Source organism: Silurus meridionalis, chromosome 9 (assembly GCF_014805685.1).
Source record: "Silurus meridionalis isolate SWU-2019-XX chromosome 9, ASM1480568v1, whole genome shotgun sequence".
NCBI classification, from domain to species: Eukaryota; Metazoa; Chordata; class Actinopteri; order Siluriformes; family Siluridae; genus Silurus; species Silurus meridionalis.
The window spans coordinates 26,153,152-26,225,240 of record NC_060892.1 but is presented as its reverse complement, the minus strand read 5'-3'; the positions used below and the strand labels follow the sequence as shown (position 1 = coordinate 26,225,240).

Here is a 72,089-nt window from a genome sequence, read left to right as displayed (position 1 = left end):
ATATTCATTGGACGGGTTTATTTAACATTAATCACAATGATACAAGCTCCGTCAGAGCGCCGGGAGCGGAAGTGAAGAACGAGGAGACGCCGTGGGATACGCCGTCGTCAGCAGGTGTCACAGAATCTCCTGTCAGAGTGATAAATGACTCTGTAATAATTTATAGGCTTGAAATGAAGACAGGATCACTTGGGGTGCTGGATTACACCAATTACAGTAAACAATATTAGTGAACAGTAATCAGAATCACAGCAGACAAGGACAAATAGTAGAGGTGTGTTTGGAAAAGAAAATCCAGCACCACTTTTTAGCTACAATATTTGTTGAAGTTTAATCTACAGTATAAGTAAAATGTATATGTTTTCAACCAAATGGTTAAATATGGTGAAATGCTGATTGGTGTACCAGTGAAAAACATGACATTCTGGTCAATAAACACACCGTATACTAGCAAAAAGATGAAAGAATTTAAGTGTGAGGTGTTACAGGATGGTAGTGCACAATGTGGAGGTGAAGAACATCCCAAAGTGTTAACTGAATGGATCAAAATAATGCTTCCGATTTTTTAACATTTTATAAACAGCTCAGATGTGCAACTGTGTCGTGTCGCTACTAATATTGGAGCTGATGGAGAAACTCCTGGTGCCGTTTTTCATTCCATTTCAAATTGGGACGTTTTCTTCTCCAGTTCATCAAATTCATCTCGAGGTGTTTATGAAAATCCCTGTATTTACCATAGAAGTTTCACCACAAGCAGAAATCCCCCATAGAGCTCAATGAGGTCATTAGGAAAAGTGTTTAATCACCATCTCTAGATGGAACCGGAACTGGATGTTATTATGGTTACAGGTGTTTATAAGCAGTACATTCACTAAGATTCAACTGACAAATGCAACCTACTTGAACTCACACCTAAACTTCCAGCGAATCACAATCCACACCTCAACTCCTTCCAGCCAATCACAATCCACTATTCACACTGGAACTTCCAGCCAATCACAATCCACTATTTACACCTAACCTTCCAGCCAATCACAATCCTCTATTCATACCACAACTTCCAGCCAATCACAGTCCACCTGAACTCCTTCCAGCTAATTATATATATTGTAAAATGTGGTTTTATCAAGTATTGTATGATTTTCAGTAAGATATGAATTCCTGTTTATATGTATATAGTCATGTTTGTACTGCTGTCATAAGTAAGTAACTTATTTTCCTCTCATGATGCTCTTAAATCTTCAATATGTTCAAACGCATAAATCTCTTTCTAATGATCATCCGGCCGATTCTCTGAGGATGAAGGCTGCAGGGACGAACCCCGTGGCTCAGCACTACGAGAGTTTAATATCAGTTTAATGCATGTGACTGCTCCATGCTGTGAATTCCATACACATTGACTGAGGATGAATCTTTTAAAAGCCTCGTACAGACATCAGGCGCATGCCTGCCGTGAATCCACGTCTCGTTCTTCATCAAATTCCGCATTCATACCCAAACCGCTTTGATCCAACGTTCTTAATTACTCCTGTTAGTCTCCACTGTGTTCTGCCGCTTTTGCAGCAACAATTCCACCTTTGGCAGCTTTTTCTTCTTTTTCTTTTTTTCGCTGTGCACACAGAGATTTATTTACAGCTCTGCATAATCACATCAGCATTTGGACACAGTGGGAAAGCATTACATATTGACAGTATTTACATTACCTTCATTTTTATTTGGCTTCGCCTGATGAGAGCTCGGGGCTTTAACGCTGCAGCAGAGCTCCAGTAAAGGTGCTGGGAATAGAGCTGGGCTAATCACAAGTGCAGGAAGTTCACAAGTTAAATCCCAAATGACACGCTAATGACTAGCTTTGCTCCTCTGTTATGACAATGGCTGCAGGAATGAAATCCTTGGGCTCAGACGATGCTCTGCTCAGGAAGGATGGCGGGGAATTATTGCATGGCTCCGGTCCAGCTTTCCTACTTCAAGGCGAGTCATCAGCAGATCTCGCTAGCAGGGAGTTAAATACCAAGTGTAATGGTGCACAATTTGGACATAGTTAATAGCTTTCCCTGAAGTGCTCGGGGGGGCACCGGTACATCGCGTTCTGTACAGGAGCTTATGCAATCACATTTCTATACACCCAACACTCTGCTCTATCAAATAATGCCACTGACTTCCATCTGTTGCTCAAAAACTGTCAAAAACAAACAGTAGTTTCGGCAGAAACAATTCAATTCACTCTGAATTTGCAAAAATCTAATGAACAAAAGGATTCGGATACGTAACAAATCCGTGTGTTGGTGACGAGAGCAGAGGAAAACAAACTTCAGGTTCGAACATGATGCAAGAGATGCAGAAGCACCTGTATATTTATAATGATTGAGGAGCAACAGCTTAAATAACGTTGCATTAAAAGGAAAAGAACAACTTTTATACGTATAATCAAATCCAATCTAATTTTATTTGTCACATTCACGAGTACGACGTAGTAAAATGCTGCTTACGACTGTCCAATGTGTAAATAGAAATAGAAAAAAATATAAATAAATCAAATAAATAAAAATATAAAGTATAACTATTAAGTCTAAAAATAGGGATTAAAAAATATATCTTTCTATTTGTCTGTTTCTCTATTTCACTATATTTCAATCTCCTTTTTTATCTCTCTCCCTGTCTAATTAAATAATTGATTATTATTATATATATATATATATTTTTTTTTTTTCCCTATTTATTTTTTTATTTTTTTATTTATTTTTCTATTTATTTATCTTCTGTAACTGCTTTATCCTGGTCAGGGTCATGGTAGAGCGAGAGCCTATACTAGAAAACAATGGGAGAGGGGTGGGAATACACTCTGGGAATAACACACACACACATTTGGAGAAATAACAGCACCCAGAGTTTAGGACCAAACTGAGGACTCTGGAGGTGTGTATTTTTATAAAAAAAAAATTATAAATAAAAGCCCTGTTTCGCACAATCTTGAAGTGAAAACATAAGTGTGTGTGTGTGTGTGTGTGTGTGTGTGTGTGTGTGTGTGTGTGTGTGTGTGCGTGTGTGTGTGTGTGTGTGTGTGTGTGTGTGTGTAGTGTGTGGGGATTAGTACTTTTGTTCAGGTACAATATCTTCCTACAGGTACTGGCACTGCAGCTTTCAGTTCCATTTCTAATTCTGTGAAACTTCAGGAAAGAAGCCAAATTCAGTGTGATGTGCACACGTGTATCAGTTCACAGTCTTACAGACAGGAAGGAGAGCTGAATAAACATAAATATATAGTATTGAATATATTAGATGTTTTGTTGATTTGTTATATTGAGAAAGAGAAAAAAATAAATAATGTGCTTTTATATAAACTGGCCTGTGTCAGGGAACCACTGGCCACGCCCCCCACCCCCAGCACTCAGCACACTCGCAGCGTCTCGCCTGCACACTAATCACCTTCACCTGTCTCCAGTCTACACCCTCCCTTTATAAAGCCCCCCGTTCGCACTCACTCACTGTCCGATCTAGGGTTCATTCTGGTGATCATCTCTGGACTACCTGTGTTTCAGAATATACCCGTTTTCCGGTACATGCTGCTTTCTAGCTTCTGTTTGTTTCCCAAGGCTAATAAACCTTTTATTCGTATTCTGGTTTCCGACTTTTGATCAAAGCGTGACAGCCTGCCTGCAGTCTAGACCTTTTACCATTTAAAAACATTTTTGCCACATCATGAAATGAAAAATACAACAAAGAAGACCCAGAACTGTTAAGCAGCTAGAATCCTGTATCAGACACGTATGATGGGACAACATTCATCTACCATTGGATGTGGCATGGATCTGAGTGAGGCTTCTACAAAAGAATCTGAAAGTGAATGAAGCATTTTGCCCAGCAGTGGGTTTGGAGGATCATCTCTCCTGTGGGAATGATGATTATACGATTTAATTAAAATCCAATCAAAGAAGTTCAGAATGGGAAATTGATAATTACATCCAACTTAAATAACGTATATTTTGTAGGGACGCTTTCGTTTTCCACAAAGAATGAGTTACTTTGCATTTTGATAGATCCACTGGCTTATGAACTAGTCTCAGTCTCCTGATGTTGCACAGATGCAGATTTATGGAAGTAGATGCTTGTGAACGAGATAAGACATTAAAACATTTTTTGAAATGACTTAGAAACCCAACACATACATATTTTTCACATGCTTGGACTGCAATCATTAAAAAGACGGCGTTCGCTTTGTGACAGGGTCTGGACCGGGTCTCATTCTGGCAGCAGCCGTGAGATTAGATAATTAGATAATTGTATGAAGGTGTATGTAGGTGTCCAGGGGTTCCTAATAAAGTGCCGGATAAGGGGATGTACTGTACTTAGAATTGGGCTTGAACGAAAAGACAGAAGAGAAAATAAAATGAATGAAAAAGCTTTTAAAAGATTGGTCATGGCTGAGAAAAATGAGAACAGATTTATCCAGTTAGGAGATGATTCTGCGTCCTGTTTGCCATCCGAACCGTTCTTGTTTCTTATCAGTCATCCTCTATTATGCAAATGCACTCTGTGTCCGTCTGCCAGATAATTGGTCTTCTGTGTGTGTGTGTGTGTGTGTGTGTGTGTGTGTGTGTGTGTGTGTGTGTGTGCCTATAGACCTTTTTCTCTCTCATACAAACATTCTACTTGTTTTCAGTGGTGAATATTCACTAACCAGGAGAAATATGTTATATGTTTCTAACCAGGAGAAGCTGCAGATGTTCCTCTTTCTGCCAACACCACTGTGGAGATCAGAAGTCCAGACTGCCCGTGTCACTTTGAGTTATTTTGGATGTGGGCAGTAGAAAAAGCTGGCGTTCTCCACCACATTGAGAACGCCTACATCCAAAATATGTTCATGACCAGAACAGGAACAGAGCAGCGTCAGTCCAGAGCTGAAGATCCCATCGATGAGGTGTGGTGAGGTGTGTTGTGGCAGTTCAATGTGACAAGCTCTGGCACGCTCACAACCGGTCAACAAACCATCAGCGATGTCGGCTGCCAGAGGATGCTCAGAAAGGAAGACTGAATTAGGTGTGAAACATCACGCCAACATTCCACATCCTTTTTCTCAGGCTTTTTTTCTTCCCACTGAAGGCATCAGATTCATTCGTTCCAGCCGAACTACACATTCAAAACAAAAATCATGCTGAGGTGACCATCTGCACCACCAGGTCCAACATGGAGGCCAGGGAGTTGTGTGGCTTTGCTCGTTATTAAACTAGCTTGTGTGCGCGCACACACACACACACACACACACACACACACACACACACACACACACACACATATACAGGTAAAACTATTAATGTTGTGTATCTGTTCCTGTATATATTGTTGTGTGTTTCTTTAATCTGATCGACATTTCGTTTTGTATTTTGGTCATTTTTGTTTGTCTTGTGTTTTTGTTTTACATGCGGTTGTTTAGTTTTTGATACCACCATCTACGAGGTGATATCAAAAAAGATTCCAGACTACTGGTCTAACTGGTGCTGTTCATAAAGTGAGAAAGAAGAGCAAACGTGAAATTCTGCGTCAAAACTGGAAAAATCTGCCACAGAGACGTTTGACATAATATACGTTTGACATACGGCGACGCTGCATCGAGACGCTTGGGGTGTTTTAAGCAAGAAGAGCGGAAAAACATCACTGGAGATCAGACCAGATTGTAGCGTTCGGCAACTCGTGCATGATGATCGTCAAAAAACGATCCACAAGATCTCACTTCCACACCCAACCACGAGCCAAATCTGGTGAGTAGGTGGGTGTGGAAGTGAGATGTTGTGGAGAGGAGGGACATGGGGTATAACGGTAGGAGAATGCTGAGGATGGAGCCACCAGGTAGGAAGGAAAGAGGAAGACCATGGTGGAGGTTTATGGATGTGCAGGTAGTTGGTTTGAAAAAGGCAGATGTAGAGGACAGGGGATGGAGACGGATGATCTGCTGTGGCGACCGCTAACAGGAGCAGGAAGAAGAAGAAGAGTTGTAGTTGTTTTGTTTGGTGTTTTGTTGTAGTGTGGTATATACTGTAAATATACCATTTCTATAGAATATTAAACTGCACTTTGTGTTACTGTGACCCCCGCAGTGGGGCTTGTGTTCTCTTTGGTATTTATTTTATTGTACAGATAAAATACAAAGTAAATACAACTTCATCATTTGTTTTTTCCTCTTTTTTTTTCTCATCCAAATCAATGAAGCATGAAATGATTCCACATTATTGTTCGTTGAGGAAAATAAAACACGGCTGACACACAAATGCTCGGAGAGTTCCTTCTCCTCCTTCTTCTCCTTCTCCTCGCGGCTCCATTACATTTTCATTGCCTTCATTATCTCTGAGTGGAGCGACCCGGCACTGCTCGTGCTTTTAAAGACGACTGAATGTAAAAGTTATGCTAATTAATCTTCACGTCTCAGATCAATAGAACAACAAACGAGAGTATTGATCCGAGACCTTTTATTTAAAGATAGAAAACTTTCAACTTCGATTCATAACTTATAGGACGAGGCATCCTCCGGAGCGTGGTGAAGCCGAGGTCAGATCGATAGGACCGGCGAGCTGATGTCACTGGATAGTCAAGTCAAGTCAAGTCAAGTTTATTTGTATAGCGCTTTTCACAACAGACATTGTCTCAAAGCAGCTTTACACAAATCAACAGTGATGGTGAATGGTGTGCATTTGTCCCTGATGAGCAAGCCGTGGCGACTGTGGCAAGGAAAAACTCCCTTAGATGTTATGAGGAAGAAACCTTGAGAGGAACCAGACTCAAAAGGGGAACCCATCCTCATCTGGGTGACATCAAGAGTTTGATCATAAATCTTTCAACAATACAGAACACTGGAGAGTGAGAACTAACATGATTACTGGAGTATAAGATTATAAGTAATGTTCTTTCTGCAGTCTTAAACAGATATCGGGATAACGGCTAATCATTTCTCCGATGCTAAAAGAGCTCGAGAACTGAAACGCTGTACTGTGAAACGAATTTTTATTCGTTCAGACAGTGGTCCGATCATCGCGTCGGATCTGGTTCGGAGCAATCTTCTGGCCGAGAATAGCTTTTTATCTGTATGCCGGTCTTTCATCTTTCCTACCGGCTGAGATATTTAAGAAAAGCGTGCTCTTGTAGAAGAAAGGCGCTAGACAGAAACATCAAACTTATTTAGCTGCCTGACTGTACACAAAATACACAAGTACAGCTTCAGCAAGAGCAGGATGTTCACGCTATCAGCCTTCTGTCAAGACCAGATATCTCTCTGTGAAGCCTCCAGGCCAGAAGGCAATTCTTCCTATCGCTCTTCCACACCTGCGTGCCACTACGACTTATCTCCCACTACTTTCTTCAATGTCCCTTTCTGGGTCTCCTCCAATTTTATACTTATTAGGGCTTTGCTTCTCGGGCCCTGACCGCCTCTTATTCGCTGAGCAGCTCCTACGTCGCCAGATGAGAGCTTTCTGTAAGGTTTAGCGTGATTGTGTTCTCCCCAGGATTGAGCCAGAACTGTGTCAAGGTCAGTATTGAAAGTTATCTGAGCTTGACCTTCCTGGTTTTGTCTTTATCAAATACAGGTAAAGAAAATAAAGTGTTTCTGCTCAATGGATGTGTTTGGTGCCCTGGGGATGCCGCTTACATGGGAGGCAGAAGGTAAAACGATGGTAACAGATAGCAAAGAAGTGGTTGCTCATCGGTTAGGATGTTGGACGTCTAATGGGAAGGTTGTGAGATCAAATCTCACCTCCACCAAGTTGCTACTGTTTGGTCCTTAAGCAAGGTCCCAAACCCTCCCCTGCTCAGGTGTATACATGAGATAATTCTGCTGTAAATGGAAAATCTAATAGACTGTAAGAAGTTCTACATTCAACTGCACAAATCTTCTTCAATAACCTTGTGGCGGACATGCACAAGATCCACCAGGAATATCATATCTGTTGTGTTTAGTAGAATGTACTCGATCCAGACTAGACTTTGGAGTTTAACATGGTGGAAAGACTTCATTTATTATTCATCTACAGAATAAGGAGCTTCCTCACCATGCTGCAGGCAAACAAATTCATAGAACCTGATCTGAAGTGTCTGAATATTCATTTTGTATATTATATATAATAAGGGTTTATTAAAAAAATTAAATTTGTGCCAGTATTCGCTCTTTGTTTTGACCAGGGTATTATTTATCTTTAAACATTATTACAGTGAAAAAATACAATTGAATGAGTTAAAATTGAAAACTTGATATTGATATAGACATTAGCATGACCTAACTAGCCTAGAATGTTAGCGATAAACAAATTCCGAGCATTGATTGTAGAGAACTTGTTGTGTGAATAGACCATAATTTGACCTCACTGAAGGCATCTGCTTTACCCTGGGAGTTCACAAGCTGCATCTTTGACCCACATTTGCATTCATTCTTGAGATTTAATATTTCTATTTATGCAAAACAGAAAAAAACTGGCAAATTGTGTCTTAATTAATCACTGTAGAAAAAAATTAAAGTGCTTCTTATATCATTAAAAAAATGTGAAATTCTTATTCTAATACTTTCGTCAGCTCCGAGCTCGTTAACAGGAAAACCTTAAAAAGCACTGAAGCTGGAAATGTCATTTGTGCGTCTGTTAATTGAAGTGCAGTTCGACGTGTTCTTCAAAATACAGAGGTCCTTTATAAATATTCGGCTTAACTACGAGACAGACGACTGGTTACGAGACAGACGACTACTTTTAATCACCAGCTGACGAGTGAAAATGAGCCTCTTACAAACTCCCTCCACTACACAACACAACACTGTGGGAGGAACTGTGGAATCAGGGCACTGAACCCTCTCATTCTCTTACATTAGAACCTTCTTCCATGCGTCAGAAAAGTAATAAAAACTCTAAAACACCTTATAGAAAGTGATGAAGTATGTGCACTGACATTCACAGGGAAAAAAAATCGTTGCTTTGAGAAATAGAGAGCCGTCCTAAACACACCAGACAGTATTGAGAGATAATTGGCTTTCATAGTTTTGATTAAATCGATTGATTTTTTCTTCGGCAGCATTCCTCTATGAAGCGTAACTATATGCCAAAAGTATTCATTGACCTTCCAATTGTTAGCCTTTTATCCTGATATGAATAAAGATGACGAATTGATCAGGGCAGCGTTTCTCAATTCTGCTCATGGAGTCTCCTTGAACTGCACATCTGCATAGTTGAGTGTCTTTTTCTCGTTAGACTGTAATCACTATAGGCCTTAAAATGTTATCCGGCTTGTTCTACAGATGTGCATTCGATGGAACTGGTTAGAAAAAACACAAAATCTGATCGTACTCCAGGAAAAGTCTCCAGCGTTGATCCGCAGGTACAAGCTCACATTCCTCGCTCTCAGAACTCCACTGCTTTTATATTTATATATATATATATTTTGTGGACTGTGTAGAATCCTACTCCTAAACAAAAAAAATCCTCTTCTTTTTCAAAGCCCGTAGGACCAAATCAAAGTATCTTCATCATTTCCTTTACATTTGAACGCCACTTCAGTGTGCATGCTCGGTTTCAGAAGTACCGTATACGTGACGAAAACTGTGTGCACAAATCTAATATTCTGTATCTGTCTGAACTGCTGACTGAAGCTCCCCTTATACAACACAAAACCTGCTGCTGAAGCACTCGGACTGGGGAGAGCATTGTTACAAAAAGGAAAAGAATAACAGTACAGTAAAATCCCCCTATTTGCCCCCCTATTGAATTCACATTTCTGTTTCTATCCCAGTGAGATTCATGGTTTGACCCTAATGCTGCTGTGTCAGAGGAATCTACCATCTCCGGCTCACTGCTTCAAGACACACAGTGTCAGAACCTAAATGCACAATCGATGTGTCTGTATCTGTGCTGCCTTCTTTTGCTAACGATGAAGAAAGTGACGTCCAGTTCAGGTTTTTTTCTTATTTATAATTATTATAGGCTTTTATCCAACCTAAATAAAATCACCATTCAATTGTTGTGTTTGTGGACATAAATGCTGTCCATTTAGGTTGTATTTCTTGTTTGTTCAAGAATTGGTTCAGCATGGCATCCAGAGCACACCAAGGTCAGAGATCTTTCAGGTTACCCTCTGGGAGAACCACACCATGTTACCTATTATGTTACCTTCCCTAGTATACTATACTTCAGCCTAAATGATTTGAAGCTTCCAAAACCCCATGAACAGCTCTATATTTCTAATATAATAGAGAACAAATATGTTCCTCCAAAGCGCCTGCACTCTCTATGGATATGTTCTCAAGCATGAACCAGAAACTCAGCATCATGTGATCATCTTGTTTTTTACTTGTGTATTATCAGATCAATAGGACACTTGGGTGTATCAGCTACTTCTCGGCAAACACACTGAGAATCACGACAGCATCTCCAGTGAGCATTGGCTTTTCAACATAGAATCTTCATTAGATCAGAGCTCGTCCCATGACGGCACGGGGAAGTGCTTTCAGAAGGTCTGGATAAAACCACGCAGTGCATCTTAAAGCTCCTGAAAAATCCACAAACACCGAGATCGACTGCGAAGTGGTTTTATTGAGAAGGATTAAAGTGTAAAGCAATGCCTTAGTTAAGTAGCCTGTTATTTGTGTGTGTGTGTGTGTGTGTGTGTGTGTGTGTGTGTGTGTGTGTGTGTGTAAAAACGATTTTAATGAGTGGATATTTCCCGAGCCAGCTGTAAGATTTACAGCGTGTGAGATTCTCCTCCTTTTTAATTTCTTTAAGTAGCTCGTGATGTAAGTGGTTTGTGCTGCTCAGGCTTCGCCAGGTTCCTGCAGAACACAATGCAGCCACTTCAGGTGCAAAACACACGCAGCATCACTTCAGTCAGCTGCAACATCTGACCTCTGAAGATAGATATGAAGTCTGCAAAGGGCCATCAAACCAGAGCTCAATGAGGACAAGTCAAGGACAATCTAATGCATGCAATGCAACTATATAAAGAGCAGTCTAGACACGGACTGGTGGTTGAGGGTTTTCTATTTCTGCATAAAACAACTTCTGGAAGCTCAAAAATGCACCATTGTGCACGCGCAAAAAAAACAAAAAAAAAATCTCAGTGTATTTATTAGGCGTGCGATGTGTTTTGAGATGTAAATAACATCTGGATGACGGATGCAGTGTCACTGCTGACGCCTGGTATGTTAAGGGGTCATCTCATTCAGTAAAGACGCAGAGCGGAGGCCGGGATACGGAACCGGGGTATTTGATGAAGATAACCCGCGCGCCCGGGGCAACAGTTGTCTACAAGTGTCGCGCGCGCGAAGAAAATGAAAGAGAAAAAGACCTGGAGTGAATGAAATCATGTGTTTTCTCCAGGACACGGATGCACCACGAGAGTAAAGGGTTCATCAGCATTGTGTGCGCAATTAATTATCCCGGGAAAGGTTTTAATTGAAATGCGCGTGCACGACATACATATCACTTCCTTATACGTGTTAAACGTGAGAAACAGACCTGCACTTTACCTCGGTTCTTAGAGGCTCTCCGTGCTCCAGGATGCTCACGAAGGGAATCTCCAGAAACGACGACATAAATTCCACCTGCACGAGTTCGTCCTGGCTCTGGGGGAACGCGAGCACCGCGGAGACCCCCTGCACCACTATGGACTGGCACACGCACCGGAAGAGCGACTCGGGGTCACCGTCGGCCGGCTCGCGCGCTACCACGTCCATGCTCAGGTTGTAGGGCAGGAGGCGGGTTCCGCTCTCGGCCATGTCGCTGAGCGCGCGGTCCAGCGCGGCTCGAACGCGCACGGGCCGCCGCGAGGGCAGGAGCACGCCGAGGCGCACGGTGTGACCGACCTGGGCGAGCACGCGGCACGGCTGCGGGTGCGAGAGGACCGGGGCGATCAAGCACCGGAGCGTCACCTGGTACAATCCTAAGTGGAAGAAGTACACCAAGAGCCCGGGGCAGATCAAATTCATCCTGCTTCGCTCTTACGCGCAATGAGGCATGATCAAAAGATGGCATTGCTTGCCCCGTGTTGCGTTCCCACTTTCCTCTCTCTTTCCTTTTTTTCCCTTATAATAAAAATCCTTTATTGTCTTATTTATCTTTTTTTTTTTTTCAAAAATGAAGGAATGTGCGGTGCTGGATGGAGTTGCGGCACGAATGTGTGGGATGCTCCGGCTCTGGGAAAGAAGGAGGGAGGAGGGAGGGAGGGAGGGAGAGAGAGAGAGAGAGAGAGAGAGAGAGAGAGAGAGAGAGATGGGGAAGGATGAGAAGTCTCTCCAGACAGACATCCAAAATCAGATGGATCCTTCACTGTGACATCAGTCAGAATGCAGTTCAATGCAGAAGCTCCTGTTTGCAGCCAAAAATGAACTTTCAATCAAATAATCAGGAAGCTGAAGTGGAAGTGAGATAAGAAGTGTGTGTGGTGTGTGTGTGTGTGTGTGTGTGGTGTCTACACCAGTGCTGTCTGTCTGGAAGGAGAACATCGTATTAAATCTTATTTTTCGTATTTTCCGTATTAAATCTTATTAAATAGATGATCGATATTTGATTATTGTTTCTTGCACCCTGAGAAAAGGGTGAGGTTCAAGAGATAAAAAGATGAAGGAATCCTCTGAGACATGGAGGCTGAACATCACCGGGTGACGACGGAACACAACAGGACTGCGACTAACCACAGGCCCCTGACTGCCTTTACAGAATCGATTCTTTCAGATAAATGGCTCAGACAGTTTTGAATTTTGTTTGATTAAACACCCAGAATATGTCCAGACTTCTTCAAGTTTCAATCCTCCAGAACCAGCTGTGGCACTCTCCTACAGCTCATCAGTTAAAATCACATTTTCTTTACTGCAGTTATTAGTTAGAACTCATGAGTTGATATTAGACTGCTATTTGGACACCTTTATTCTATCGTACAAATCTACTGCATCATATAGCATCAATTGTACTCTTTCTCTCGACCGATTACATATCATCCTCATCCTCATCCTCATTATATGTTTTTGTATATCATTTCAGTTAATTGCATCACCGACCTGCTTCATATCCTCCTGTTTCCCTTTCACCTGTACAGGGTGATAATAAAATATTGCACTTGGATGCTAACTGCAGTCTGTATTTGTGCTCTGAGACTCACAATATCATCAAACCCTACTGTATCGCAAACAGAATCGTGCCGATAAAGGAATAGGCAGAAAAATAATATTTCTTAATTTTGTTCTTTTTTACGCCCAATCAGATAAATGAGTTTTTCACCAAACAAAAAAAGAGAGAAAACAACAGTAAATACGCAGCATGACCAACTGGGATCATCACTGCTGACTGACTTTAGACATTTTTCTTCAGTAGAAATGATTCCATTTAATATTAGTTCTGATAGATATCATTTATTATGTGTAGCAGCTTTGAAAACTTTCCCATGGACTGAGGTAGAGGTAGTACCAAAATAAAAATAGAATTCCCATCTACCTGTTTCACGTTTATAGGTACCACTTTGATCAAATCTCACACTGCACCACACAGTCTCCAAAACCATCAAATGTTATGATGGTTATGACAGGCGCTTATTTAGACCACGAGCTACCTCTGCTGCAGAAGATAAGTTTATTCGAATTACCAGCCTCAGAAACCTGATTTATATAAATACTTCTCAGGGTTCAAGTAGTAGACATGTTTCAACATCGACTGTTCAGAAGAGACTGCGTGAGTCAGAACTTCATGGAATTGCAGGCAAAGCAACAATTAATTCGGAAAAACAACGATCAGAAGAGATTTGCTTGGACCATGAAAAACAAGGAATTGACATTAGATCCAAGGAAAACTGTGGGATTTGAGATGGTTTAGGAAGAGTTGGAGTTTATGAGGTTGACTGAGAGAATGTCAAGTGTTCAAAGTTGTCATTATATGAAAGAAAAAATCTGAGTATGAATGTGTGTATAGAGGCGTTCCTGATCTGAGATCACGTCTCCTATGGAGAAGAGGGAATCACAGTGGAAGTGCAGGAGAACTGCAGACATTTTCAGCTCATATTTGGAAATTAATGATCACAAGCTGAGTGGTTTTGTTCGACTGGCTCCATGCGTAACGTGATCTTTGCAAACAGATACTGTATATACAAACAAACAAACAAATAAATAATAAATAGGATTTATTGGTGCTGAAGATCGTCGTTTTTTTTTTTTAAACCTTCACTTAATTAGGAAATCAAATTCCACTCAATTATGATACTCATTCAGGGTGTTGTTAGGAGATAATCATCGAAGCAACGTACACACACACACACACACACACACACACACACACAAAATGATGAGAAGTGGAACAGACAATAAGAAAAACAAGGGGAATTGGACGCATGCTCATCCAAACAACTTTGGATTTGGAGGTATCACACTGGCAGATTAAAATGACAGCGCAACTGCATAAAACCGCAATCAATGCCCACGTCATTATACCCCAGAAATCTGTACCATCACATTTGCATTAAGCTTTAAGTCACAAGCGGACACAGTTTCACCCGGAATTATATCCTGGTTTTGGTCCAGGCTGCTGCTATCTTGCACGGCTCAGGCGGAACTTCATGGGCGACTCCCCCAAAGTGACATTGCACGACCATGCAGCCATTAAATCTCATTTGTTCATTCGGTCCTACTTCACCTGAATGCATAATGGAGCTACACGTTTGCTCGGTGTCCTGATGCTGGAACAGGGACTGCTCTGCTCGGGTGCATTCGGGGAGCTGCTGCTGTCACGCTGTCAGCATCGCCTACATCTTTTTAGCGTGACTTCCCCTGGGCCCATTTCCTGGAGACAGCACTGATTAGCATGCAGGATCAACTGGTCTGATCTACCTTCACACTCTCTGCAAATCACCTTTAATGTCAAAAACATCTTGAGTCAGTCCAAGTGTAAATATACCTACACTGTATTGACAAAAGTATTGGGACACCTGATTTTTCCAGATAAATGTAAATGAAGATCTGCTTTGCATGGGTTGGATATGGTGGAAGATCTCCTGCTGTGAATGCTGACTGCACCCCAGGCCTCCTCACCTTCTCACCTACATCAGTGCCTGACTTACTAACACACATCCTTGTGGTTGCATGAGCACATGGCAATCTTTTGCTCAGGTGTCCACAAACCTTTGTCCAAACAATCCATTTAAAATGACTTTCCTCCTGTGCAACACTGCTGTTACTTTAAATGCGAGGTGGATCAAATCTCACTAACGTTGTGTTTACCGATGCTTCGTTTCACAAATGTTGTTTCAAAAACCAGGTGCGTTTACATTTTATAACAACGAGCGTCTCAGGACCACCTCCTTTTTAAACAAGAATAAGATTGAATTATTTGGCAAACACACCCTGTGTGCATGCACACTTTATTTTTTATTTGTGAATCATCTCCCAGATACATCAATCAGATGTACAGGATCTCAGGCTCACAGAACCTGGAGTTATTATAGAAGCACCAGACATGGTTTTACTGCCGTGTAAATCCGATTCTCAGTAAAACCGTACACACACTGTGCTTCTCTAAAGGCAGAACTTCTCCACGTCTTAGCCACAACAATTACTCTCAGAAACTGGCATTGCTAAACAATCTTTTTTTCCCCCAAATGTCACTGTCGCTGTTTTTACATTTCAGACTCACGTGTAAATGTGGGGAATGTAAGAGGGAACATTGCATTCGAATGTTTCGAGGACGTTACTGACAGGTAGTTTATTAGAATTTGGATCTCCAAAGATTTATGGTTGATATTCATCAAATGCTACTTAGAACTAACAACCCAAGATCATTGTGGAGGTCTGATCAGAGCGTTCATCTGAAGGATTTCAGGTTTCAGTCGGGATTTATACAACGTAAACTCCATTATCATTATTATTATTATTATTATTATTATTATTATTATTATTATTATTAAATGCTGTATTATAATCTGCTTAATATTTTTTAAAGGCTTCCACTGGATTATGTTTTGGTGCATGAAGGAGACCTGAAGTAAGAGTTAAGATGGAATCATAAAGGATGGTAATATAATTTGAGAAGAAACTCTGACATCACATTAATAAATTTCAAAGGGATATTCATGTAATTTCTTTAAATAAAAAAATACAGAGGAACGGAAATTTTTCGCAAGATCACCTCGACCTATTTCACCATCAGACCAGAGAAGCTAAGAATGATCTTGTCAGTTTGTGTGTGTGAATAACTGAATCCTTGCCCTTTTGCTTCCACATGAAATGATGTGAATTCGATGGAGGTGATATGGAGACACAACTCCCTGTCACGAGGTGAGTCTTTGCTGAAAGAGCTCGTGTAATTCTGTGAAACTCAGAAGCTCCATGGCACTGGGAGGTTTACGTGACCTGAAGGTAACATGCGTGTTATTTGTAGATGATGATGTTTTCTTGCCAGTACTTCAGGAGGATCTCTGACACGTGAACATGTGGAGCGGTGAGAATCGACACTGCTGTTGGCTCTGAGGAACGAGTAAGAGGACAAAGCTTAATCATTGTGTAGGAGTTTCCTTGTGATCCTCTATGGGTGATGGGAAAAGAGAGTGTGAGATTGGCAGACGGATTGAATCTGCTGCTGCGGTGTTTCAGTCACGCTGCAGGTTTGTGGTGGTAAAGCAGGAGCTCAGATTGCAGATAACGATCTCTGTTTACTACCCAATCTATCTTCTTATCCTCGGCTATGGTCACCAGACGCACTTTCAATTATAAGGTGAAGAAGTCCACAATACAGACTTGAGCTAAAGTCCCTGCTGCTCTTAACTCAGAGGACAAGTGAAGTGATTTGAGCCCTGATTGGCTGCTGTGAAAGGTGTATCAGACATGTTCTCCTGGATGAAGATCTTTGGACTGTAAACACTGACTGCACCCCACGTCTCCTCACCTCACCTACATCAGTACCTGACTTTACTAACACGCATGTGGTTGAATAAATCACCACGAAATCAAGTGGAACATCTTCCCAGAAGAGTGGAGCTTATTTTAAGAGTAAAAAAGAGGAATAAATGTGGAATGAGATGTTTAAAAAGGTTTCACGTACCAATCTTATAGCCAGGTGTCCACATATTCTTCTCTATTATCCCTGAGGAAGAGCTGGGATCTACAGACAGGAAAGAGAAGTCTGGAGTGATCTTCTCAGCTGGTCTTTATTGCACGAGAATATATATAATATATTATCATATATATTGTTATATTATTTCACAGCCAGAACCCTGAGAGAATCTACCTAGTGGAAATACGACCCATGGTCCACCACAGTCCTGGAAAGAAAACACACCTCACACCCTCTGTCTCCATCTGACGGATTTCTTCGCATTAAAGATGCTTCTTACTAAATTCTTGGCATTTGCTTGCCAGGTTTTATGTCTGTAAAAGAAAACATCTGGACTGTACCACCTACAGCATTTGGCAGCATGAAAGTGACGAATATAAAACAGTCTGCTTTGTTCTGTAAGCTTGTGGTGCAGGTAAATGCTTGTGGTAAAGCATCATCATGGAGGACGAGGTTTCGAAGTCATTCTCTAGATCATCAACACACTGATGGAAAAATACTCTTCATACTCATACAGCTGTGGAGGATCGGATTGGAAACCCAAGAAAAGACAACAAACTGGAGAAGAAATCCAGTAAATCTAAAATCCCAAGCGTCATCATTACGGTGGAAGCGAACAGGACGGCTGTGGTGGAGCTCTGGTAGGAACAGTGGTCTACAGCACTTTTCTAAACAAGATTCCACCCTGGTCAGAATGAACGCTGGATTGTGATTGGCTGGAAGTTCAGGCGTGAGTTCAGAGCGTTGAACACACAGGAAGTTGCTGCTTATAAACTCCTGTAACCACAGCGACATCATGTTCAAATTCCATCCAGAGTGAGACAGCGATTGTACACGTTTCCAGAAGATCTTACTGAGCTCCATGGAGGATTTCTAATGTGGTGGAACCTCTATGGTGATTTTGAAGATGAATTCGACGCAGTGGAGAAGAAAATATTCCAATGAGAAATAAACACACGGAAACACGACTTTAGCGTAAAATCTTTCTTTATTTATATAAATAGTTTTTATCACGCACCATAAATTTGATTAATAATATACTGTATTATTAAATTATTATAATAATGCTGGGACGTGACCATAGTATACCATACCTTACACCATCATAAAGCTCATAAGCTCATAAAGTTTGCATGTTTTTCTCTCTGTTTCGTCTTTTCTTCCACAACGAGGTTTACGAATCCTGGGTTTGGCTCGAAGTTTCCAAACGCCGAGTGAGGAAATCACTGGTGACGATTCCTGTTGATAAACAAGGCACTGAGACTTTGTCCTGACAGCTTCAAATACATCACACGATTGATTTGCAGGAGCAGAGCGAAGATCACAAATACGCCGCCGTATATTTTCCAGCGAGTTCATGACGTCCATTTGGTGATTGAATTTTGCTTTTGAAAACAGGAAGTTGCTCGGGCGGTGGCTCAGCTGCACGCGGCGATGCGAGCTACGGATTATGATGTAAGATCTCACACCGTTTGTCAAATTCGTACCTTTTTTTATGAGAAACTACTCATAAAACAAAAACACTTCACTGGAGTCTCGAGCCGCGTCTGTGATCCGTTTTAACGCGTAAATACCCACGAATCGCAGCGTCAGGTTCACTCCAGCGAACGGAGGAATGCAGATGTTTTCGCTCTCTTCAGCATGAGGGGAGATAGTAAAGAGGAAATCCTTTTCATTAAGTATCCACACTTCAGCAGACAGATTAGCCATGCGAGAAACAGCGGGGCTTCTGTTGTGTGTAGAGATATCCCTGGTGTTTACAGAGCGGCGTACAGCACAGAGATAGCGCCTGCTCAAGACCCTTTCTCAAGCCCCCGTGTCTTAAGAAATAAAGTTCCCACATTGGAAGAAGTGACGTTCTTTTGGCCGCACAGTTTTGGCACTTTGATCATTTATTCAACGCAATATTTCAGATATGACATTGGGAATGAAGAGCTTTTCATTTAACCCGGATTGTCTCGTTCACGCCTCCGGCTCCAAACTCACATCGAAACATTTTGACATGAATTTCTTTCTGAGAGATTCATCCTGCTCTGTCCAGGAGCATAAATCATAAATACTTAGAGCTCAAATTTCTCATCGAACTTGACTCACTCTATAGGCGTTCGAGTGAATTCTTAAAGGAAATGAGCAGTTCAGATTCAACAGGATCATCCAGATGTTTAGTGGTTTTAAAGAAACTTTATATCTGATCCAGCAGGTATTTTTCCTACTGTAAGATCAGTCAAGGTTTTTGCCTGAAAAACATATCAGACACAAAGAGCCTTAAAAAAACTATGCAAAAATATTGAGCACTGGAAAAGGAGGAAAATGTTCTTGTTTATCGCCTGCTAACTCCAGGTCGCTGTGGTGCACACGCATTACTAATGCAGATATTCCCTTTCTTTGTGCCGGTCTTTTCAATATACAGCAGTTTACACTAGAAATGATTGTGTCCTCTGCCCATGCTTTTTTACTGTTTTTTTTGTGTGGAAATGGATTAAAATTAAAATAATTTGATAATGAAAAATACAGTACACCTGTGTGATAAAAAATGAGCAAACCTGGCAACCTTGTCATTACCTGCTTTGACTCCTTTTCCTCTATAAAAAACGCTTATACAGTAGGCATGGGGCAGCGTGGTACCTGCCCTCAATGCTCACTGTTGCAGTTGCAGTACCACTTATTGACCACTAGGATAATAAACAAATAACACTAATATAATAATAATATAGTATAATAATAAATAATAATTGAGCTGAATAATGCAGTAAACAATCAGTTGCATTTCAGCGTATTTGTCAAAAAGCAACTGCCAAAAGTGATTTATATTCCGACAGAGCTGTGAATAAGAACTTTTTATGGATATTAACACAAAATGAACAGCTGATGGAAATGGGTCAAATGGTAGCTGCAGATGTTTGAGGCATTGGACTTTGGATCTAAAGGTAGTGATTTTAAATCCCAGCCTCATCAATATGCAACTCCTGGGCCCTTGAGCGAGGCCCTTAACCCCAATGAGATAAATGTAAGTGGTTCTGGATAAGTGCGTCTACCAAACGCGGTAAATGAAATGATGTTGTTCTGGCCCACATGCCCCACTATAGATAAAAAAATCCCACCAGTTTTAATGAACATTTCCAAATAAAACCTCAGACACGTACTGATAAATGGTGAATCTGATCCCGGCGCAGAACCGAGCTCCTTCACTCGTGTTTACTTCTCTGTTTTAATCTGTCCTCCAGCACAGGGTGTCTGGAGGAGACCTCGCTTTGCTGCCCTCGTTTTTATTTTTTTCCACCCTTTTTTTCCACCTTCCACCCCCTTTCAATTTGATCTCCAAGGAACACGCCTCCATCGGCTGATAAAAGCTAATGAGTTCCACCATCATCGCCGCGAGTGCGAGCGAACGTGGGGATTAAATGAGGTTACATAAAAGGGGCAGATCTCTTCTGTAAAAGCAAATACAAAGCCAATTTCTGATTAATTATGCACTCAAACAGCAAATGAACTTTTTCTCCCCAGATTTACAGGAGTTTTTCCTTTTTTTTTACGAAGCCTACGGGACGATTGAGAACCGTTGGTTACACAAATTTTATAAACACGATCGTAGGAGAACAACAGCAAGAGCTCCAGACTACAGTGGACTGTTTTTAGGACTAATGGCGTATTTGCATTAGTGTTTTGATTCATCATGTCGTGTTTCTTCTCCAGTAAACAGAAAAACTGCATCATTTCACTGCAAGGTTTTTCCAATAAACACTGGAAAATGAACTGATATAATTAACACATTATTTTGTGACACTTGAGAATCGCACCCATTCCATTCCATCACCATTAACACCAAGCTGCTCTCCTCTTTACTGTTCAATTAAACTCCATTCTTCTCTGAAGGCTTTCCACTAGATTTTGAGACATAACTAAAGTGTAGTCTGTAGTGAGACTGAATGTCCACCACTGTTAGCTTTTGTCACTCCTTCCTTGGAATCCTTTCGGAATATAACAAACACAAGACCTAGTGTTTTGGAGATGCACTGACCCAGACGTCCAGACGACACATTTTGTTCAAATGCTTTCCCACGATTTTTCCTGCTTCCAACACGTCAACACGTTCACCCGTCAGTGGGATTGATGTTCTTCCAGCTGGATTTGATTGGCCGCATCACAGCCTGCGTTTTGCAGATTAATAGCTGCTGCACACAGAGATATCAGTCAATATGGAGGAAACCAGGCCCAGATTAAGTGGCTCTGATGACCTTGCTCAAGGTCAGATAATGCATATGTGGTCAAGTCCTGAAAATGTTGCTTGCTTTCAAATGTGTATAAACAAATGCAAGAAGATAATATTTTATATTTAAAATAAAAGATCCACACTATATTAAAGATGAAGCCATGATTTGGCGCTAATCATCCAGGCTTCATCTTCACCGCGTTTACAAACAAGAGCGTGAGTACCGACACGGAGAGAAGCTCTCTAGATCTCCACATCTCTTTCTGCTCCAAGTTAATCAGGCTGTTTATACCTCCGTTTCTGACTCGTTTGTACGTCGTTTACAGTGTAACATAAAAATGATTCTGATGAAAAGATCTGCGTGGGGTTCGAGCTGCGTGGTCACGCTTCAGGAATCAGCAGGACGTTCGAACCTGATCAAGATCTTACGGTATTGTTGCAGATCATCAAATAGCAGCACATGTTCTTTTTGTCTATCCTGCAAAACCATTGATACCATCTGCTTCTGCTGTGTGTGTGTGTGTGTGTGTGTGTGTGTGTGTGTGTTTTAGCTAATATTAGGTGACTATTATATCCTGTAGATATGCTCTGTAAGAGCTAAAACTGCTCACTGTACTTATAACACAGAAGGTTTGGTTGCTTGTTTTAGGATCTGCTGCAGAGAATCAGTCTCACTGCTGACTGCACCCCAGGCCTCCTCACCTGGTGGAACATCTTCCCAGAAGAGTGGAGTTTACTATTACAGCAAAAGGAGACTGAACGTGGAATGAGACGTTCTAAAAGACTGCCGAAGTGTCCGCGAGTGTAAGCGTTAATGGTTCCACGTGGCTCTGGGTGTAAAGTCATGGCTGACTGATGGAAGGAGACGTTGCTCGATTGCGTTTTCTTTTTGATTTGTCGGAAAAGGAACCGTCTCTCTGCTAAAGAGAATTCGTTTCCTCAATGTTTTTTTCCCTTTTCCTGCATTTTCCATTTTCACACAACGTCAATCCTCAATAAACTTTCGTGTGCGAACGAAAAACGCTTCCCCGCGCCGTGAACAGGAACGTGTGAACGAGAGTAAATCAAACAGGAAAGTGATGAGCGTGGGTTATCAGGCGCGCTTCACATCGCGCTTCACATCGAGCTCAAGATGATGAGATGTGAAATTTCAGATATACATCACAAAGACTAAACGAGTTAACGAGATAAAAATCCAGCGGCGTCGATGTTTGGAAAGCAGGATGTTCTTCAGCTGAATAAGAACCTTTTCTTTATATATATATATATATATATATATATATATATATATATATATATATATATATATAGTGTATATATAAAGTAGCTTGAGAGTGACTTTGAGCTCTTTGCATTAAGGAGAAAGTAGAAACAGTAGGAATGTGCTCACGTGGGTCACAGAAAGTGCAACCAGAAGATAAGATGGAGAAGTGATGGAGGATTGACAGACCTCTTGTGAAAATCTCTTCTGGGTTGTTGTATTTTTTCTCAAATAGACCACAATGCACACAAAAGGTCAGAACAGAACATCAGAACTTCACGCCCTTCGAGGCTGCTCTCGAAAAACCGTCATCATTCCATAAAGATTTGAGGTGTTTTGGGTTCCTGCGATTTGAAAGAACTGAATAAATGAAATGAAATCAGATCATAAGGCAGCGTGAGGGAACCTGTTTTTTTTTTCCTCCATCAGACACAGAATCCATAAATGAGAAACCTGGAGCTCATCTGAAATGACTGCTTTGCATTATTAATGGATCTACTCCATGTTTTATTGAGAAGATGACGGTCAGTCCTGCAGCTCGTCCCATACTGTAGGATGTACAGTGTAGAAAAACGGACGCAGGATAAATATTTGTACAAAAAAAAAAACAACGTTTATTGTATAAAGTCAGACTCTTCTGAGAATCACAAAAATCTGCCTGAACGGTTTTTCCTCATTATTTGACTGGGTTTCTGGTGAACGTGATTTGGCTTCATGAAGGTCTTTCTAATGAGGCTTTGTAAGGAGCTGGGCTGAGAACTCGTACAGATCCTTGTTAATTTTCTTCAGGGTCCTCACCTCTTCTTCTAACTCCGACACGCGCACCTTGGTGTTCTCTCCGTCGCCGAACACGCTCTGGATGGGAAAAACAGAACAGAACAGAAGTCCATTAGGGCAGATAACGCAAAGATCTACAGCAAGGAACGATCTTCTCATTAGGTCTCCTTGTGTTCTTTCTGTCTGAAGCGAATGAGAACCGTCACTGTGTTAAACGGGTTCATTTCATGCGGCGTCACGAGTTCATTTTCCTCCTGCGATCACGTTCTAAAAAGGTCATTTGTGGTTCACAAGGAAAAATCGGGTCGCCTGGTTATCGGTCTGCCGAGGAGGAAAATCGCAAACACGGATGGGTTCTGAGAGAAATAAAGAGCAGTTCTGCAAAAAGAAAGAATACACTTTAACTCTGGGAAGTCTTGCCTTCTTGATGAGGTCATCAAATCCGCTAAAGAAGGAATAAATAATAAAATCCCTAATCTAGCGCAGCAGATATCGACGCTGCTATTGTGGAAAATTCCGCCGCGCAGGCAAACGGTGGAGGACAGCGATGCAATTTTCCCACCGATTAAAGAAGCAGGATGAAGGGATGGAGGGAGAGCGGGATGCAGGCTGTTTAGAAAACTCACCGTTCATTTCCTTCAAATGAACACCGTGGGCTCTCGGCTCGCCCCCAGGATCCGGCTTCTGTTTTGATTGAGCGCGACTAATCCGGTTAGCGCCACCACGAGTTCTTCTTCAGAGCTGAACACGGCCCAGAAGGTCCCACAGTCTCAAACCGCTCCCAAATTCCCCAGGAAATAAATATTACCTCTCGGTCCTGAAGGTCAGCGGGGGGGTAAAGAGGCACTCCGGCGAATCTGCTGCGAGAAGATCTCTTGGGTGAAGAGCTCGAATCAAATCCACCCAAATGTGAAGGTTAGAATAATAACGGTGTTTAATGTGGTTGGATTTTTTTGAACCTCGGAGGCTCCATTATATCCCACTGTAATCCTTCCTGTAGTCAGCAGGTTGGATTTGGTATAATAAGTTCCCCGGGCATTCGGGTCCAAATCATCTCACATGCACTTTGATGGTATAGCAATTCATTATGCATGTAATTAAACCAAGCTATTCATTAAAACAGTGTGGGATTCATCATGACCTGGGTGAAGAAGGAGAAGATTCCTCTATTTTCTGAACAGGATCGGAGGTCTGTATGCATCCGGATGCTGAACGTGCACTGATTCCATTCCTCCAGAACATTGCTTTTCTGAACTTTCTGATGCTATACGATCAATACAACAGCTAACGGCTAACGGCGGGCCGCGTTAATCACTCATTTAATCAAGTTGTGTGGGAATGTTTGTGTAAAAGAAACCGAGCAGAAAATCTAAATTTGCCGCCTTAACAGACGTTTCAGGAGCTCCGACTGTGCATGTGGATCATCTGTCTCACCCACCTTATCTGTGACAGCACACATAAGAGAATGGAGGCGCTCTGCTTTCTCCAGATACGTCTCCTCACGCTCCTGAAAGAAAATCCCCAGACCTTATTAAAACACACCAGTCCTGTACAGTGACCTCCAAACTCGGCCTCTTTATAATGAATTCGTGTTTTACACACACACACACACACACACACACACACACACACACACACACACACACACACACACACACAGTCGTTTTAGTATTTTCAACATTGTGAATGAATACTGAAGAATCCAAAATAAGAAAGAACACAACAAAATGTTGAAAAAATTTAGATTGTCTAAAGTAGCTCCATTTAGCTTTGATGCAGCTCGGCAAACTCATGGCGTTCCCGAGGCCGCCACCTGGAATGGGTTTCACGTCACAGAGTTCATTTGCGACATTTCTTACCTTCTTAATGTGCTTTAGAGCAAGATTAGAAAAGATCCATCAGTGCTTTGAATGAAGATCAGTCAAAACATCTCAAAAACTTTAAATGTGTCCCCAAGTGCCGTCTCCAAAACCATCAAAAGCTATGATGAAACCAGGAAAGGAAGACTGAGAGCTACCTCTGCTGCACAGGATAAGTTTATTAGAATTACCAGCAGATATACTTCAGCATCCACTGATCTGATAATCTGATAAAAGTGCACGGAGTGCCGGAGAGTTTTTGAACGTGTTTTTGTTTACTATATAATTCCAGACGTATTCTTTCATATTAGATTCTTCAGTATTAATGTACAATGTTGAAAATAATAAAAATATAGAATATAATATATAATATATAATGTATAAAGACAGTTATTCAGCACTGATGGAAGGAGTCTCCAGTGTCAAAACTTCGTTACAGATACGGCTGTTGACGAAAGAGAAAAGAGAGAGAGAGAGAGAGAGAGAGAGCAGCTGTTTGTTTACAATACTGTAAAATCGATCAGACTGTAGCGAAGACGCTTTTCGTCTGCGTCCACAGACGCGTGACACCGTGTTAATAACATCAGAGCAGACATACCTGGCGGTCGCCGCCCAGCCTGAGACTTATTCCTCCCGCTCCGGCTCCTTCGGCCTGTTCAGAGTTGTTCAGATGTCGACTGAAGCGAGGCAGCGGGACGCCGGGGCGACTGTCGGGCAGGAACATGTTCCCGGGGGCCGGAATAATAGCTGCGTTGGTCACCTGACCTATGTGCAAAAAAACCCAAAATCTTAATGTTCGAATTTCTTCACGGCCTCAATACATTTAAGTGCCCTCCTGTAAACTTTCATGCTGTTCCACTCCAAAAATTAGAGGATGTTAGATGTTAAGGACACGAGCTTTACGAGGGACGTTGAGTCGAGGAAAAGCCGAACGCATAAAATAAATAAAAACCTAAAAGAATCAGAAAAGAATCAATCTGTCTAGAAAACTTGTTCAGATGCGAGTGTTTGCTCGTAACTTCAACTCGAATTGATGCTCTTCAGCTCTTCTAACGGAAATAAAAGAACAAGAGCTTTTACTGAACTCCTGCTTTTTTATCTGCCCATTACTTGCAGTGGGACACACAATTCCCACATCATCTCGACCGCACATCTGTCCATCTCAATAAAGGACCTTTTCTGTGTTGTTGCCGATCCATAAAACCCTGTTATCTGAGCAGCACCTGGACAGACGTCCAGAAGATTCTGGAGCAGATTCGATGAAGGATCCTGGGAATAAGTCGTTTGACATTTCTCTAAAATAAGAAAAAGATTTTCTGCACCATAAGAAGCCAAAGATCCACTGCATCTTCAACAAGATCAACATGTTCCACTAGATTTGAGCGCGTCTGTGAGGATTTGTGCGAAATTCATTCATACACAAATATTAGTGAAGTGATGTAGGTGAGGAGGTCTGGGGTGCAGTCAGAGTTCACATTTATTCATGTTCAATAGGGTTGGAGCTCTATAGCAGGAGATCTTCCACCAAACCCAAACCATGGAAAGCAGATTCTTTAAAAGATTTTTGCTGCTAGTTTCACGCTGAATTTCACTTGTGCCCTTGGTTTTAACTTGTAGTCTATAATGAAATTGAACCTGAAACCCACGTCTATTGGCACACTGACTTATGAAGGACGGTGCTCCCTGTGACTGTGCGTGCAGCCTTGTGCTGCCATCTGCTGGTTTACCACATTAGTCATAAACCACAAACCTACTGTATACACCACAAATCATCGTGTGTGTTTTTTATACATTTCTGTATATTTTTCTCACTTTGTGTTTTACTCTGGATGAGTGCGGTTTGTGTTCGAGGAGAGAAAATTTAAATCAACTCAAATGAACCACAGCAGAAGCTCTTGCACCATCCATGGTTTGGGGGAAATAAATAAATAAATCAAAAGCAGAACATGCAAAAAAACAAACCGCAAATCAGAGTGAATTGCACGTCGGACCCAAACACCAAGAGCACAATCTTTTATTACCAATATATATATAAATATAAATATAAAAGATGCCCTGAGCCTTCAGATTCCTCTGATCTGTTTCTGTTGTCACTATTTTTATTTATCCCTGAACGTATGAGAGTGCAGCCTCTGACAGGTTCCAGCTAACCAGGACTAGGAACACGAGCAGAACCCAGACGCTGTGTGTTTTCTTATGGACCAATTAGCGTGTAACAAATCTGCTCCGGGTCAGTGATAAGAGGAGAGCGTTTGACTGGAGCACATCATCCAGATTGCAGAAAGAATTAATGAGCTGTCATGTGCTTTGCCTTATGGTCCTCTGTAGCACCAGCAACCACGCTGCAGAACTGCATCATTCCCCGAGACGCACTCATTTGCAGCATCAAAGCGGTGCGATATCACTCCTGACTTCATCACCGTCACACACGTGCTGGTGTAGGAGATATCGTGCAGATACAAAGCAAACCTGGGTTTCGAAAAGGGTTCATCTTCAAACTTATTATTGTTACTCTTCATGAACACAATCATCAGACCTGCGCTTTCAGATGTTCTCCTTTAACACGGGTTATGCCGACTTTCCTTCGACCAACAGAACTGATTTGGAAATCTTAAGCTGCTTCAAGGCACTAAATATAATTAAAGATATCTGCAGTATCATTTTGCTGAAGTGAGCAGTTTTAAAACTCAGAATCCAAAACAAAGATCTCCAGCTTTTCAGCCCAAAGCTACGCTCCCAAACTCCCCAGCGCTCTTCTGAGAGGGAAAAGTGAGCAACATGACTGACAGACGAGTAAAGACACTACTTCATCCTTACCAGAGTTACAGACTGCAACATAGAGGTCTTGGGAGTAAAAAAGTCCAAAGTATTGCAAAAATCACAGCTCGTAAGAAATTAATTAAAATTACATTAAAATTTCCTCTGTCCAGAATCCACCCAGGGCCGACAGGGGGCCAGGAGCCCGGAGCCAATAGCCAGGAGCCCGGAGCCAATAGCCAGGAGCCCAGAGCACGTCCCAGGGAAATCTGGCACTGGACTGAGTGCCAACTAATCACAGGACAAACACACATTCATTTACACACTGCGGACAATTTAAAACCAATCAACACCTACAACGCATGTCTTTGGCCTGGGAAGAAAAACGACGTACCCTGAGGAAACCCCCAAAGCACTGGAAGAGCAAGCCAACTCCGTACACACAAACGCAGGAACATCATTTCGCTAAACGACGCCGTGTCGATCGAGCGCCTGAACCAGAAAGCGAGTAGAGGCGATTTGAACGCTTCAGTACTTCAGAGAACAAAGTCTTAGTGTAGAGGATCTTCCACCGCTAATGATACAAATGATGTGCACAAGTCCTCAGAGGCAAACACTTCAGGGCTGACCGACTCTTCTGGAAGTTTTCTGTGAACCGGCCATGATTTATTAACGTAGAGCCGCCTCTCGCTGTGCATTCGCTCTCATTTGTGCTGCGGCTGAACAGCACAGACGTGCAAATGTCCTCGCACAAGTCGCAAAAAAACGGACATGTCGTTGGATTCGCCACAGGGATGAAGGAGATGTTCGGAGCTGAATCACGGACCAATCAGCATTAACAAGAGACAGGAATGACTGCAGGATTTTATTTTATTTACATTTTTACTATTATATGTAGAGGTTTTACCGATACTGATAGCTGGGTTGGATCGTACTTGCAGATAACTGATCATTTTTAAAATGGATACTGAATAGTGTGAAAAAAACAAACAAAAGCAAATAAATAAATAAATAAATAAAACCCAGTACTGAATCATGAAAATGTAATATATATGAATAGACGAATATACTAATAAATAATTATAAATGTAATAAATGATAAATATAATGTAGCACACTGAGTCTTATGTGTAAAAACACACAGCACGTGGCATCAATGATTCTCCTCTAGAGGCCGCTCTCGTGACGACAACGGATCGTTTCAGCATTTTCAACAGACGCAACCTGGAAAAACTATTGGTATGCAGATAGTTCCAGCAATCAACTATCGGTGCTGATTAATCGATGAATTGGTAAACCTTTACTTATGAGCATGTGTATATATAATGTGAATGTATAGGAATTTGGCTCATATTTATACTCTGTGAAACAGGAGGTCGTGGTTGAACAATTTTCTGTAAAAAATAAAAAAATACTTAAATATTTTCCTCATATTCATAGGGGTGCCAATAATTGTGCCACACATATATTTAACATAGATTTTTTTTATATAACAGTGTTTGATTGCAATTGTTCCTCAAAAGGTGCCAATATTAGCAGAGGGCACGGGATATGACGCAAAACACTCGAAATCGCCTTGTTAGACGTTTGGTAGCGAGAAACCGGCAGTGAAGTTAAATGTCAGCGTGTTGGTTCGAGACTAGAGCAGATCGAGCTTTAAATGGAAAATTTAACGTTACACTGGAGAACATCTGAAACCGGCGAGCTCAAACAGGTTTCTGTAGATCAGTGCGAGGCGTTCTCCTCGGCCGCCTGCTTTGAAGAGAACCGAAAGACCTCACGGGCATCGGATGAATTTCGTTTAAATGTTAATCGCGGCCAAGTTTTTCCAAAGGCTTCAAATAATCCATCATCAGACTTTTCAATCGGGGGTCCGGACAGCGAGCTAATTCCTCATCAGCGGCGAGCTTTGTGCCGAAAGGGAGTTCAAATGGAGGAATACGAGCAGGAGAGTGTGGACTGAACGCGAGAGAACCTGGAGATGATGAGGAAAGAAGTCTGGTTCGACGCCACACCAAGGTTCAGGCACTTACAGTACAGATACAGCAATAAATCCGAATGGGGTTCAAGACATTAACAGACGTTCAGGAGATTTGCAGGTGGACTTCAGGTTTGCAATAACAGACTGATAGAAATTTTGTTCCATATTTCAAAAAATGGAGGAGTAATTTATTAATTACACACCGCTCATGTGCTTAATCCTCCACAGGCAAATAACAACTCGCATCGATACAACTTATAAAATAATAATGCAACTTATTAATATTTCAGATTCCGTTTGGGTGAAGGCTTTGTACTTTCAATTCAGACTCTATAATAGCAATTAATGAAAGCGACTGGAATAAAAATAAATCTCCTGCTGGAGGTGAGTACAAACCATAAAACCACCCCGAGCCTGCGTTTATACGCCCGAACATTTCGGATCGATCAGCAGTTTGGAAATTGCAGGATCATTATTTTCCTCCGTTTTAAGAAAATAAACAAAGTGGAAACACTTGATAAAGTTTACTATACACTTCATAACCCGGACAGACTCCCGGTACGACAGTGGCAGAGTTTAAGAAAGTCAGAGAGATAAAAATAATAGGAGGGCAATACAATTCCAAAAGTATTGGGACACTGGATTTTTCCAATTATATGTGATTCTTCTCCAAACTGTTGCACCACACAAGAGGGTTGTATCTCTGGATGCAGGAGCGTGAAATTTTCCTTTAGCTTGAACTAGAAGACCCAAAGCTGCTGAAGAATTGCTTTACATGTGCTGGAGAAGAAGATCTCCTGCTATAGAGCTCCAACCCTATTGAACACCTTTAGGATGAATGAATTTTCACAAGCACTCTAACCTCTAGTGGAGGGTATTATAACAGCAAATGGAGACAAGTTGTGGAATTAGATGATCAATCTTACACCCACAACCACTTTTGTCCGTATATTATAGAAAACACGAGAAGGACGTAGAAAAAGTGGCAGAATGTCACCTTTAAACCCTAAGACTTTGCTCGAACTGAAGTCTACCTCACACTCTACCCCAGGTTGCACATCTGCCAAATGAGTAAATGTAATGTAAATGTAAATGTGCAGCTTAACAGCTGAGAACCTCATAAATAAAGATGGGGAAATAAAAGGTGAGCCGGAGCGATGTTTTGGCTCGTTTACGAGTCTGTTAAAAAAAAAAAAAAAAACCACCACCAAAAAACACAAAAGCCCTACGCTCTAATCAAGCAACATAAAATGCAACTCTGGTTTCTGTAATCCCAAATTGACACGTGAGCTTTATTAGTGGATTTAAGTGTTAGAAGTGAACGAAGGCATTAAACAAACAATAAACCCATCATCTGTTTCAATCACGAGCCGCATGTTGCGCGAGAGTATTTATTCGTTGTTGTGCGCCATCAGTGCCGCCTAATTATCTCTCACTCAATTACAACTATCGATTCACTGCGTTCTGGCTCCTTCTGCTGGAATTACACTAATGGCCTGAGCCACTTCATCCTGCAACACACATTCATAAATTGTACACAATGCCAGGTAGGGGGCATGACGTTATGGAAGGGGGATGGTGGGAGGTGGGGTTTGAATGCAAGTTTTGCCAAAACGCTGCAGATGCAGCCTCCTGGCTCAGTGAAATCCCACGGGAACAAAAAAACCTACTCGTATAGCGAATGGCAGCAACAATGCAAAAGAAATCATCATGAGTCTTCCAAAAAATTCTCTCTGTGCAGACGCGGCCTTAAGCCCAATTCATTTGCATTGCAATCCGCTTTCTTAGAAATCCAGACTGGTTTCTGGTTCTGTTCCGCACACAAAGACCTTGAAGTGCTCATCACTTCTTTATAGTTATAATTTTTTTACTAACAGTGAGTTACAGTGAGGTGCAGGTCCAGCATGGACACACGGCTGATAAGAGTCATCATATACATGCGTACGTATGCAGATGTTTATTATTAGTGAAAATTTAAAATAGAGCAAAATATGAATGTAAATGTTTTAAAGTAACGATGGTGTTTTAAATGACGTAAATCATCAGGACTCCAAACGGAACTTTTTGCATGTTTCTACACGGACGGTTTTAATTGCTGCACCATGGTGGATTTTAGATTTTACAACGAGTGAAGAAAGAACGTCGTGAATAAACGTGTGTTGCGTTTTACTCTGGTGAGGTTTTAATTTTAACATATATATTTATCTTTACATTATTTATTTATTATTTAGTTATCGTTACATTAATTGTGCGTTAATAAAATGTATGCTTTTTTTTTAATAGAAAGCTACAGTGTGTGTGTGTGTGTGTGTGTGTGTGTGTGTGTGTGTGAGATGGTTGTGTTGTTGTTTTTTGCTCACATTTCTATCTCCCCTGAAACACAGCTGGGAAATGTACAAGGTCTGATACAAGGTTTTGTCGCAGCAGCAGCAGCAGCGGTGTGAATCACAGAAAGTGATCGAACCAATCAGACCAGACTTATCAGAACAGAAGCTTCCATGACCTGCAGGAGCGAAAAGTTTCTCCGACACCCAGCAAAAGACTTCTACAAGAATGCACTCGGTATCAGACTCCAATCTGAGTAGCGGAGATGGAAACGGGGAACACGAGAGAAGATCTTATGTGACTTCCTAATAAAGTGTCTCCGTATCTGAGATCACTTCCTGTTCACTACATAGATCTTTATTTTAGATTTCGGGTCGTTCCGTCTGAAGGCAGTGTGGACGGCGTTCTGCGTGCTCATGGAATCCCACAGAGCTCTGAACAAACACGATATTCCTAGAATTTCCACTTCCAGGACGAGGTGTTTGATTGATGTTGTGGAGTGGAGACTGCAATCAGCTGTGTAATTAACACAGGTTTTGACGCCACGGCCAGCCGTGTCTGACGGAGTTCTCCCTGATGTGAGCAGCGTTTCTAATGAGCGCCATCTTCCTTTTGAGCCTCCAAGTTCCTGCGAAATGATTCCCTTCACCGTCACTCACAGTGACTGATTATAATATTTAGTCCTGATGTTGACACTTACATCGGAGGATCCGTTTATTTCGTATAATTCAGAGTGAACACACAGCGATACGCGTTCTTTCTCGCCATCGTCTTCAGCTGTAAAGGAAGGCGCACGTTCGACGGCGTGAATTTGTTTGGTTCTCGCTCGCTGCTCGGCTCCACACGTGTCGAAATGCAGACCTTAATGAAAATAGATAAAAGGGTGCGAGGGCAGGGATCAGCGGCATCGGGGGAGTAAGCGTGAAAGTGGGCTTAATTGCCTTCAAGATCAAATGCTTTAGATGAAAGAGTTGAATAAACACTCCAATTGAGAAGACATTTGTGTGTGTGTGTGTGTGTGTGTGTCCAAAATGGAAAGCATTTCTCGATTCACGAGCATTTCTACGTTAAAGCAGGAAGTGGTGCAAAAGCACCTGGAACACGACATGGAGAGAAAAATAACGTGTGGGTTTATTGTCAGGAACGGAGGTCGGTTGAACATCAGCTCGAGATTTAGAGGGATTGTGGAGATTTAGAGGGATGAGCACCACGCTCATGGTGGGTTATAAACTAAAGTGTATAAAGCTCTTAAAGCTTGGATAATTACTGAAGGTACTACAGTGGCGAGTGATCTGTTCGATGCTCCTTCAGACCCGAACACCTCGTTTCATTGCTCCATGGTCCAGAACCGATGCTCCATTTTAGGAACTCTGGATGGTGTACAGAGGTCAGCATTAGTTTAAGACACAGCAAGATGAGATGCTCCGCTCCTTTCTATAAACACCAGCTTTTCAAGGAGCTTTTCTCTGGGATCCTTCTCTTCTGAAGAACCACAATGAGCCGCAAAAGGGCCATTACCCCTGGCACAGGTTCTCCATCCTGTCAGTACCCCCAGTTCCATAACATGCAGGTGGGAAGTTCATGAAACTTCTAATCGAACCACAGAAGGTTTCGTAGGCAAAAGGAATAACGGTGAGAGGAAATGAAATCTCCATGTTCATCCTCCTCGTGCAAAACATTTCCACGCTACAGAAAAAAGCAGCAGCGCAAAGATGAACGTCTTAAAGCATTCCGATGAGGAAGAGTTGTGGGTATGATCCCGAGAACATCATAAACACGCTGAAGTGAGGAGGTGGAGGCTGATGATGTGAGCTGCTTCTCTGCAGACTGCAATCAGTCCTCAAAAGGAAACGTGAACATGGAGACGGGTTAGGATACGTTAGAGAAGAAGCTGATCTCGTTTCTCAAAAAAAAAATAATAGTAGAAGATCGTAGGACATTCCATACAGTAAACTGATCATCTCTCGATCCTAATTATGGACTCAAAGCTTTTTTTATATTATTTCCATGCTGATATACTGGACGTGTTTATACGCAGGGGAAGTGTTTATAATCAAACAACACTGTGTGAATGCGTCTTTCGTGAACATCATCAAAGCCGAGATGTTGAAATCTTTTATTTTTTTTACAGCAGATCTTCTGAGACGACTCGATGCTTCAAAAAGTACAAAGTTCTCCCAGATATTTATTTGGAGAAAAAAGAAACCTGGCACAGCTCTAACAGAAGGAATTCTGAACAGGACTGTAGCTGAGCTTCTGCAATTTATCTGCTTTAACTGGACCTGGCAGCATTGAAATATAAATGTAAAAAAGCTTTCAAAACATTGGCTGCGAGTCAGAAGGGTCCGAGTCGTCAGCGTGGTCGTGGATCTAAACAAGCGAAGAGGGAAAAAAAGGAAAGCGGAACGGACGCAGCCAGAACTTTCAAGGCCTTGATATTCACCGGAATACTTTCACTGTGCTGGTTCTGTATTCAGACCGCAACGCCACTGCATCATCTGCAGCTCCCACGCATTCATACGCAAATAAAAACCCTGCCTTCTTCAATCCGATCAAATCAAATGCCCTTTTTTCTTCCGTATAATTACGAAAATGAATAAACTCTGATGTTTTATGTGGGTATGAATGTTTTTATGTGAACACTGGGAACGCCGGAAACTCCAGATTACTGTTTAGGGAATTTGGAAATATTCTGAATATTTTAGAATATTTTAAAATTTAGGGATATTTGGATTTTTTTTTTTTATTGTTGGGAGTATTTCGAATGTTGGGAATATTTGGAATGTTAGGAACAATTGAGATGTTGGGAAAAACTGAATTATTGGAATGTTGGGGATATTTAACAAATTTGGAATGTTAGGAATATTTGGCAAAAAAGATTTCTAATTGGAATGTTGGGAAAATTATGAATATTGGAAATATATATAAAAAAGTTGGAATGTTAGAAATAATTGCAATATTTTAATGTTGGGAATATTTGGGATGTTAAGAATATATTTTTATTGGAATGTTGGGAAAATTAAACAATTTGGAATGTTGGGAATATTTGTGATGTTGAAAAAACAGATTTTTAATTGGAATGTTGGGAAAATGAAAAACAATGTGGAATGTTGGGAATATTTGGAATGTTAGGAACTGAGGAATTGAGATGTTGGGAAAAACTGTATTATTGTAATGTTGGGAATATTTAACAAATTTGGAATGTTAGGAATATTTGATATGTTGGATTTTTTTTTATTGGAATGTTGGGAAAATTATGAATATTGGAAATATAAAAAAAAGGTGGAATGTTAGAAATAATTGCAATATTTTTATGTTGGGAATATTTAGGATGTTGAGAATACATTTTTATTGGAATGTTGGGAAAATTAAACAATTTGGAATGTTGGTAATATTTGGGATTTAAAAAAAAAAATTTTAATAGGAATGTTGGGAAAATGTAAAACAATATAAGTATAAAAAAAAGATTTGTTTTTATGCTGGCAATATTTGGAATGTTATGAATATTTTGAATCTTGGTCATTTTAAAGAGCAACTCGATCACAAATTCCAATTCCAAAATGCCAAAAACTGGTTTCTGGTGTAACTCATGACTGGAAATGATCTTCAGATGGTATTGCTCGTGTTGTATTTTTACACTTATACACTTATAATATTTCAAAAACAGCAGGTGAGGAGTGGATTTGATTTTACTGCAGGATCATCTAGATCACATGGTCATCTGGAATGTGACTCAGCACTGATGGATGGTAAAAAGCATGATGGGTTTTTAAATGCAGAGAAGATGTGTGTATGAGAGAGAGAGAGAGAGAGAGAGAGAGAGAGAGAGAGAGAGAGAGAGAGAGAGATGATGCCAGGAGAGGAGTGGGAGGAACTCACCTTTGTGGTTGATGCAGCGGATGCACTGTTTGCTCTGAACGTCCCACATCCTGACAGTCTCGTCATGTGAACCTGACAGCAGCAGCGTTCCGTCCATGGACACGGACAGACACGTCACCAGGTTCCTGCACACAACACAAACTTGCAATCGAGCCGCTGCTTCTTGGTCCCTCAGTTCTACACTTTAGGATGCATGTGGTCATCATACACACACTACAAGTGCATCAGAGGACTAATAATATCAGCATGTGTGTAAATAAATGATAGTTTAATGTGATTGGAAAACCAATTCCTGTAGAACATCTGTAAAGGACTTCAGACAGCAGAACTGCACCTGCTCTCTGGCTTGCTGTTGTGGCAGGCAGTAGATTATGTACACTGAACATGACTTCGCTATTCAGTAATGGTAGGATTTTAAAAACACGCCGTGGCAGCAGAGGGCACGCTCTGCCTGTGAATGAGAGGGTTCATGGAAAATGATCTCTTCAGTATTACTGGCATATGCAGACTAAACTGAGCTGCTCTGAAACTGTACCAAACAGAAGGATTAACAACAGAAAACCATTTCCTGCATCCAGCATCCTCAACCCTGACCCCATCAACCAGGACTATCACCTAGGACCAGTATATAAAGAGTCCTCAAACTTCACCAAGATGATCATGACCATCATCATCCTCCACCAGGCTTAACATCAAGCTATCTAGAGCTGCCAAGGGTGGACAGGTTATCTGGAGCAAATGCTCCCACTGGGGTTGATTCATCTGTCCTACAGATCACACTTGCAAAAATGTCTCCAGGGGTGATCTGGAAGCCTATATGGAGGTATCCTGAAGCATTCCTGCTGCCTGTGAATCAATGGGTTGTAATCGGCAACCTCACTATAGATTTTAAGTTCCACCAACAACACCTCAGGATGGGAGATCCAGCTGGTGGAAGATCAGCTCTCTGCATATCCACTGCTTTTAATTTCAGTAACGTGTGAAAATAAATAAACAACAAAAACAAAATTTTTCTCCAAGATGCACACCTCCTACACATCAGCAATGCATGCGAGCATTTTCAGCCTGAGGCATCACTATCACAGGCTGGCAGCTGTCAAGCAATAAAGCAGCAGGAGGGAATTGGTCATGACAAAACGCAGGAAAAATCCAGATAAAAAAAAAAAAAAAGTTTGGTTTAGATGCTTAAACAAGAAGATGAAAGCAGTTACGGAGGTGAGATCCAGTCAGGATCTACAAACCCAGACTGTGACTGCTAAAAGTGATTATGAGTTTACCTGTGGCCTTTAAACATCTGATTGCCCTCGCCGTCCGACTGGAACGTCTTATCCCGACTCAGAGCCTGTCGGTGTGAAAAGGAACCGGAGAAAAGAATAAAACACAAAAAACGCAAATGAGCTGATAATCCAGGTCTAAAGCTTAACGTGATCGTTCACTCCAACATCCATTAGCTCGAAGTGTGGTTTTTGGCCCTGATCATCTTCTAAATAGTTTGATCAATCGACTTAATTGCATCAATTAACGAAGGGAAAAAGGATCTGCAGATACGTGGGTGGTCCAGACTACTAAACTCCCCTGCTGCTGCTGCTGCTGCTGACTCAAATCATTCCACCACTTCCTAATGGCTCGCTCAATGATTCTCAATTAAATATGACGAGTGGAGTTCAAAGGCGAGGATTACGCTATAGACAGCCCAAAGTCATTTATTTCCTACTTATACATCAATGTTTTCATGTGATCGCTGTTCTGCTCTGTCCAGGATTTAACACTCACATTATTAAGAGCAATCAGAAGCATGACTTCTTTTAATACCAAGACTTTTTATATGCATCACTCAAATAAAAGGAAGGACATGGTTATGAGTTATAATCACAAATACACTCCACATTTCACAAATGCGGTGTTTAATAGACGACATTTTGGGGATTTTATGGATGACGTAAGACGGCGCAACACGTTCTCTTCTCAACTTTCAATCGAAATCATTTTAACACCAGACGTCCTTCAGGGATAACGACCCCAACTCTCTGTGACGTCCCGACAACCAAGGATCTATAAAGCATCCCATCCTCATCTGGGTGGCACCGAATGTCCATTCGTTACAGTTCCATCTTTATTAAAGTGTGAAGCGATTACATGCAGCCTGTGGTCCTGAGCACATTGTAGCAGACAGGTGACATTAACCACAGTCCAAATCCATCCTCAGTTCAGTTTATGTACTTTATACTCTTCACCTGTACTGTACAGCACACTGCAATTCTCTCAGTGATTTTAGGAAGCTGCAGTCAGAGTGCAGGGTCAGACATCACCCCTGGAGCCGAAAGGGGCCAAAGCTGTTCCTGACACGCTTCCTCTTTATCACAATGTACGCTTTTTTCCCCACTCCTGCCTCAACCTTCACACATCAGAAGATACAAAACCAGGCAAAAAAAAAAAAAAAAAAAACAACCAAACATCTGAAGCATTATTTCAGAGCGGTGATGTGATTCAGCGGCGCTGACGGAGGACATGCAGGAGACGCAGGAACCGTCTGCAGAACATTAACCTTCATCTCTTCAATGAACATCTTTTCTGAATGGAAAGAGCAGCAGTGTACACCACAAACAGGAAGTTCACACACAGCTGGAGGACTGGGTTACTCCGGGTGCAGCCGAGCTCTCGTCTGATTGGCCAGAAAGTGTGTGTTATTTTTGGAACGACTGGAACTTTAGTTGCGGCTGTAACGAGTTTTTATTCGTGCTGTCATCGTTCTGATATGCTACTGTTTCCATGGCAACAGCACATACATTACTCTGGTGAGGTTGGTATTCAATAGTTTCTTTCACTGTGTTTGTGTGTGTGTGTGTGTGTGTGTGTGTGTGTGTGTGTGTACCTTTACATCATGCAGTTTTAATAAACCAGATCATTTTAAAGACTATACAGTGTACAGATGTGAAGCTGCTGCATATAAATGACAGTAAACTGTATTTAGGCATTTTTCACTCACCGTGTTACAGAGGGACACCTGGAAGATATTTCCATCACTTCCTCCACAGAACAATAAGTACTCACAGGGGTCAAGGGTCACCGACATGATACTGGTGTCGAAGAGGACTGACAAAAGCATCTCTCCGGAGGAGATTTCCCACAGCTGTAAGAACGATATCAAGACAGATGTTGATGTATCTCAGAAACACAACTGCATTTTTTTATTCATAAACCAAATGCAAATATATAATAAATTACACAACGTCCTTTAAACTACCGTAATTTCCAGACTATAAAGCGCACCTATACATAAGCCGAACACTGAATTTTACAAATATTTTTATTTTGAACATAAATAAGTCGCACCTGTCTATAAGCTGCACTGAAACTAATGCACTTTACACAGGCTTTAATGAAAGACAGTGTCTGTTACACGGTGTAACGGGTGACATATGTCGCGCTTCCATTAGGAGCATTGCGGTATTTTGGGAAAAGCCTGGCACTGCATTTTTCCGCTATTACTGCGTGTGTGCAAGGCCGAGGAATATGTCCTTATTATTTTCTGATGCTGATTTCTAAGTTTCTTTGACTAACCCGTAACGCTGTTGCCAAGAAAAATAAAAAAGCACGAGTTTTGGAAACCTGTCTGTGCTTATATGATTTCTGTTGTAACTGGAGTTAGCGAGCTCTCCCTTCACCCAGACTCAACACGTTACAACGGCTTGTATCTAAACAGTAGCAGACCAAGAAAGTCATTGTTCACTGTCTTCCTCCTTCCTTTCACAACTATTTCTCTCGGGAGTTTATCTTTTGGCATCGTCGTGCGTTTAAAAAAAACGTTTTTCTCCCGATGCCGTGCAGCTCAGAACACAGGTGAAGTGTCTAATCATTAGTCTAATGTTATGGGGCTCAGTTTTTTGGCTTGAAGTTTTGAAACCGCAAAAAACCTAGGTAAAATTCATAAATTAGCCGCTTCGTTGTTTAAGCCACGGGGATCAAAACGTGGGAAAAAAGTAGCGGCTTATAGTCCGAAAAATACGGTAAGTCTTCTTGAGTCTCTTCCTATAAAAGACCAAGAAAAAGAAAGACACCGAGAGGAAGCGCCTGGACCCCCGTCTCCTTGCAGACCAGAGCAGTGGAACTCGGACATTGTACCTTCATCTCCGTACCCGCTTCGGATGCTGCTTTTTTGCTCATTATCATATTAAAACTTCCTAGCAGACGCAATCTTATAGTATTATGAATCTTCACAAGGACGTCTGAACCTCCAGCTGCACCACCAGTAGCACAGTTGCAATGCTCTCCCTCACATTATCCGTCCTTCAGAAGAGAGTACGTTTATAAAATTACCCCCCACCTCACCCCACCCCAAACGCTTTAGATTGGAACTGGGACGATTAAAAGTGTAAACAAAACGAGAAGAGAAGAAACTGGCCCTCAGAGAAGACATGAAGGGAAAAACCCCTCGTGGATGTGGATCACCTTGGAAGACTTAAAAGCGGTGAAGCGTGGCCACGCCGAGGACAATAAATATCAGTCTGCTCTGCATCGCACATTTCCGTTTCCAACCTGCTCCCCAAATTAATGGCTGGACAGATCTAATTATTTAGAGACGATAACACTTTTGCCAAGAACTTTGATGGTCGGTCATTGTGCCCTGAGCCAATATAATATGGGCTTAAAGGAAGTGCTGAGGAGGAGCTTTTAAAAGTCCACGGTAGGAATAAGGAATGCGGCTTATCTCATAGACAGGTAGGGTTAAGCTCTTCATCCTCCTTTCATCCAACCTACAGACCACCGTTTCAAAGCCAACAGAGTTAAAAGAAATCACACACACACACACACACACACACACACACACACAGTATATATATATATAAAATGAGGTCTAGCGGGGAAAGATTGATAAGAGGAAATGGCCACGTTAGAATTACTACCTGCCCTTCCAGCTGATTTTTAATCAAACCTCAGTGACGTGGTAGAAAGTCGCATCCTCGTCTCGTCTGAACCTTCTTTTTCTTCTGACACAAACTATTAGACATCAGAGCGATCTAGCGGGCGTTTTCCTCTTTGGCTTACCTTCCACAATTCAGAGTGACGGATGGCCCATCATAAAGGAGACAAACCGACCATAAAATAAAGCCGGGATTGGACTAATAATTGGACGAGATCGGTGTGACGACCCCGTCATAAAACAAAAAAGTGCTGGAGTCAAGTGGAAAGAGAACTCGTGTGTCTTTTCGACCCTCGTGAAAATCAGTCACTACCTTTACACAGGAAACTTCAACAGGATCCAGCAGTTCAGCGAATTCTGTATTTTTAACTCCGCAGAAACGTCAGAAACTGCAGAAAAGTGCTCGCTCTGACGAGTAACATCCAAATCTCCTACACTCTAATCAGTGATTATTTAAAAATACGATCGTTAGGCATGACAAAGGGGTACATTTTTGAAGATTTCTGTATTGTAGGATTTCAGTAAACCATTTTATTTGTACACTTGCTTTCAAAATCCTTCATTTAATTTTATTAAGATTAATACTAAAAAATAAAAAAAAAATTAAAAAAAAGTCAAACTATTCAATTTAGTTTTATTTGAAGAACACTTAATAATCGACATTGTCTCAAAGTAGCTTTACGGAGATAAAGCAGTTATAAAAAAATGTACAAGTTCCTTATTATAAGTTTACCCCTGATGAGTGAGCCAGTGGCAACTGTGGTGAAGGAAAAAACTCCCCGAGATGGCATGAGGAAAAAACCTCAAGAGGAACCAGACTCAAAAAGGAACCCGCCATCATCCTCGTCACCGAATGTCCATACATTACAGTACCAGTGCTGAGGCGCTGTTCATTGATAGGTGCTGAAATGCGGAACTGTTCATGCCAACTGTGGTCCTGAACCATTGTAACAGACTGTCGGCTTAATTACAGTCCAAATCCATCCCCAAAAATCTGTGCTGCTCCGTAATCTCACGTACAACAATTTAAAGCCATGCAACATACCTGCAGTCTTTTCTTCACTTTATTATTGTAAATATTTCTGTCTGAATCCAACATAGGGTAGTTATTATTATTAGTAGTAGTAGTATTTTTATCATTATTATTATTAAAATCATAATTGTTGTTAATAATAATATCATTATTATTATTATTTTTAGTAGCAGTATTTTTATTCATTTTAATTATCATTATTATTATAATTATTATTATTATTATTATTATTATCATCATCATTATTATTATTATTCTGAAGCAGGACGTGAAGCAAACAGCATTATTTACCGCATGATTTGGGGTAAATTCTTCCACTTTTAGCGCTGCCAGTATGATGAACACTGCAATCGTCTGCAGATGCTTACAATAATAAATGTATAACTAAGTGACACGTTGCAAATTCTAACCGTTCACAATTCAATAGTGGAACGTCCATTAAACACATTAGTCCCTGCTCTCTCTTTCTGTTGTTCCCTCACCAGCATTTCTTTTTCCCCTCGTCTGTTTTTCTCTCTCGAAAAAAAAATGCAGCCTGTCACTTTCCCAGAGAAACCAAAACATCGCAAAACTCCTCCGTCGAGAAAAAGTGAAAACTTTCCGGAGCTGTAAAACCTCTGCAGAACGCCGTGACCAATACAGAGCGCTTACAAAAACAGTCAGCGCATTAACGAGCGCACGAAATACCTTATTAAAGGATATTTACTTATTTTTTATTAATTTACTTTATTATGCAAATGTATTATTAGTCTTATTAGAGCCTCCTGAAGTGAGCGGTTACTATGGCGACGATAAGGTAGGAAACAGCAGTAATGCACCTTCTGACCAATCAGATTCGAGAATCCAGCTCCTCTGTAGTGTAAACCATGATAATAAACATACAAAGAATATTTTATCAAAGTGTAAGCAGGATGTACGGAAATCTCTAGGAGACGAGCGTGAAAACACCAGTGGTGAATTTCTTTCCCAATTAATTATAATTTAATTATAATTGGGGAAATGTTACGTTAATTATGCTGGAGATCTCACGTCTTTGTGCTTCTTCTAAATGGAAATGATTTAATGCTGGTAAATGAGATTGTGCTTCATGTCAGGTGGTTCTTTGCCTCTTCATTGTGCAATTGTTTGTACACCTTCAATTATTTCTTTATATTATATACAGCGATTCACTCTAAATATCACCAGCGTTACCAGTACACGATTTTTCTTTTCTTTGCCGAGTCTCCTCAGTCTGTCCCACACACCCAGGATTCACGTCCGTGTGGTTTCTGGCTGTTTTCATCAATAAGCTCAATAATTTCTGCATTTAATTTCTCCTGGCTGTTGCACATTTGTCATCAGCCAGGTGTCTGGAGATGGTTATGGTCAGCTGTGGCGGATGCGTGTTGAACGCTGTAAATGAACGATTCTGTCTGAAGCAGTTTGTTACACCTGAGCTAGAGGTCACACGAGTCAAACCATTGGAGGATCTAATGAATGGAGAATAAATAGGTTTCCTGCTATACCTTTACCTGACAGAAGAAAGAAGACATCTTCCTAATCATTACGTTTCCTCCTGTTCTTTTTAGCGAAGCGAGAATATTCCATTTATTACAGTATATTACGTGAATGGTTTAACCTTGATTTTTGTTGGATGATATATTTATTCTTTTCTTCTGTTGGTTAGTACAGGTTGTTTTTTTTTTTTGCAGAATAATCTGCACCGATAGTTGCTGAAACAATCTGCAAAAATCAATACCCATAGTTTTTCCGGTTTCCGGTCTGCAGTAATTACGAGAGCAGCCACTAGGGGCAAATCACTGACATCACATGCTGTTTAACACGTGAGACGTCGTGCTGCACAGAGAGTGCTATATTTATTATTTTATAATTTATTAATTATATTTATGAATAAAATTAATATATTTATTGAATTTGCACATTTTTATGATTCAGTACATACTTATTACTTATTACTTATTTTTGCAATAAAGTTAAGTAAAATTTTACATGGAGTGTTATGTTTTTTTTTTATCCAGTATTCATTTTTAAAAACTATTGGGCGATAAATCACCAGTAGAACAGCTCAGATGAGACTCTGCATTTATTTTTGGAACTGTACAGTGGGATGAAACACCATTGCTATGACTGAGCGAGTCACGTTTCTTCTCGTATATAAAGGTCTAAAACAACTATAAAGATCTGAAATGACAATGTAAAGCAATCATCGGCAAGGTTTTAAAAAAAATGAAATAAAAAAATGCAAAGACGCTCCATGTAAGATTTATAACCAGCAGTGAACAGCAACGAATGGGGCAGGTGCCTCGAGTCACGCACCAATCATGAGCAATCAGGCGTCTCAGTGTGAAGACAAAGCAGCTTTGACACTCTATGTGTGCTCTGAATTCCATCTCAAATCTCCAAATCAGAGGGAAAACGATAGTATGAGATGCAGCTGTTGGAAGAACTGCACAAGAATGCAAGGAGGAACCAGAACCATCATCTGTGCCTAGAAACATGCAGCTTCTTTATTCAAATCCAGTTGGCCAAAAGTGTGGTGTGCACCACTGTAGATGCAAACATCTATAAATATGAATTCAGTTTAATATTTATACAAACTCAACATCTGGCAGGTTTTCAAAAAAGCTCTCATCGGGCATGCCGGGAGTCGTTTATTATCTGGGCTCGTCTCGTCTCGTTACATGTGATGCGATGGATCATCCAGATGCACTTCATCCTACTACAAGTTCAACTTCCTGGCAGCTGCTTCTGGAGCATGATGATCTCATTACACTTGACCCATCGGTGATTTTAACGTCAAGATGTTGTACATGGGTACGGATGACCAGAGTTTCTGTCTCGTTCTTCTCTCCAGATCTTCTGGATTCATCCTGACATCACTCTGCGCACCTGAGGATGGTTCCACACAAACACCCTGAAGTGACCACAGTTTGCTTTTAAGTGTCCATCACTGAACGCATTAACGGTAATGGAACTGTAATGAAAGGACATTCGGTGTTGAGGATGAGGTTCCTTCTGAGTTTGGTTCCCCCCAAGGTTTCTTCCTCATGCCGTCTCAGGGAGTTTTTCCGGGTCGCTCAACAACTGACAGTTATAAGGAACAAACTTATTTTATAACGTCTTTATCTCTGTTAAGCTGCTTTGATCCAATGTTTAAAGTTAAAAGTGCTCTACAAATAAGATATAAAGGTGTCCCTCAAAAGGATTTGAATATTCACTTATTTTCCATTTATGAATGTGTATAATCATCCTGTCCAACGTTTGAGTTGTTGGCAATTTCTTCACCTAGATGATTTAAAACTGTCCTCTCTGTTGAACAGATTCTGTAGGGTTCCTCCATCAACCTCAATTAAGGCCTTCTGAACATTTTTTTGTCATTTCTGCTCATTTAGGCTCTCGGAGAACACCATCAACCATCCCAAATCCATGGGGTTCTCAGTGATATTGGAGAGCAGTTGCGACTTCACGAATGTCTTTACACCATGAATCATAGGAACACTGGGAGACTTTCTACCCACACATATGGAGAATAGAAAACTCATTCCTGCACGCTTTAAACATCAGTCATGGCTAACAGGTTTGATTACTTCACCTAATCCTCTCACAGCAACGCAGGCACGAAGTCCAAACAATCCGTGTCACACCGTGAGGTCGCACGCGTCCGGAATGCACAAGCGACCGAACCGCAGCAGCTGCATCCGTTTAGAAATCACACCAAACTGTTACCAGGTCATCAGCAAACAGACCTTCTGCTGTGCATGGAAATGAGCTTACGGCAAACATTTAGAGGGACAGACCACAAAAATCGACAACGGAATTCCTGAGTTCTGCTGACGAAACTTCTTAATTTATTCCAGCCACACCAAGCTGCCACTCCCAGGCCCCTGAGCAAGGCCCTTAACCCCATAACTGCTCAGTTGTATAAACGATATAAATGTAAGTCACTCTGGAGAAGAGCATCTACCAAACACCCTAAATGTAAATGATCCTATTTAGAGAAGCAGATTTTCCGACACAAATCTGCGAGATTCTGCAGAAGAATACGATAACATATCATTCCTGCTGAAAAATTCCTCACTGGTTGAATTTGTAATTGGAAAATCGATGTATAAATATATGTATAGAAACGCCGTGCGTCTCTTCCAACGCCTGTGTATTTATTACAGGAGGATCGAAACTTACTGACCTGAAGGGAAAGAACATTTGTGCATCATACATATATATTTATCTCATGTATCTCAGGAGATTCCTCCTGTCCTCACTGACGCCCGACTTCCTTTAAAAATCACCTACAGCACAGTGGAAAAGAGAAAGAGTTTCAACACTGCTGAAAAATCGCCTGCACGATATTGATAATGGGACATGGGTGCGTTTGGGTGAAAGCCAGACATCAGCAGGAGTATTGATGCTGCAAATGTGCTATTGAATAATGAAAGCCACCTTCCGTCATCTAATCTGGGCGCGTTAACGCCGCGCGAGCGCGGGCCGGATTCGAGCGTGGGCACGAGGCCACGGGGTGAGCTTACTTTTACACACCGGCTCTATAAACAAGGAATTCATATCGAGTAACTGACATTTCAGACACAACATGGCTAAATGTTGTTTGTTTTCGCCGTCAGGAAAATGTCGGGAAGAGACGCGATCTTTATACGGAGTGACGACTAGCGGCTAGCAAAAACACACACGCACGGATTTGTACATTCCTGTTATAGATCCTGAATATCGAGCTTTCAAATCTTAAATCACAAAGTTACATTCCTGAAAAGTATCGTTTGCGTTGCATCTCTTCGAATAATAATAATGTACTAAATTACTACTATATTTAACTACCGTATTTTCCAGACTATAAGCCGCTACTTTTTTCCCCACGCTTTAAACCTTAAACAACGAAGCGGCTATTAGTTTCAGTGTAGACACCTGCGGCTTATAGACAGGTGCGGCGTATTTATGTTCAAAATAAACATCTTTGTCAAAATCAGTGGGTGCGGCTTATATTTGGGTGCCTTTAATAGTCTGGAAATTACGCTAATCATCATCCATTACTCACACTGCCGAGGGGTAAATATGAATATAATCACTCCCGGAACATAAAAACAAGTCAATCAACTGAAAGCCATCAAAATAAGATGCAAATGGGAAATTCCTAGACCTATTTTCCTCGATTTTCAAACAAACTAATGGAAGTCGTAATGAAGACGCCATCGATCCTTTAAGGACTTCACTATAGTATAATGTGTGTGTGTGGTTACAGTTCGGTCTCAGGCACTCGGAAACACGTGTTTATAAAAAGGCCTACGCCACACAGTAGATCATTCCCTTAAAAGCCCAAACATCAAAACTGATCCAAGTGTGGCAGATACTGTTCCAACCCCCCACCCCCCCACCCCGGCCCGTATCTTGTTCCGCAGGTGGATAAAAGGCTTAGCGATGCCTTCAGACCAAAAAGTGACAGCACACCACCACCCTCGGTCAATCACGCCAGTCTCCGTCCGTCCCACATGGACATTTAATCTATACAGTATTGATCTCATTCTAAGTGGCCAACAAAAACCCAACCGCCCAGAAGAACACGCTTCAGCAGAGTGTATAAATAGCTACATCTTTACTGTTATGACTTCAGGTCAGGATTCGGAAAAGAACAACGTCTGCATTACACACCGTGTGTTTAACCTGTTCCACAGCAGGTCTGGGTGCACCACGCTTAATGAGCAAAACGACTTCAGTAGCAGCACAGAACCCTTGACTTGATCATTTACAGGCTTCACAATGAAGAAAAATCGAGAACAGACGCATCGGTAAACGCAACCGAGTGGATTCCTGGTGATCCAATTTCATTTCATCAAGAGCATCGACTGCCAGCTCACATTCATCACACGGCAAGGAGAATTTTAAAGAGCTTTAAAAAAAAAAAAAAAGAAAAGAGAGCAGGAGAAGGAGGAGGATGCTCATGTTCGTGTTGAAAATTAACCTACTGAACTGCTTAAACAGCAGAGCGGCTCGTAAAGACCGAGAGACCTCGTTAGAAGTCAGAGAAGACTGCGTGTAAACAAAACAAAATGCCAAAGACCAATTAGAGTGCAAATACACAGAGGCTTCTGATGCCCCATCTCTCAGACACACACACACACACACAAACACACACACAGAATACAGAGGGCAACAAATCAATACGCAAATCAGCTCAGGTTGAAATCTGATTTCTGGTAGGGAAGTGGTGGCTTTGTGGTTTCGAAACAGAAGGTCATGAGATCAAGTCCCAGCGACCACTGCCGGGCCCTTGAGTAAGGCCCTCTCCCCTCAATTGCTCAGTTGCAATTGTAAGCTGTTCTGGATAAGAGAAATTAATCCAAGTGTGCTGTTTAGAAGCTATTTAGAAGCTTTCTATCAACAAGATGCTTGAAAGTGAAACAACCCCAACAGCCCAGTAGACATAACGCCCAGAGAACTGGAGGATATTAAACACTCCTGTGTGTGAGCACTACAATAATCACCGCATCATTAGGAAGGAAAGACGCTCCGGGAAACTTCATTTCAGTGGCAAATGTGAGGCAGACGAGAGCAGAAAAATGCGTACGCCTGGAACATCTGTTCACCTGCTTATTCATCAGACCATCATCTGCATCTGGAGAGCAAAAGTTCAGTAGGAATGTTCTGATTATTTATCAGTGCGATCTTGGTGTCTGTTTTCATTGCGTGGTTGTTGAGAGGCTGATTTTAACTATCATGAGCGAAAAACCAATACACAACATCATGTGTAGGAAGAAATACAACACAGAACGACAACATCAGGATCCACTCATAAAAAAACATAAAAAGGCTGAAATTTCCTGCTTGCATAATCATTCATTCCCTTCCCTGTGCTGTAGAAGCTCCAAGTTTATCCCTGATAAAAGAAATTGCCCTAACAACAGCCCAATTCCCTTCCCATTGACATCCACCTGCAAATCATTATGGATCTTTCACAATTCCTGGACGAAAAGAATCCACTGTTTAAAGCTCACTGCTTCAAAGCTGAGAACCAAACAGCATTTTATAGAAAATAGAGCTGCATAGACCAGGGAAAATAATGTTCAGGTGTTTGGAGATCCCAGTGAGTGCAGCTGGATCAATAATAAGAGGAACAACGCCTTGTAGGAGAGGGTTTCAAGAAAGAAGCCGTTACACAAACAACACCATCTGAAAGCAAGTCTGGAGTTTCTGAGTGACCCAGTTGTGATGTGGGAAAAGTGTTTGATGACACCAGGATTTTGGCCAAAACTCAAAGAACTGTTTGTGGCACAAACCAAAAACTTCCTATGCCTCAAAAAATACTTTCATTAGAAAGAAGCATGGTGGTGGGAGCATTATCGTCGATGGAGATGCTTCTGATCATCAGAGATCAGACATTTTGTTAAAACTAATGGATCGGATTAATCGAAAAATATGGAAATACTGACAATGATTCTGATCACAGGGTCAAAGCAACATTAAGGTGGCTCAAAAAAACAATAAGGAAATGTCCCACAGTGGAGCAGACGATGTGATTCTGCCTAATATTGTGTGGATTTGGATACTTCTGATAAATCCAATATCGCATTCAATAAGTTTAAATTTTGGGGTTTAAAAAAAAAGAAATCTCAAACAGAATAAAAGTTCAATGCACCATTTGTAATTCAGTGATATGAGAGAACTGCTCAGGGGGTTGAACTCTCACAAGGCACTAAAGTTTAATATATACTGGCTTAAAAGTAATATTTCAAAATAGGGTCTAAAAGGAGGCAAAAAAAAAACCCTCATAGGATCAAGCAAACCTTTTAAATAAAAACCCTAAAAATCAACATTATTTACAAATATTCTGTACTATTTAAAGAATCGCAGCCAGACGATCATTAGTCTGTTCTTACCTTAACCGTCTGGTCTAAAGACGCAGTGGCCAGTCTCGCCTGAGGTCCCATCAGCCCACAGTGGATGTCCGTGATGGGGAGAGAGTGACGTGATAACACGTGCCGAGGCTCTGGAGTGTGAGATGAGTCCAACTGTATGACGCTGCAACACAAAGGCGAGTAGGTTTTAAAGAAACTTAGACTATATATACTGCATAACAGAGTCTCTGACTTTGGGCTCTGCACATAAATCCTTGTAGTTATATATAATCTAGAGATTTTCAACCCCCTGATCAAAAAAACCTGACCTCCACCCTAGTCAGATGTGGAACAGACTCTCCGGGATCCCAGGAAAGGATCAGACGTGGTGTCTGATCTAATCTGATCTGTGTCTCCTTGCTGGTGTTGCCTGACTTAAACGTAGATTTTGGCAACATTAATCATAATTTTCCATAAAATAAACCAGAAAATCCACAAGGATCTCTTCTAAGCCCACTGTTTTTTCCACTATGAACTTTTTTCAAGGACATTAGATACTAGATGATGACTAACTTTCTCCAACTTACTGAGAAGACCGATAAACCCGGACCAGAGGCAGCTCAAAGCAAGCGTCTGATCACATATTAACTAGGGTTGGCTATGAATAGGGTTCGGTTGCATCATGCACAGCAGTAGAAGCCCTTGTTGTGATTATTGACTCTGGTCTCCCATCCGAAGCTCATGTAGATATCACCAGGATAGAATTCTTTCATCTCAGAAATATCGCTACGGCGAGAATTATAATGACGCTACATCATGCGGATAAATTATTCGATGCTTTGTTAGCTCGGAGTTGAACGATTGTAACGCCACGTGTCGGAGTGTGTAATTATGGACGACGTGATCATATTTTATCTTATCGCTGCTGACTCACACTAAACTGCATTAATTACAAACTATTGACTTAGAAAGCAATGGATGGTCGTGCACCACAGTTTCTGAGGAGACAGGATGTTTGTTGGTACCTCAATCAATAAAGGCTACAGGAAGGATGAGAGGTTTCTTCTATAAAGCTCCACAGTGATGGATCAGACTGAACTCTAAACTAGTCCAGACTGAAAAAAAAGTGTTCTGGTACACTGTGATGTTGGATGATGCGTTTACTCAGGTATGTCCTGGAGCTCCATCACGTCTTTGTAACCTTCTGGCAGTTATAAATCAGAACACTTGCCAGAGTCCCTGCTTGCACACTACTACAATAAACTCTTACAGGACAAAAGCATACACAATAATCTGTTTTTCCTGTTTCTGAAGCCCACCTCCATCTGTCACACTACACACGTTACTCCTGAGACAGATACGATCAAGCTTTATTCATCACCGAACTTCAATTTCATACATCTAATGATGCTTAAACTCAAGAACCCCACTCTCAACACTGCTGGGAAATTATTGATAATGGTACAATCCGGCATCACCCAGAGGATAATGGTTCCTCTTAAGGTCTCTTATACGAGATTTCGTGACTAGTTTTGTAACACGTCAACAGATGGCAGCACAAGGCTGCAGGCACAGTCACAGGGAGCACCGACCTTCATAAGTCAGTGTGCAGAAAGAGATCGTCAGCTAATTCTGACCACGTGCACACGTGAGTTTCTCGCTGGAAACAACACGATCTCACTTCCACACCCATTCCCGAAGATGAAGATCCGTCCCGCTGTTTGTGACACTGTTGCGGAGATCCGGCACGAATCGTAGAAGGCGCTTGACACGCTTCGAAAATAAGACTTCTAGGAGATGCTCCAGGTAAAGACTTTCATAAAACCTAGTATGAATATAATGCTTTTAACCGGCGATGAGAGCGATCTTTTGCTGCTCTGTAATCAATAACTATTTATTTCAATCAGGAACCTCCAAGGAGGCAGAGATCACCATGGCCATCAATTACTGTACTTAATTTTTTACAGTGTAGGCTGTGCTTCCTCGCTCGCATGAATATGAGAAGAGCCTGTGATTATGCAGGAGTTAATGATACATGTAATAGCAGCAATAGCTGACCTTCAACCAAAAGTTCCTAGCTGGAAGGAGGTGCTTGAAAACTGAGACTGTTCTTACTTTGTTTCTTCGGTACCTCAGGGGTAGTTCCTGGGTTGATTCTTTACTCTCTCAAAAAATAACATTAAAGCCTGCGTAATGCGGTCGACCAGACCAAATGAACCCTCCGAGCTGTGCGAGTGCGTGTCTGAGAGATGGATGGAACTTGCTGGACCGTAGCTGCAGGTAACAGTAAGTGTCCTGATCTGTAATTAAGTGTGGAATAGTTTGCTGGGAACAAAACGTTGCCTTCAGACCAGCATGTTCTGGACCACAGTGCTACAGGATAACTCTATTGCACTGCCAGTGTGCAGGGGGTTTGTGGTTGAGATGGTGATAAAAACACACAAGGTTTGGACAAAGAAAATTGCTGACTTGAGCATAATAAATTATAGAACAAGGTTTTCAATCAATATGTGCAGAAATATTGGCACCATTGTTAATAACAAAATAATTATGCTACAATTTATTATAATAACAATATTAAACATAGAGGGAGCCTGCAGGTAGGACGTCTTGGAGACAAGATGAAAGACTGAGATGGTTTGGTTTTGTTCAGGGATTTTGGGAGAAGAACGCTCAGGACGGATGAAACGAAAAAGGCCAAGGAAGAGGGTTTATGGATGTGGTGAAGGAAGACATGCAGGTAGATGGTTTAAAAGAGGTAGATGTAGAGGACAGAGGGGTATGGAGACAGATGACCCTCTGTGGAGACCCCTAACGGAAGAAGCCGAAGTTGTTGTATTGCCTGGTCCGTTAAATGATCTCTGTGATGGTCAGCGTTGAGGTGGATCCCATACCAATCTCAGAAAGACTGGGATAAAAAAATGGGAATAAATATACCAGATGGGATGCAGGTCCATCTCAGGGCTCCATAAATACATATTTACATTTATGGCATTTGGCAGATGCCCTTATCCAGAGCGACTTACAATTATCACAGCAACTGAGCAGATATGGAGTTAAGGGCCTTGATCAGGGGCCCAGAAGTGGCAACTTGGTGTGGCTTGGATTTGAACTCATGACCTTCGGAGCCAAAGTCGAATGCCATAACCACTAAGCTACCACCTCCCAATATTCACCCCAAGGATCAGGTTTACATCACCAATCTACATTGGCATGTTAGGAGGAAACTGAAGAACCAGAGGAACCCAATAATAAACCAGAGTGAATGTTTGAAACTCAACACAGACCATAACCAGAGAAACCTCCTCTGATTTGTGTTCTTAATTAAAGCATACACCAGAATGAGTGTGTGTGTGTGTGTGTGTGTGTGAGATGAAGAGGGACATTACAACGGCATTAAGGCAAAACCTGGGGGTTACGGGGACACAATTTGAAAAATCAAATCCTACAGAAAATGAATGCATTTGGAAAAGTGGAAGTTTCATGAGTACAGCGTTCAGGAATCTACGCTTCAGGGTTCTCAAGGTCACATACAGGCTAGTTAAAGATATAAAAGGACTTAAACATCCATAGAAACATTCCCTCTCTCTCCTGCACCTGCATTTACCCACAACCAGTTCATTCACCAAGGTCTTCTTCAAGGTCAGGCTTCAATCCCAGCAAATAAATTCATATCATTTAGTTCGATTTTCAGCTTGGTTTTGAATTAAATATGGTTTTATTCACTGTAACATCAATGACTGTGTGCTGAAATATCTTCAGAATATATTTCAGCACAGACGCCGTTGCGTCTTTATTCCATTTCTTTCGGAAAAATTCACGATGCATACATATTCATACCGAGGGTTTATATCTAATAGATTTTGTTTACATGTTGCAAAAGGAACTGAGGAGTGTGTGTGTGTGTGTGTGTGTGTGTGTGTGTGTGTGTGTGTGTGTATGTACACAAGAGCTCAGAGATCCAATTTAACACATCACATTTAACTAAAGCTTTCATCTATTTTGTTTCAGTCTGAGCTCGAGATCCAGAAACAGCCGAAAGAGCAACAGAGGCAAGTGGAAAAGAAAAGAAGAAAAATAGAAACACATGCTGAAGAAAGACAAACAAAAATCAAGAGAGCAAAAGAACTTTGGTGGGAGACTATGCAAGAGCAGGAACAGACAGCAGGACAGATGAAAGGAGAAAGACATTGGATGTCCATTCTTTCAGCCCTGCATCACCTGCCTGAACCCCTGGTAAAGCCAACCTGTCTGCTAAAACAGCTGTCATGAACATCAGCCCTGAGTCTGGCACAAGAACCGGAGCAGCACAGCAAACCGTTAATCCCACCGATGCTTATCATCTGCAGTTTGACAGCATTTGGAGCCTTTGTTTTCCTCCTGAGAGATCATCAGAGCTTCTGGAAGGTGTTTTGGCAAAAAAATGAAGGCGACATAATATGCATCAGCAAATGCAATCCCATGATGTTGTTCATGGAATTTCATGGAAGCACACACACCACAGTAGAGATCGACCGATCAGTGGGTTTTACCAGTTGATTGCTGGAAATATCAGCTATCGACAAAAATCCATATCGATAGTTTTTCCAGCTTCCAGTCCGTTGTCATTACAGGAGCGGCCTCTAGAGGCGAATAACCAACACTGCGTGCTGCTTGTTTTTGTGTGCGAGACTGCACGGAGAGCGCAATATAATATTTATCATTTATAATTTATTACTTATATAAATAAATGTATTGATTATATAATGAATATATTTATATTTATTTAATTTAGAACATTTTCATGACTGTTTTTTTTTTTTGTAATAAAGTTCAGTTCTATTTTACATGAAGCGTTTTCTTTGTTTTTTTTTTATCCAGTATCCATTTATCAGCCACAACCTGGTAATCGTGATCAGTAAATCCACTAGAGGTTGATCTCTATGCCATGGTATATAATACGCTAAGATGATGAGTACTGTTTTACCTGCTGAGGAATACATCACAAAATGTTAACAAATCTTTTTTTTTCTTTCAGAAAACAATCTTTTTTGGTAGCACTTTAAGCTAAGACCCTAAAATTCTTCATTTCTGCTGTAAAAGAATCTTCTTTTCACCTCCTTCTGCGCCACACCTTTTTTCCCGTATCACAGACGGATCCGGATAGCGACACAGAGATCTGTCTAGATATTATTCTGCACACATCCAACGTTCTCTTTTGTGATGAGTTTGCAGGGAAGGTTTCTGACTCTTTCATGTAGATTATGTTTTTGCAGGTTAAAATGGTGTTTCTCAGCTACAAAACCCTGCTGTAAGGTCCTTCGTATCTTTATATGAAGACTTGCAGGGCAAAAAGGCCGTACAGGAAGTTTCATTAAAATGTTGAAAAATGTTAAAATTGCAGTTGCTTCATGAAGAAATTTCAGACTCTCGTGAGTTTAAAGCTTTCAGGTTGTCAGTTGTTTGGGTTAGACATGTTTATTGAAGGTCAAAACAGATTCATAACGAGTCCTAACGAGTCCCAACGTGTCTTAACGAGTGAATTGTCTGAAGCTGTACACATGGCACATTTAATGATTTTCTAATATACAGTAAAAATGAAATATTCAGTGAACACTTCACAACCTGGACCTGAAGCCATCATGCAGCAGGGCTGGTAAGAAAACATGAAAGCTGTTCTGAAACCCAGGTGCGATTCGGAGACAAATCTCTCTCCTCCACCTGAGAAACAGAAGTCTGGCGTTTGCTACAAGTGAATTTGGCTGTGGAGTGAACACCATACGTGACTCAATCCTGAGCACCGCCTCAAGAGAGTAAGCGTGAAAATAGCCTTTGTATCCATCTGTGTGTGTGTGTGTGTGTGTGTGTGTGTGTGTGGGGTGGAGGTAGAGGCCATGACTAAGCTTTAAACGTGACCAGAACTTTAAACACGTCCAAGAGAACATCGATTCCAAGACGTCTGTATCGATACTCAAAAGGTCAGTGTTATTACAGATGTGACGAAGGTCCAGGTGATTATTATTATTAATATTATTATTATTATTAGCGGAGGTCGTTATTAAATCGGAGCCACACGCCGACATCGGCAGACTCCGGCACGGGGAACGACGCGTGACAGAAGCCGTCTCTGATTCATGAAGCTGTCATGCCTCTCGTCTAATTTACATGAAACTCAATAGAAATCACGCAGGTGTTGCATAAGTGAGCCAGGAACAGGAAAGCGCTCGGCGGTGGAACGCTTACTCCAGATCTGAGGTCAGATCTACAACTTCTGAAGAATCGAACCCACCTGTCTGACACAAAGCCGAAGTCACAGAGATGTCAAACTGAACCTCGATGTAATGTCTGGTGTGATTATCATTAAAGCCCTGGTCCAGGATCGGCGTTAATTATTTATTTGTTGTGTTGAGCTGCACGTTTTTAAATCCCTGTAGTCTGATTCGGGAAATCACGAGAAACTTACTTTCCAGAACAGAGAATTGGAGGAAGTTCTCACTATAACAACATGGACACATCCCCAGTTTGTACTTCAGCAGCAGGACACCTTAAGATGATCAGATAGTTTTCAGTTTGTTTGTGACCAAACTTTTAGCTGATGTGGAATCTGCAACATTAAAGCTCTAAAAGTTCGATTTTAATATACAAACCTCAACTAAATATCATCTAACGCACTGATGAGTCGATAAAAATCTACATCGGATTCATTTTTCATTTGCAAAACGCTTTTCATAATGGAAATTGTCCCAAAGCAACTTCAGATAAATACGTTATTAAATATGTATAAAGTTTGTTATATGAGGTGATCAAAAAGTTTCGAGACCAGTTTAGTAATACGCCAACAGATGGCAGCACAAGGCCACATGCACAGTCACAGGGAGCACCGACCTTCATAAGTCAGTGTGTCAAAAGACATTGTCACCGTCACACGTGAGATTCGGATCAAAGCCACCTCATCATCATCGTTAAGGAAATGTAATTTAAATTATTCTTTTTTATGTTTATGTTCTGACGCTGTTGCTGGAACGTTCATCACGCTCCTTCCTCGCCTCGAAGATTCCCTGAAGCCGTCCCGATCCTTCACGGGCAGGAGGGTAATTATACAGAGGCAGCAGTCTTTGTGCTTTAACATTCTCCTCGTCGCCAGATTCTTCATGCTACATCGCACTCAACACTGTCACTTAACGGCGAAGGACACGGACATCAGGAATGCCATGAGGGGGATTTTTCAGCGTTCTCCGAGAACCACGTCAGAGCATGACGGAGAGAACGACACCAAAATATTCACAGCTCCACGCTGTGCATTATATATATCACATTCAGCTCGAATGTAAAGAGATGGTACAATAATGTTTTTTTTTAACCGGTCGGTACCGAGAGCGTGACTTCAGGCGCTGTTAAAAAAAATCATTCACTCCAGAGGTGAACCGGAGGGTACGGCCGAGAGTTCAGAAACACTGTTAGAATACTGAATATTGATCCATATTGATCTGGTGGCTTCTTGAGACAATCGAGGTGTTTAACATCTGGAAGCTTGAGACAGAAGATACCGAGCGCTCGGCTAAAACCGGAGATTAGTCGCAAAACAGCAAAACTATTTCTCTTCCTACACGCAGGATCTGAGCCTTTTGTGGTTTCCTGCATCCCTTGATGTAGGATGTATGATTTCTTCAGTCGTATCACGGCATAAAAACATAGATGATGCAAGCGTTTGTTTGTTTTTCCCCCACATTCACTTCAGGCTCGTTTATTTTTTTTTTCACTCTGGGAAACTCCTGCTTGACTTTCTTCCAAACTCCCATTAGAGCGGATCTCTGTGATTTCTATTAGCAGCTGAACCCTTGGCATCAGTCACCACTGGAATCCGATGGGCCGCATCACGCTGCTCCACGCTACACCAGGCTGCTCCACGTTGCTCCACGCTGCTTTAAGTTGCTCCATGCTGATCCATGCTGCTCCACGCTTCTCCATGTTGCTCCATGTTGCTCCACGCTGCTCCACGTTTACAAGAAACCAAGTGATGGCGATTTCACCACCGAGGTCCGAGTGTAGAGCGTTAGATAACTCACCTGTTGTACCACAGCTCACATGGCATGAACGAATCCGTGGTATGAGCGGTACAGCGGCAAAGATGTTTTTTTCAACGCTATTCATTAATTATTTTATTATTCATAGTTGCTGATGGGACAAACGGAAAACTGAAAGAAAAAAAAAATTCATCCTGACTTCCACGAAACAAGGTTTCATTTGGTGTGTAGGACCTTCAGCACCACCTGCTGCACTACACACATCAACAGATGAATTACCATGTACAGATAACAGACTGGATTACTCATAGCTCTGGATAGGGTTCTCCAGGATTCTCAGCACTATGATCTCAGGTTGCTTCTCATTTGCACCAAATTGTTTAAGTGGAAACGCATTTCTACCGCACAGAGATCACCATGAGCTCCTCCATCACCCCGAGCGGAGTGTAGAACGTCTCGCTTATGAGTTTGGATAAAAGTGTTGGCTGGATAAATAAATGCAGATGTAAATCTCAGCCGGTTCTCTGTCCTACATCTATTTCCACTGACAGACCAGGAATTCTAATGTGTCTGGAATAAAGATTGTTTATTTTTTTTCCTGAAACTGTGTGTTTCGCGCCAGGCTGATGTTTTTAAAGACGTACAGTGCCATCTACAGTCATGAGGACGCAACTGCACACAGGAAGAGTCAAAAACGGAGAAATGTTCCACAGAAAATATGAGCAGTTTAGTAAAGAAAATAAAGGAAAAAGAGTTCCTATAACTCTGAATCAAAGTGTATTATATATGGAATAAATAATGCTGTATTATTATACAAATATTATATTGCAGTGTATGTTTGGGGAAACTTTAATTCATTGAAAAAACTGTATTTGAAAACGTGTAATGATTTAATATTACACACAAATGAGATCTAAACTTAATACTCAAACTGGGCTTCATGTGGAATTTATTTGGAAAATGAACTTCATAACAAAAATATATAAAACATAACTCCACAATAGTACAAAAAAACTGAAAAAATGATTTGTTCAAAGGAAGTCGGGTTCACCCTCTGCTCCAGCTGCACAGAGGCGTATAAAAACGAGGAAAATGAATAAATCATCACGTACCTGGCGAGGTTCCATACGAGTGCCAGATTGTCTTTTCCTCCAGACACAAAATGGCTGCTGTCGTCTGTGAAACGCAGACAGCTCAGGTCCTGGTAATGACGGTTCAAAATCACCAGCAAGTTTCCAGTAGAAACCTACAACGTACATAAATCTAATGATTCAACCCTCAAAACATGTGTATGATCATTTCCACATACCAGAGCACCAAAATATAAACAGCACATTTATACATTCATATTATTATCATGCTCGCGGATGCTGTATATCCACACGTTCACCTCCAGTCCCACGTGTTTCGTCGTTATAGCTGAATTCAGACACGTGAGCAACAACACGTGGACTCACATGCTGTACCTCGCACTGGAACTTCCACAATTCTAAACAGCATATTACGTGTAAAACCGTTCTAGACCACGGCTACACCACAATAAAGGAGGCATATCGCTCCATCACCTGAGCTGCTTTAAGACTCGGACCACCGCCTGCTTCATCTTAAACTTCAATCTGTGGTAAAGACTGTAAAAAGATGGAGCAATGAAAGAGCAGACATCACAAGCCTGTTTTTACTGCACTGAGTAGTGTTTTTGAAGCTGCTGCCTCTGATCTGGATGAAGCTCACAGACTCTGTAACGTCTAATATCAGTTTCTGTGAGGATTTCTGCATTTTTTCCAAGACTCAGGATTTAACATACAACAACGAGAAGATCAGATTTCATCCAGTGACCCTGCTTCAGCGTGGAAAGGCCTGAGAGACGTCACAAGCAACAAGACGCCATCCTCCAGCTGTGTAGGGAATCAACATCTGGTTCTTTCAGAATGGGTTTAATAATAAGTTGATCGTTATTTGATCAGTCGAGGATTTTTAATTCGTCTTTAGATCTTTTTGGAATAGTTTTTTCAGATATGTAAACTAGAAGTGATCTGATCATGTGGCATAATAATTATGTTAAAATGGACGTGAAGAAATGACTTCAGTATGAACATTTGAAATCTTGCCATGCTCCTTTCAGTCGTGTAAAACTCGGATTTAAATGCTTTTTGAGTCGATTCGATTATCGTCTTTTACCCTCAAAAGTCTTTTGCTGCGATTTTAAATAAAAAAAAATGAACAATTCATTATTTAATCGCAGAAAAACGACTGAAAGAAATACAGAAGTACTCCATTTTTAAGAGTCGATGAGGTTCTACTAAAATCATTGGTTTTGCGATTAATCGGCAGTGAGAGTTGATCGCTGGAACTAGCGGCAAAAATCTACCGCTTTTTCCGATTTGCGTCTTTTGCGTATTTTATAGTACAAGAGCGACCTCTAGAGGCGAATCCCTGACGCTACATGCTGTTTGTTAGGACACTGTATCTTTGAGTTTATTGTGCATTTATTAAAAAAAAAAGTTAACAGATAAAAAGAAAATACATGTAGAAATGTATTAGTAAATGTTAAAATTGACAATCAATACTTCTAAAGCATTTTTTTCCATAAAAAAAAAAAAAACGATGAGTTTATTAATCTGTGCAGTCAGGAGCTGCTTGATGGCAGGAGCAAATCACACCTTTAAATTGTTTTTGCTAAATCTGCACTGATATGGATTAAAATGATTCAAGTATATGAATTATAACTAAACAAATAAAAAAACCCAGATGATTTCGTTTTTCTCGCCCCACTCTTCTCCCTGATGAACAGATATGCAGTGCCACAAACATGCCTATCACACCAAACCAGCTGGAGATCAATCAACATGATCGATTTATTCTTTTACTTTATTTATTGAGAGTGAGGAATACAGATTGTATTATCGTTGCTCACCTCCCATAGATAAATGGCTTCAGCGATACCAGCCAGCACGTAGATTCCATCAGGGGAGGCTGTTAGGCAGGTTACGATTCCAGGACACACGATTTTCTGCTGCAGTTGGTCCTAAAAATGAGACGTTAAAGAGAGAACAGAAGTAAGTTTCACGTTTTACATATTTCACGTCATTTATATGGAATTGTGTGCAAATGAGCAAAGACTTCAATATCTCACTTTTTATCAAATAAGCATGTAAGTGATAATTCAGCTCTAGGGTTGTGATGCAGTGTGTTTGTTTATAATGTAAATGTAAATACATGCACACGTTATATTCTAGAGGTCGACTGAATTGACTAATCGGTTTTCACAATTAATCGCCACTGATAGTCGATTACTAGACCTCTTGGTGTCATTACGAGAGCGGCCTCTAGTGGCAAATCACTCACATGTCATGTGCCATTTGTTTTTACGCGCGAGACTGCGTGCTGCACGAAGAGCGCTATATTTTATTTATAATATTTATAATGCATATTATTATATTTATTAATGACTATATTAATATTTATTTTCTTGATCACATTTTCATGATTCAGTATGTTTTACATTTTTGTAATAAAGTTCAATTCTATTTTACATAAGTGTTGCTCTGTGTGAATCACACTGTTGAGAAGTTCTAACGTATTGTCCAGAGTTTGGAAGCTTCCTGCTAATGAACGTTTACACGCAGACGTAAGACGTCTGTCATCCAGCCTCTAATGAAAGTCTTCTCAATTCCAGTCTCAGTCCCACCAGACCCAAAACACACAACATGAAGAACACCTCTCTTTTAGGTTATTGCTGTTAATCAGCTACTGAATCTATTAATGATTCATTATTATTTCACATCAGCTCGAATGTGGTTCATTCAGAATGGTGTGAATATTTATTCATTAAAGAAAAAAACAAAGAAACCACGTGAATAAAGAAAGATGGATAAAAAAAATGGATGGACAAAAAATAGGAACGTAGGAAGATGAAGAAAAGGAATTAATTAGAAAGTGGATAAATGTGGACAGACAGATGGACAGATTAAAAATGGATGAACGGATAGATAAAAAAGAAGGGCACAAAGGAAGAGGAAGAAGAAGAATTGATAGGTACAATGGATGAAGGTGGCTGGATAAAAAAAGAACAAACTAAGGAAGAATGGATAGATAATAAAAATGGATGTAGTTGACTTGATTGGCTGATGGGTTGAAGTGGGCGTGGTTTGTGGAGACAGCAGGACAGGACAGGTGGAGGACATGTGCAAGTCTGTACACTACACAGGGAGAAGATGCAGCTGGACATCTAACTAACATTAGATCATGTTTAATCTGTTATATTGAGAAATACTCAAACATCATGATTTAAAATCCAGATAAACGCAGACACGCGGTGTTCTGTAGATAAAGTTCACGCGGTCACGGGAGAGACGCGGTTTCTTTATACCCCGTGTAGGGCAGATGTTCAGGGGGACCAGGCGGATTGGGACGCGGCTGTACCCGAGATCTTCTTACCTTCCTTTGTATCTCCCACACGTTGATGAAGTTCTTGCCCAGCTGAGCTCCGAGGATGTATTCCCCGTTTAAGATGGTTAAAGAGCGGGCGGATGAGTTTCCTCCCGGTATGAGAGGAGGTTCGTTCCGGTGTGAGGGTCAAAAACGGCACAGTTCCACAGCTGCCCTGAAGAATCCGCAGTGAGCACCACCTCCACGGGCGCAGACATCTTGGCCGCACAAAGCGCGAGTATTTTGGAACGAAGGGGGGTGTGGTTTGCTAGAAAAACCACACGTCATTTCCGGTACGGGTTCGCGACTCGATGGGAAATGTAGTTTCTCCGTGCAAATGGACTACATGCGCGAACAGAAGGCGTTCCTATTAAAGTGGCCAATTATTTTATCTGTAAATACTTTCCTGCACGTACACAGTGTTACTGCATCACTTCCGTCTCCTGTCTTTATCACCACGAAGACAAACCCAAAGAATTCAGAAAGTCTGGTTTTTTTAAAGTTTTTTTATTTCCACATTATTTCCAGTACACTCAGAACTTCCAGCACTCTCAGGCTTCTCACTCCTGTGTATTTGTGCTCCTCCTAACAACAGTTACTAAGCCGTATCACGTGTTGGCTAATTTGAGTCAGATCCCAACTGGCTTCTGGGTAATGTCCGATTTTAACTACATTGTTTAGTTTCAGGAATAGTGGAAAAGGAGATTCCAAACTTTAGACATTTATTTTACATCTTTTGTGCAGGTGATTTTCAGTAAAACAGCACGACGTCAAGTACAAACCCCGAATCTCACCGAGCTGCTGCTGCGTAACGACACTACCGCTAAAGTAAATCCACATCCCAATGTAAACCAGGCCAAATATAGTCCGAGATACTCTCCGTCTGCAGCCTCGAGGCAGGAGAAGGAATTCAATTACAGCAAAATATACCAAGGAAAAACATTTCTAGCTCAAGTCTGGCCTGGGTGTCGTACACACACACACACACACATTCTAATTGTGTTCTTCTAAATGATTTCATAAATTAGTTTAATGCAATTTCATAATGCTTTTTCTTTATATATTTATATATTAAATGATGCCAGTGTACAAAAAAAGTTAAAGGAAAACATGTGGAGACACTTTTCTCATAAATTCTGCATTATTTTGCATGAAAAGGTCTGGAGTGGAATTTGCTTGAATGAACAGCAAAATTGTTCTTTCTATTATTATATTATATTGTCTTTTTTCATTAAGAGCTGAGTTTAAGTTCATCTGCTTCGGGCAACTTTACAGCAGGAAGCCCAGTTTCTTTTTAGTAAAATAAAGAAGTAAATGAAAAGAAGTAATTTAATATATATAACGATATACTGTATGTATATATATATAGTGATATTTTATATAAACATATAAAAGTATTTTACTTTTTATTTTTTATATATAAATATTTATGGCTGCATTTAATTAAAAATGCACCCAAAAAGTCTAGAATTTAAGGCCTGGTCACTTTTTTATTTTAATTACTGTAGATATGCTAATTTTTTTATGTAAATTAATAATGAATATAGTAGATTACGTAGCTCGTGATTGATCTTGTTTTGTCCTAATGCAATAATTTATACCTGACAATCCGTAACACAGCAGGATAATATGGTTGAAATAAACAGATATAAATTTTACTGAATAGAGACACGTCTCTGATAAAAATATAAACCCAGAAATTCAGTCTGTATTTTATTTTAAGCTCAAAAAACAATTACTGGAATTAGAAACCCTATATTATTATTAGCATTATAATTATTATTATTATATTCTTTTTGAAGGTAATTAACTCTTACAGGAACTGAACATTCGTGTGTGTTTTACAGTGGCGCTTTTCCATACAAAAGTAGCATGTGCTTGGAGTCCAGATGAACGTCACAAGTCATACGGGTGTCTAGAAACAGTGTTGTACTGAAATATGTATCCGAATCTCTCTCTCTCTCTCTCTCTCTCTCTCTCTCTCTCTCTCTCATTTTAGATCCGCTCTGAAACAAAAGCACACAAAAATACATTCATTAATCACTTCAGCACAGAGGTCATGCGACATTTCACCTTATTACGATGTCATTATCGAAACAAGGATGAACAAAATAGCGCAATCATCTTCTCATACTTACACGGTATTAAAAGAAAGCTGATGCACAAAACCCCAACCAGGAAAATCCCGTTTCTGGGTCCAGGAGGTCCATCATTTCCGGGTTCAATTGAGGAGGACTTTTGCACTTTTCTCTACAATCAAGCAGAAACTATGCTATGAAGCTTCACCTTATGGTTCAGCAGATGTTTTATTTTTAGTCTGATGAAATTCTTTTCATTCCAGTACTGAAAGTTTTCCTGAATTATGAAGACACGTATAAAAGATAAAAATAACTCACAGTTGCTTCTTTATATACTGCATGCTGGACTGGCAACTCTGCTTCTGCATCTCAGCTGCAGTCTGAAGATTCTCAGCGGCCTTATGCAAATTCGAGCACGTCTCCAGCTCGATGCCCGCCTGGGACAGATTATGCTTCAGGAGCTCAATCATGTCTAAAAAATGAGATCAGAGAGAACGACATGCAACTACATGGATGGAGTCTTCCAGCAAATGGCACTGAATCACAGCACAAAAATGTTAACAATCTGTGGACCGAACAGCAACACAAGCCATTCCTTTGGCCAAAATATAAAATATGGTTCCATTGTCTTATAAGGCTACGTCCTGCCAGAGGAACAATCCAGTATCAGTGGCTTTCAGACCTCCATTAAGTCACTGCTATTCTTGGTAACACTGAGCAGAAGTGAGGGTCCTGTTCATATCATCAGTGTTTGGCACAGATTTAATGATGAAGTAGAACACGAAACTGCATCCTGTTATCGGATCAGATTTTTCCCTGCTATCTTGTGTTTTTAACTTTAACACACAAACACAAACACACACACACACACACACACACACACACACACACACACACACACAAGGCGAGTACATGGCTGATTTTTCATCTCCACCGTGTTGTTGATTATCGTGAGCCTATCTCTCGTGTTTAGCAGCAGATCATTTCCTGTGGTTTAGTCACTCAGGAAATACAAATGTCTTTTTTTTTCTTTTTTGTTTTTTAAGAGAAGAATCAAACGTGGCTATGCAGACTGTAGAAATGACTTTTGGTCTTTATTGAACTCACTTTTGAAAGATTTTAAAGGATGAAGGGAAAAACGAAGACCCGCCCAAGATGTTTTCAATACCGAATTCCACAAATAGTCTTAGTTACTCTCTGTTCCAGAACACAGACAGACAGAACGAGAAACAGACAGAGAGATAGAGAGGGAGAGAGACAGACAGACAGAGAGGGAGACAGACAAAGAGACAGACAGAGAAAGTGATAGACAGACGGAAAGATACAGGCAGATGGAGCGAGATAGAGAGACAGTCAAATAGACAGACAGACAGAAAGAGAGAGAGAGATAGACAGACAAACAGAAAGTCAGACAGACTGATAGACAGTAATGACCTTATCTGGGCAAAGTATGAACAATTTGATTTAGACCTAAAAAAGGATTTTCGCCCGAACGCCAGGTTTGGAATATTACACTCCGTCATTTCATGGTAAACTGTTTTCTTTTCCCGGTTTCTATGACTACGTGGGTGAAAAGCCTTTAAGAATATGGTCAATAGGAGAGTGTTCCTTTCATGGCCGTCTGGAACGGGAGGAGGGGGAAAAATCTGACTCGGATTTTCCTACCTTGCTGAAGTGTAATATTCACAGTGAGGTTCGCTTCGATGGCTTTGTGCAGATCGATCTCATCCTTCAGAGCAGTGATGTTGTCATTCAGCAGGACCTGAAACATACACACACACACACACACACACACACACACACACACACAGGAGATAACAGTTAATTAAGCAGGTTCATAGGGAGTGGATGGTAGCGTTGCTGTGTTAAGGAGTGTTTCACATCACATCAGGGTGTGAACACTTACTGCCTATGGGATGTTTGAGTAGGAGGAATGACCTGGGTCCTCTGATACATATCTATGAAGGCCAGTGAAGTCCTTTTAACCCTTTAGTCACAGTATATTACCCTTTTATTCATGTTAAAGTGTCTATAAATGATTTAGTACTTGTGAGGAAAGAGGAGAATGTCTGATTCTGCCAGTGGGTTTATACAGTTACAGTAAATTAGTATCATTATAGAATGAAATCTTTTCTTTCATTTTATGTTTGTTCTTTTTCTTCAGTTTGCGTATTTTTATGCGTAACTATGTATCTCGACTCCCACACAATCAGCGAGTTTTCACTATTTCTCAATGCTGTTATATATCTGTTATCAGGTTCTCAGCCCGAGCGCAGCCTGCAGTACCACCCACCATCCCAAGGCCAAGGAATGTAAGTTTGAGCCAAAATATCTACCAGAAAATAGAAACACTTACATTTTCCTGCATGCAGGAGTCCAGAGACTGATTGAGGGCTTTTAGTTGTTCTTTCAGCTGGACTATGTGAGTCAACAAGAGGCTCTGGTTGATGCGTTCCTGCCTCACCAGCTCCTCCAGTGCGTGCCTGTCCTTGCTCCATACGCTTTTTTCTCTGGCGAGATCATCCTTGAGGGCCTTGAGTTTTCTGTTGCACTCGGTGGCGTCCTTCAGTTCAGGTGAGGTGGCCCACACCACTATGATGATGAGAGAAATGATGGACCACAGTGCCAGCAAAGCGATGACAATGTTACGCACGGTGTGTGATGACTTGGAGGCACCCATCCTGATAAACAAGCGACGACGATCAAAGAAGTCCTCCGAGGGCTAAGAGTTTTGAACTGTGTGTGTGTGTGTGTGTGTGTGTGTGTGTTTGTGAGAGAGAGGATGTTTGAAGCAGAAGCGGGCTGATGTAGAAGGAAGCGTTTAAGGGCTGGTCTTTCTCCCTAAACCTCTGCCTACATGCTGAAAAAGAGGTGTGGTCACGCTCCTGGTGTTGGGATGTGTGCCCGGGAAAAACCTGCTCATGCCGTTCCTTCTTATCCTTTTCACGAGACTAGATCGGTGTGAAGTAAAAAAGCAGCACAACGAAGCTCTCTCTTATCACACTTCCTCGGAAAGTGAAAGTTTGGCAGACACTCTCGGTTTACGCAGAAATGGTTTGAATGTGTTTTAGGTTTTGTTTCTTCATCTCGGGGAGTGCTCTGGCAGGGTTCCCAACTCCGGAGTTGGAACCTGAAATCTGCTGGAGAGAGGAAAAGTAGCACAGCTTGTTTGTTCCGTTAACTATGTTCTTGTTTAGTGCACTTTCCACAAGACCACTAGAGCAGGAGCCAGTCAGCATTTCCAAACAACATGCCAGGTTTTGCAACCACACACACACACACACACACACACACACACACACACACACACACAGGGTCCCTACCCTGTACAGCCAATCCTTTAACTGTCATGCTCTCCTCCCCTGCGTCTCTAAAGAGCAAAAAGTCAGAGAAAAAAAAGGGGGATTTCACGATTTCTCATGGAATTTTGAGAAGTTTTCGGATATTAAAGATATAAATTACACACAAAGCTTGTGTAATCACAATAATATCCTATTCTCGAAGTTTTAGTGACTACTGTGATTTCAGTTTTAGTAGTGTAAGTATGGCCAAAAGTTTACAGACACCTGAGAATAAGATTGCTCTTTTAACCACCCCATTCCACATTTATCATCTACTGGGAAGATGTTCCACTTTAACTTGTGGAGATTTGAGCTCATGCAGTGAAGTCAGGTACTGATGTAGGTGAGGTGAGGAGGCCTGGGGTGCATCCCAAAGATGTTCAATAGGGTTTATAACTTTATAGCAGAAGATCTTCCACATCTTCTAACCCATGTGAAGAATGTCTTCATGGATCTTTATGGAGTTTGGGATAGGAGCACACATAACTTGAAAAATTCGGGTGTCCTAATACTTTTGGCTGTATGGTAAAGAAAATGGGTTAAAAAACGATGTGGAAGAGAAGCCTTGTTGAAATTGAACTGCTTTTTCCACGTCATGAACCATTCTGACGTCTGTGTCATGGTTGTTGTGAGGTCAGGAACACGTCCTGAACGAGAGCGATGTTCATCACAGGTCGAAATATATAACGAACTTTTGCTAATTAGTGAGACTTTTGGTTTCTCTTTGGTCAAGGACGGTCTCGTTGTTTAGAATCTCAACTTTGAGTTCACACCCACATTCCGAGAGCACCCTCTCCTGGTTCACACTCATCTGTTCTTCAGCATGCTGGAATCCATGGTGGAATCTGTGGTGGTGAGTCACTGAGCAGGATTACATAACGGCGATGAACAGATCTCCGTCCTATAAATAGCCCCTGAGAAGAAATATGACTTTGAAGGTTTCAGCTTTTGAAGTGCAACATATTTTGGTTAAACAATGGCATAGTGTGACTATTAAAAAACTATTAAGACTCACACCATCTCATCATCTACATCAATCATTTCCTGCTGCAAAATATAACCAGTGCTTCAGCTATTTATGTTCATCTGAAGATTGGTAAGCTTGAGGATGATCTCCTGATCTCACCTCCATAAGTAGGAATTTGCAGATAGTCCTATATAATGTGGTTTGAAGTACGCCAGCAGAACCCCTCAGTAATGATGGACATTCGGTGTTGAGGATGAGGATGAGGTTCCCTTTCGAGTCTGGTTTCTCTCATAGTTTATTCCTCATAAAGTCTCAGGGAGTTTTTCCTTCGAACAAACCTATAGGCACTAAACGCATATATTCCAACTTTATAACCTCTTTTATTGGTTCAAAGCTACTTTGGGACACTGTTTAGTGTTCAAACACTCTACATATGAAGCTGGATTGAAGTTTTGCTAGCGAGCTATATTTAGCTACATTAGCCTGTTTACGTTTCGATTCCCAGGTTAAACTAGCATCAGTTCCAGTAGCTACACTAATTAGCTAGCCACCAAGGCTAGTAAATATTTCTTATTTATGATATTTTACTTCTAATTAGCTTATTACACTAAGCAGCACTTTGTTTTATTCCCATTTTCAAATGTAGAACACTACCATAGTGATGGTAAATCGACCAATTTATCAATTTATTAAAATCTCATAGATCAAGTGTTGCGAAAATTTGTTGCTAATATATTAGTTTGTTTTTGCCACAAATACCATTTACATAGAATTACCCTTAAATAATCATACGTCTAACGTCTCAATCATTTGTCCAATCTGCAATATTTTAGCTGAAATGATGCAGTAGGGGTTTAAAAACACTGCAAACTGAAAGATCATGTACTGTGATCAAAATGCTCCTGAACTCCTTCATGGAAATCAAGTTGCTGGACATTAAATTGTGTTATTTTGTGTTCTCATGGATTTAATTCATTTTAGTGTCTGGCCATAAAAAAAAAAACCTCTCAATGGATATTTGTTTTTCTGAATACGCTACGCTACTCAAAAGAGAAGGGGAAAAAAAGCTGGAGGTTTCGCTTCCTTCATGTCACCCTGTCGACCCGAGGTCTATAAGAAACTGGGCGTCAGAGAGATAATAGGTGTTAAACAGACAGTCCATCCTTTACCTCACACCATCCAGTCTGAGGAGCTCGAAATGATTATAAAAGTCGCTCTGGTTTTCTTCTTTGGAACTGCATTGCACTGTGAGTATTTTATTTCTTTTTCTGAATAATCTACTCTTCAGTTGCCGATGCACTGGTACAGGTCTGTCTTTAGTTCTTATGATTATTATTATATAAGTGTTCCACGTTAGAATGACCACATAAGATCATATATTACTTTAAAGTTTGTTTTTTGCAATGCATTCCATTTTCTTTTTATGGCTAACGCTGGAGCTAGGATCATGGGAGGTGGTAGGTTAATGGTTAAGGCTTTGCATTTTGGATCTGAAGGTCATGGGTTTAAATCCCAATCAAACAAAGCTGTCACTCCTGGGCCCCTGAGATAAATGTAAGTTGCTCTGGATAAGTGTGTCGGTTAAATTGCATAAATGAAAATCATGCAAAACCTCCATCTTTTTTCGCTGATGAAGGAGTAAACCATGCGAAGTCTCTTTGTAGCATCAAGTCAGTTAAACTTCTGTGATATTGTTCTGGTCAGTTTAGTAGTTGAGGGGGTTGTTAATCAGTTTGAGCTGCTTTGATGTTAATAAAATTCACTACAGGTGCACTAGAGGGGCAACAATGAGATCCCAACCTGACTGCCATTAGATATCGGGATGAAATCCTTGGACCCACTACACTGGTGCAGTGGGTCCTGGGTTCCTCCTGGTGCACAAAAAGGCCTGGCCTCATGTGGTGAGAGAATGGGTTAGGGGTAGGGTTATGGTTACTGTTAGATGCAGGCAGATCCTGGAGGATGAAAGAATTGATACTATTGACTGGCCCCCACACACTGACCTAAATCCAATAGAACTCCTCTGGGACATTATGTTTCGGTTCATCTGACTCTGCCAGGATGCAGCTTAGAGTTTCCAGGGGCTCAGAGATGCCCTGGTCCAGATCTGAGAGAAGATACCCCAGGACACCATCTGTCATCTGTTTAGGAGCATGTCCTGGTGTTTTCAGGCACACAAGCATGTGGGGGCCATACAAACTACTGAGAACCATTTTGAACTTTCAGCAAAATGGACTTACCTGCTGCATCACTTTTTCATCGATTTCCATCATGTCTTTGAATTCAGCCCTCTGTAGGTTAATCATTTTCATTTCCATCAACAGTGTGGCATCCTTCTGTTTCTAACACATTACTCATAACATACTAAACATATACTACTAGTAATGGTATCTGGTATCTGGTATGTTATTTCTTTCCATTGAGGTCTGATGTGTTTTCCAAGTGTCCCTTAAGTTTTTTTAAACAGTATATATATATATATATATATATATATATATATATATATATATATATATATATATATATATATATATATATATATATATATGTACAGGTTCGACTTGGGTGCAGCACAGCAATAATAAGCTGCAATTAAAACGTGTGTGTGTGTGTGTGTGTGTGTGTGTGTGTGTGTGTGTGTGTGTTCTTCTAGGCTTGTTATGGCGAACCTCCACATGCATCTCAGTGAAAAAGGGCCAGAATGTCACCCTCAGCTGCCCACTGAAGATCAAAGAGAACATTGGGGCTGTGACCTGGTACAAGCAGAACTCTGGTGAAGGTGTGAACTTGCTGCTGAACTACAACCTCACGGTGCCTCCACATGTGCGTTACGCTGCAGGAGTGAACAAACACAGATACGTGGTGTTACACCGGAACAGAAACAGAGTCCGTCCCCGCTTACGCATCCTAAATGTCGAGGAAATCGACACGGCAACTTATTATTGCGGATATTCGGAAAAACCGCAGGAGCAGAAGGACATCTCGGGAAAACCCGAATAACACAAGCCGTAGGATCTTTGTGTGAGGGTGTTAGACGCCTGTGTGTGAGTGTATGATCTGTGCAAAAAGCAAAACTCGTTACACACACAGTCGCCACATGTTCCTCGTGTCATCTTCAATAAATAAATGAAGATATCAATAAAAACAGAAGAGGGTTTGAGCGTTTTTTTTTCTCCGAGGGCCTCGAGGTTACAGTAAAGACCCGTGTGTGCAGAGAAAAAATTCAGAAGTCAGAAATTCATAGTTAATTGTATTAATTCACTCATTTGATTTCCTTACGAAGCTTGGCATTTTTTCTGCTTGATGACGTCAGGTTCATGACAGACAGAACTTCAGGTGCTCAGAACATTAAACTGTACGTAAATCCATGATGTATATAA

General features: G+C 41.0%; 4 protein-coding genes across 5 annotated transcripts in view; 1 reads left to right on the top strand and 3 right to left on the bottom strand.

Annotated features, from left to right (window-relative positions):
• Positions 1-12,141, bottom strand: part of grin3bb (glutamate receptor, ionotropic, N-methyl-D-aspartate 3Bb) — a 48,344-nt gene extending 36,203 nt beyond the window's left edge. The window contains exon 1 of the mRNA XM_046858017.1: positions 11,489-12,141. Coding sequence (XP_046713973.1) covers positions 11,489-11,947 — 459 coding nt within the window. The 5' untranslated portion in view covers positions 11,948-12,141. The remainder of the gene's footprint in view (positions 1-11,488) is intronic.
• Positions 12,142-23,109: 10,968 nt separating this feature from the next.
• Positions 23,110-62,579, bottom strand: wdr18 (WD repeat domain 18). The gene is given in 11 exon segments (XM_046857604.1): positions 23,110-23,374; positions 24,735-24,803; positions 25,754-25,920; positions 36,098-36,222; positions 37,375-37,439; positions 39,084-39,227; positions 49,935-50,076; positions 59,008-59,141; positions 60,810-60,920; positions 62,333-62,439; positions 62,442-62,579. Coding segments are annotated over 11 exon segments (1,293 nt in total). The 5' UTR covers positions 62,542-62,579; the 3' UTR covers positions 23,110-23,245.
• A 232-nt stretch (positions 62,580-62,811) lies between these two features.
• Positions 62,812-67,565, bottom strand: si:ch211-1a19.3. Its single transcript, XM_046857605.1, has 5 exons — positions 66,758-67,565; positions 66,067-66,163; positions 64,720-64,873; positions 64,462-64,573; positions 62,812-64,329 (listed from the first exon to the last, which is right to left on the bottom strand). Exons 1-4 carry the CDS (start codon positions 67,079-67,081, stop codon positions 64,468-64,470), a joined length of 681 nt encoding a protein of 226 aa, XP_046713561.1. The 5' UTR covers positions 67,082-67,565; the 3' UTR covers positions 62,812-64,329; positions 64,462-64,467.
• sid1 (secreted immunoglobulin domain 1) lies at positions 64,885-71,854 on the top strand. 2 transcript variants are annotated; one of them, XM_046857607.1, is made up of 3 exons: positions 64,885-65,930; positions 66,659-66,713; positions 71,363-71,854. In XM_046857607.1, the coding sequence occupies exons 1-3, from the start codon at positions 65,928-65,930 to the stop codon at positions 71,707-71,709; spliced, it is 405 nt and encodes a 134-aa protein (XP_046713563.1). In that variant the 5' UTR covers positions 64,885-65,927; the 3' UTR covers positions 71,710-71,854. The 2 variants fall into 2 exon arrangements, with proteins under 2 accessions (XP_046713563.1, XP_046713562.1); XM_046857606.1 differs by lacking the exons at positions 64,885-65,930; positions 66,659-66,713 and adding an exon at positions 69,782-69,956.
• The last annotated feature ends 235 nt before the right edge of the window (positions 71,855-72,089 follow it).

Bases quoted from the DNA above. Each gene is read 5' to 3' on its own strand.
- si:ch211-1a19.3 (XM_046857605.1), bottom strand. From the start codon at position 67,081: ATGGGTGCCTCCAAGTCATCACACACCGTGCGTAACATTGTCATCGCT. The intron at 66,164-66,757 runs GTAAGTGTTTCT...TGTATGTTTCAG, and splicing joins ACTCCTGCATGCAGGAAAAT to GTCCTGCTGAATGACAACAT. The intron at 64,574-64,719 runs GTGAGTTATTTT...GCTTGATTGTAG, and splicing joins CAGTATATAAAGAAGCAACT to AGAAAAGTGCAAAAGTCCTC.
- sid1 (XM_046857606.1), top strand. From the start codon at position 69,797: ATGTCACCCTGTCGACCCGAGGTCTATAAGAAACTGGGCGTCAGAGAG. The intron at 69,957-71,362 runs GTGAGTATTTTA...GTGTTCTTCTAG, and splicing joins CTTTGGAACTGCATTGCACT to GCTTGTTATGGCGAACCTCC.